General features: G+C 41.0%; 5 protein-coding genes and 1 pseudogene across 6 annotated transcripts; 4 read left to right on the top strand and 2 right to left on the bottom strand.

Annotated features, from left to right (window-relative positions):
• Positions 1-27,713: 27,713 nt before the first annotated feature.
• Positions 27,714-31,318, top strand: pop4 (POP4 homolog, ribonuclease P/MRP subunit). Of its 2 annotated transcripts, XM_021607068.2 has the most exons (7): positions 27,714-28,118; positions 28,305-28,357; positions 28,922-29,145; positions 29,274-29,351; positions 29,443-29,504; positions 29,653-29,754; positions 29,877-31,318. In XM_021607068.2, the coding sequence occupies exons 1-7, from the start codon at positions 28,112-28,114 to the stop codon at positions 30,011-30,013; spliced, it is 663 nt and encodes a 220-aa protein (XP_021462743.1). In that variant the 5' UTR covers positions 27,714-28,111; the 3' UTR covers positions 30,014-31,318. The 2 variants fall into 2 exon arrangements, with proteins under 2 accessions (XP_021462743.1, XP_036836513.1); XM_036980618.1 differs by lacking the exons at positions 27,714-28,118; positions 28,305-28,357 and adding an exon at positions 28,453-28,474.
• A 1,961-nt stretch (positions 31,319-33,279) lies between these two features.
• On the top strand, positions 33,280-34,997 carry LOC110526258 (pleckstrin homology domain-containing family F member 2). Its single transcript, XM_021607067.2, has 2 exons — positions 33,280-33,477; positions 33,623-34,997. The coding sequence occupies exons 1-2, from the start codon at positions 33,386-33,388 to the stop codon at positions 34,524-34,526; spliced, it is 996 nt and encodes a 331-aa protein (XP_021462742.2). The 5' UTR covers positions 33,280-33,385; the 3' UTR covers positions 34,527-34,997.
• Positions 34,998-36,122: 1,125 nt separating this feature from the next.
• Positions 36,123-46,607, bottom strand: LOC110526256 (protein C19orf12 homolog). Its single transcript, XM_021607061.2, has 3 exons — positions 46,482-46,607; positions 45,652-45,825; positions 36,123-38,080 (listed from the first exon to the last, which is right to left on the bottom strand). The coding sequence occupies exons 1-3, from the start codon at positions 46,597-46,599 to the stop codon at positions 37,815-37,817; spliced, it is 558 nt and encodes a 185-aa protein (XP_021462736.2). The 5' UTR covers positions 46,600-46,607; the 3' UTR covers positions 36,123-37,814.
• Positions 46,608-46,867: 260 nt separating this feature from the next.
• Positions 46,868-50,133, top strand: si:ch211-260e23.9. Its single transcript, XM_021607065.2, has 4 exons — positions 46,868-47,268; positions 48,536-48,702; positions 48,906-49,041; positions 49,154-50,133. Exons 2-4 carry the CDS (start codon positions 48,576-48,578, stop codon positions 49,380-49,382), a joined length of 492 nt encoding a protein of 163 aa, XP_021462740.1. The 5' UTR covers positions 46,868-47,268; positions 48,536-48,575; the 3' UTR covers positions 49,383-50,133.
• A 49-nt stretch (positions 50,134-50,182) lies between these two features.
• LOC118965037 lies at positions 50,183-54,141 on the bottom strand (annotated as a pseudogene).
• On the top strand, positions 53,533-58,339 carry ccne1 (cyclin E1). Its single transcript, XM_021607060.2, has 12 exons — positions 53,533-53,746; positions 54,253-54,298; positions 54,497-54,584; positions 54,678-54,737; positions 54,976-55,145; positions 55,573-55,708; positions 56,140-56,286; positions 56,385-56,480; positions 56,759-56,893; positions 57,114-57,225; positions 57,359-57,516; positions 57,684-58,339. The coding sequence occupies exons 2-12, from the start codon at positions 54,285-54,287 to the stop codon at positions 57,798-57,800; spliced, it is 1,233 nt and encodes a 410-aa protein (XP_021462735.2). The 5' UTR covers positions 53,533-53,746; positions 54,253-54,284; the 3' UTR covers positions 57,801-58,339.
• The last annotated feature ends 12,863 nt before the right edge of the window (positions 58,340-71,202 follow it).

The raw sequence follows: 71,202 nt of genomic DNA, 5'->3' as shown, positions 1-71,202 counted from the left end.
AAGCATTTCCCTACGGCTGGCTTTCCTCCTGGCTACCCCAACCCCAGCCAACAACTCTGCACCCCCCACAGCTACTTGCCCAAGCCTCCCCAGCTTCTCCTTCACCCAAATGAAAACAGCAGATGTTCTGAAAGAGCTGCAAAACCTGGACCTGTACAAATCAGCTGGGTTAGACAATCTGGACCCTCTCTTTCTAAAATTATTGTTGCAAACCCTATTACCAGTCTGTTCAACCTCTCTTCCCTATCGTCCGAGATTCGCAAAGATTGTAAAGCTGCTGCGGTCATTCCCCTCTTTAAAGGGGGTGACACTCTAGACCCAAACTGTTACAGACCTATATCCATCCTGCCATGCCTTTCTAAAGTCTTTGAAAGCCAAGTTAACAAACAGATCACTGACCATTTCGAATCCCACCATAAAGTGCCTTGCGAAAGTATTCGGCCCCCTTGAACTTTGCGACCTTTTGCCACATTTCAGGCTTCAAACATAAAGATAGAAAACTGTATTTTTTGTGAAGAATCAACAACAAGTGGGACACAATCATGAAGTGGAACGACATTTATTGGATATTTCAAACTTTTTTAACAAATCAAAAACTGAAAAATTGGGCGTGCAAAATTATTCAGCCCCCTTAAGTTAATACTTTGTAGCGCCACCTTTTGCTGCGATTACATCTGTAAGTCGCTTGGGGTATGTCTCTATCAGTTTTGCACATCGAGAGACTGAATTTTTTTCCCATTCCTCCTTGCAAAACAGCTCGAGCTCAGTGAGGTTGGATGGAGAGCATTTGTGAACAGCAGTTTTCAGTTCTTTCCACAGATTCTCGATTGGATTCAGGTCTGGACTTTGACTTGGCCATTCTAACCCCTGGATATGTTTATTTTTGAACCATTCCATTGTAGATTTTGCTTTATGTTTTGGATCATTGTCTTGTTGGAAGACAAATCTCCGTCCCAGTCTCAGGTCTTTTGCAGACTCCATCAGGTTTTCTTCCAGAATGGTCCTGTATTTGGCTCCATCCATCTTCCCATCAATTTGAACCATCTTCCCTGTCCCTGCTGAAGAAAAGCAGGCCCAAACCATGATGCTGCCACCATCATTATTGACATTGGGCATGGTGTGTTCAGGGTGATGAGCTGTGTTGCTTTTACGCCAAACATAACGTTTTGCATTGTTGCCAAAAAGTTCAATTTTGGTTTCATCTGACCAGAGCACCTTCTTCCACATGTTTGGTGTGTCTCCCAGGTGGCTTGTGGCAAACTTTAAACGACACTTTTTATGGATATCTTTAAGAAATGGCTTTCTTCTTGCCACTCTTCCATAAAGGCCAGATTTGTGCAATATACGACTGATTGTTGTCCTATGGACAGAGTCTCCCACCTCAGCTGTAGATCTCTGCAGTTCATCCAGAGTGATCATGGGCCTCTTGGCTGCATCTCTGATCAGTCTTCTCCTTGTATGAGCTGAAAGTTTAGAGGGACGGCCAGGTCTTGGTAGATTTGCAGTGGTCTGATACTCCTTCCATTTCAATATTATCGCTTGCACAGTGCTCCTTGGGATGTTTAAAGCTTGGGAAATCTTTTTGTATCCAAATCCGGCTTTAAACTTCTTCACAACAGTATCTCGGACCTGCCTGGTGTGTTCCTTGTTCTTCATGATGCTCTCTGCGCTTTTAACGGACCTCTGAGACTATCACAGTGCAGGTGCATTTATACGGAGACTTGATTACACACAGGTGGATTGTATTTATCATCATTAGTCATTTAGGTCAACATTGGATCATTCAGAGATCCTCACTGAACTTCTAGAGAGAGTTTGCTGCACTGAAAGTAAAGGGGCTGAATAATTTTGCACGCCCAATTTTTCAGTTTTTGATTTGTTAAAAAAGTTTGAAATATCCAATAAATGTCGTGTCAATGTCGTATCATGTCCACTTCATGATTGTGTCCCACTTGTTGTTGATTATTCACAAAAAAATACAGTTTTATATCTTTATGTTTGAAGCCTGAAATGTGGCAAAAGGTCGCAAAGTTCAAGGGGGGCGAATACTTTCGCAAGGCACTGTATATTTCCAATATTTCCAAGTCCTATTCTTGGAGATCAAGGGTTATTAAATTAACTATATGATAATCTGTAGACTACACTATCCACCAAGAGAGTTTCTGTATTGTTCGTAGCCGTCTATTTACCACCACAAAGTGAAGCTGGCACTAAGACCGCTCTCTAAGACAACATTTTCCGTCAAGAAAGAACTGACAAAGGGGGAGGAGTTGCAATCTACTGCAGAGATAGCCTGCAAAGTTACAGTATGTCATACTTTCCAGGTCTATGTCCAAACAGTTCGAGCTTCTAATTTTAAAAATGAATCTCTCTAGAAATAAGTCTCTCACTGTTGACGCCTGTTATAGACCCCCCTCAGCTCCGAGCTGTGGCCTGGAAACCATATGTGAATTAATTGCCCCCATTTATCTTCAGAGTTTGTTCTGTTAGGTGACCTAAACTGGGATATGCTTAACACCTTGGCAGTCCTACAATCTAAACTAGATGCCCTCAATCTCACACAAATTATCAAGGAACCCACCAGGTACAACCCTAAATCCGTAAACATGGGCACCCTCTTAGATATTATCCTGACCAACTTGCCCTCCAAATACACCTCTGCTGTTTTCAATCAGGATCTCAGCGATCATTGCCTCAATGCCTGCATCCGCTATTGGTCCGCTTTCAAACGATCACCCCTCATCACTGTCAAACGCTCCCTAAAACACTTCTGCAAGCAGGCCATTCTAATCAACCTGGCCTGGGTATCCTGGAAGGATATTGACTTCGTCTCATCAGTAGAGGATGCCTGGTCGTTCTTTAAAAGTTATTTCCTCACCATCTTAAATAAGTATGCCCCTTTCAAAAAATGTAGAACTAAGAACAGACATAGTCCTTGATTCACTCCAGACCTGACTGCCCTCGACCAGCACAAAAACATCTTGTGGCGGGCTGCACTAGCATCGAATAGTCCCCACGATATGCAACTTTTCAGAGAAGTCAGAAACTAATACACGCAGTCAGTTAGGAAAGCAAAGGCTAGCTTTTTCAAACAGAAATTTGCATCCTGTAGCTCTAACTCCAAAAAGTTTTGGGACACTGTAAAGTCCATGGAGAATTAGAGCACCTCCTCCCACCTGCCCACTGCACTGAGGCTAGGAAACACTGTCACCACCGATAAATCCACGATAATCGAGAATTTCAAGAAGCATTTCCCTACGGCTGGCTTTCCTCCTGGCTACCCCAACCCCAGCCAACAACTCTGCACCCCCCACAGCTACTTGCCCAAGCCTCCCCAGCTTCTCCTTCACCCAAATGAAAACAGCAGATGTTCTGAAAGAGCTGCAAAACCTGGACCTGTACAAATCAGCTGGGTTAGACAATCTGGACCCTCTCTTTCTAAAATTATTGTTGCAAACCCTATTACCAGTCTGTTCAACCTCTCTTCCCTATCGTCCGAGATTCGCAAAGATTGTAAAGCTGCTGCGGTCATTCCCCTCTTTAAAGGGGGTGACACTCTAGACCCAAACTGTTACAGACCTATATCCATCCTGCCATGCCTTTCTAAAGTCTTTGAAAGCCAAGTTAACAAACAGATCACTGACCATTTCGAATCCCACCATAAAGTGCCTTGCGAAAGTATTCGGCCCCCTTGAACTTTGCGACCTTTTGCCACATTTCAGGCTTCAAACATAAAGATAGAAAACTGTATTTTTTGTGAAGAATCAACAACAAGTGGGACACAATCATGAAGTGGAACGACATTTATTGGATATTTCAAACTTTTTTAACAAATCAAAAACTGAAAAATTGGGCGTGCAAAATTATTCAGCCCCCTTAAGTTAATACTTTGTAGCGCCACCTTTTGCTGCGATTACATCTGTAAGTCGCTTGGGGTATGTCTCTATCAGTTTTGCACATCGAGAGACTGAATTTTTTTCCCATTCCTCCTTGCAAAACAGCTCGAGCTCAGTGAGGTTGGATGGAGAGCATTTGTGAACAGCAGTTTTCAGTTCTTTCCACAGATTCTCGATTGGATTCAGGTCTGGACTTTGACTTGGCCATTCTAACCCCTGGATATGTTTATTTTTGAACCATTCCATTGTAGATTTTGCTTTATGTTTTGGATCATTGTCTTGTTGGAAGACAAATCTCCGTCCCAGTCTCAGGTCTTTTGCAGACTCCATCAGGTTTTCTTCCAGAATGGTCCTGTATTTGGCTCCATCCATCTTCCCATCAATTTGAACCATCTTCCCTGTCCCTGCTGAAGAAAAGCAGGCCCAAACCATGATGCTGCCACCATCATTATTGACATTGGGCATGGTGTGTTCAGGGTGATGAGCTGTGTTGCTTTTACGCCAAACATAACGTTTTGCATTGTTGCCAAAAAGTTCAATTTTGGTTTCATCTGACCAGAGCACCTTCTTCCACATGTTTGGTGTGTCTCCCAGGTGGCTTGTGGCAAACTTTAAACGACACTTTTTATGGATATCTTTAAGAAATGGCTTTCTTCTTGCCACTCTTCCATAAAGGCCAGATTTGTGCAATATACGACTGATTGTTGTCCTATGGACAGAGTCTCCCACCTCAGCTGTAGATCTCTGCAGTTCATCCAGAGTGATCATGGGCCTCTTGGCTGCATCTCTGATCAGTCTTCTCCTTGTATGAGCTGAAAGTTTAGAGGGACGGCCAGGTCTTGGTAGATTTGCAGTGGTCTGATACTCCTTCCATTTCAATATTATCGCTTGCACAGTGCTCCTTGGGATGTTTAAAGCTTGGGAAATCTTTTTGTATCCAAATCCGGCTTTAAACTTCTTCACAACAGTATCTCGGACCTGCCTGGTGTGTTCCTTGTTCTTCATGATGCTCTCTGCGCTTTTAACGGACCTCTGAGACTATCACAGTGCAGGTGCATTTATACGGAGACTTGATTACACACAGGTGGATTGTATTTATCATCATTAGTCATTTAGGTCAACATTGGATCATTCAGAGATCCTCACTGAACTTCTGGAGAGAGTTTGCTGCACTGAAAGTAAAGGGGCTGAATAATTTTGCACGCCCAATTTTTCAGTTTTTGATTTGTTAAAAAAGTTTGAAATATCCAATAAATGTCGTTCCACTTCATGATTGTGTCCCACTTGTTGTTGATTCTTCACAAAAAAATACAGTTTTATATCTTTATGTTTGAAGCCTGAAATGTGGCAAAAGGTCACAAAGTTCAAGGGGGCCGAATACTTTCGCAAGGCACTGCACCTTCTCCGCTGTACAATCCGGTTTCTGAGCTGGTCACGGGTGCACCTCAGCCACGCTCAAAGTACTAAACAATATCATAACCGCAATCGATATTAGACAGTACGGTGCAGCCGTCTTCATCGACCTGGCCAAGGCTTTCGACTCTGTCAATCAACGTATTCTTATCGGCAGACTCAACGGATTCTCAAATGACTGCCTCGCCTGGTTCCCCAACTACTTCTCAGATAGAGTTCAGTGTGTCAAAAATGGGGGGCAATTCTCAATCCGGGCTGACTGACTATATATCAACGATGTCGCTCTTGCTGCGGGTGATTCCTTGATCCACCTCTATGCAGACAACACCATTCTGTATACATCTGGCCCTTCTTTGGACACTGTGTTAAAAAATTTCCAAACGAGCTTCAATGTCATACAACACTCCTTCCGTGACCTCCAACTGCTCTTAAACGCTTGTAAAACTAAATGCATGCTATTTAACCGATCACTGCCTGTACCCGCCCGCCGGACTAGCATCACTACCCTGGAGGGTTCTGACTTAGAATATGTGGACAACTACAAATACCTATGTTTCTGGCTAGACTGTAAACTTTCCATCCAGACTCATATTAAACATCTCCAATCCAAAATTAAATCTAGAATCGGCTTCCTATTTCGCAACAAAGCCTCCTTCACCCACTCTGCCAAACATACGCTCATAAAACTGACTATCCTACTGATCCTCGACTTCGGCGATGTCATCTATAAAATAGCCTCCAACACTATACTCATCAAGCTGGATGCAGTCTATAACAGTGCCATCTGATTTGTCACCAAAGCCCCATACACTACCCACTATTGCGACCTGTACGCTCTCGTTGGTTGGCCCTCGCTTCATACTCGTCGCCAAATCCACTGGCTACAGGTTATCTACAAGTCCGCTAGGTAAAGCCCCGCCTTATCTCAGCTCACTGGTCACCATAACAACACCCACCCATAGCACGAGCTCCAGCAGGTATATCTCACTGGTCATCCCCAAAGCCAACACCCCATTTGGCCGCCCTTCCTTTCAGTTCTCTGCTGCCAATGACTGGAACGAATTGCAAAAATCGCTGAAGTTGGAGACTTGTATCTCCCTCACAAAATTAGAGCATCAGCTATCTGAGCAGTTTACCTATCGCTGCAGCTGTACACAGCCCATCTGTAAATAGCCCATCATCAACCTACCTCATCCCCATATTGTTTTTATTACTGTTTTGCTCTTTTGCACACCAGTATTTCTACTTGCACATCATCATCTGCACATCTATCACTCCAGTGTTAATTTGCTAAATTGTAATTACTACTACTATGGCCTATGTATTAACTTACCTCCTTACGCCATTTGAACACACTCTATATCGATTTTTTCTATTGTGTTATTGACTGTACGTTTGTTTATTCCATGTGTAACTCTGTGTTGTTGTTTGTGTCGCACTGCTATGCTTTATCTTGGCTAGGTCGCAATTGTAAATGAGAACTTGTTCTCAACCATGCTGTCTGTGTGGGTGGACCATTTCAGTTTGTCCGTGATGTGTACGCCGAGGAACCTAAAACCTTATACCCTCTCCACTACTGTCCCGTCGATGAGGATAGGGGGGTGCTCCCTCTGCTGTTTCCTGAATTCCACGATCATCTCCTTTGTTTTGTTGACATTGAGTGTGAGGTTATTTTCCTGACACCACACTCCGAAGGCCCTCACCTCCTCCCTGTAGGCCGTCTCGTCGTTGTTGGTAATCAAGCCTACCACTCTAGTGTCGTTTGCAAACTTGATGATTGAGTTGGAGGAGTGCATGGCCACGCAGTCGTGGGTGAACAGGGAGTACAGGAGAGGGCTGAGAACGCACCCTTGTGGGGCCCCAGTGTTGAGGATCAGAGGGGTGGAGATGTTGTTACCTACCCTCACCACCTGGGGCGGCCCGTCAGGAAGTCCAGGACCCAGTTGCACAGAGCTGGGTAGAGACCCAGGGTCTCGAGCTTGATGACTAGTTTGGAGGGTACTATGTTGTTAAATGATGAGCTGTAGTCGATGAACAGCATTCTCACATAGGTATTCCTCTTGTCCAGATGGGTTAGGGCAGTGTGCAGTGTGATTGAGATTGCGTCGCCTGTGGACCTGTTGGGGCGGTAAGCAAATTGGAGTGGGTCTAGGGTGTCAGGTATGGTGGAGGTGATATGGTCCTTGGCTAGTCTCTCAAAGCACTTCATGATAATGGAAGTGAGTGCTAAGGGGCGGTAGTCATTTAGCTCAGGTAACTTAGCTTTCTTGGGAACAGGAACAATGGTGGGAACAATGCGTAGTAAGTAGTGTGAACGGCCCAGTACATCACTGGGGTCAAGCTTCCTGCCATCCAGGACCTATATAATAGGCGGTGTCAGAGGAAAGCCCATCAAATTGTCAGAGACGCCAGTCACCCAAGTTACAGACTGTTTTCTCTGCTACCACACGGCAAGCGGTACCGGAGCGCCAAGTCTAGAACCAAAATGCTCCTCAACAGCTTCTACCCCCAAGCCTTAAGACTGCTGAAGAATTCATAAAATCGCCACTGGACAATTTACATTGACTTGCAAGCCTCCCCCTTTTTCCTCCAAACATAACGATGGTCATTATGGCCAAACAGCTCTATTTTTGTTTCATCAGACCAGAGGACATTACTCCAAATAATACGATCTTTGTTCCCATGTACAGTTGCAAACCGTAGTCTGGCTTTATTATGGCGGTTTTGGAGCAGTGGCTTCTTCCTTGCTGAGCGGCCTTTCAGGTTATGTCAATATAGGACTCGTTTTACTGTGGATATAGATACTTTTGTACCTGTTTCCTCCATCATCTTCACAAGGTCCCTTGCTGTTGTTCTGGGACTGATTTGCACTTTTCGCACCAAAGTACGTTCATCTCTAGAAGACAGAACGCGTCTCCTTCCTGAGCAGTATGACGTCTGCGTGGTGCCATGGTGTTTATACTGGCTTACTATTGTTTGTACAGGTGAATGTGGTACCTTCAGGCATTTGAAAATTGCTCCCAAGGATGAACCAGACTTGTGGTGATCTACAATTTTTTTTCTGAAGTCTTGGCTGATTTCTTTTCATTGTCCCATGATGTCAAGCAAAGAGGCACTGAGTTTGAAGGTAGGCCTTGAAATACATCCACAGGTATACTTCTAATTGACTCAACTTATATCAATTAGCCTATCAGAAGCTTCTAAAGCCATGACCTAATTTTCTGGAATTTTCCAAACTGTTTAAAGGCACAGTCAACTTAGTGTTTGTAAACTTCTGACTCACTGGAATTGTGATAGAGTGAATTATAAGTGAAATAATCTGTCTGTAAACAATTGTTGGAAAAATTACTTGTGTCATGCACAAAGTAGATGTCCTAACCTACTTCCCAGAACTATAGATTGTTAACAAGAAATTTGTGGAGTGGTTGAAAAACGTGTTTTAATGACTCCAACCTAAGTGCATGTAAACTTCCGACTTCAACTGTACTTAACCAACATGCAAGATACATTTATGGTCGACTCTAACATTGATTTAGCCTGCAAATGTTCAGTTGGTAATATTCATTTTTTGTCCTATTTTAATGCTTCTAAAGCAGGTTGACTTTTTTTGGAATGAGTCTTGTCCTTGAGGCAGACCTGAGCGATTTCCGCTAGGTGTGCCAACTGCAAAGTCAAACTGCAAAGTCTTGTAAAAACAAAAATGTGCTTTTTGGTCTTAATTTAAAGTTAGGGTTAGGCAGTAGGGTTAGCAGTGTGATTAAGGTTAAGGTTTAAAATATGATTGTATGACTGCGTGGCTGTGCCAGCTTCTAACCTGTGCCTCTTATTAAGGGGAAAGTAATGTAAAAGTAACAAAGTAATCAGATTACATTTTGCGTAATCCAAAAGTTACATTACTGATAAAAAATGTGGACAGGTAACCAGCAACTAACATTTAGATAGCAACCTACCTAACCCTGCATGCGTCTGTGTTTATGTGTCTTGTGAGTGTAGACATGCAGAGACAAATGCAGAGTGAAATGCAAAGAAAGCTTCCTTTCCTGTCAATCTGTCCATATGCAAGGGCAGCTTGAGAAGACAGAACCAACTGTCATCTTCGTGTGAGTGGATTCTGCCATATGTCTTCAATCCTTTGAGTGAAAATGGCATAAATAATTTCCAAATGCCCCTGAGAAGTTCAATGGCAGATTATATTTCAGTATGCCCATTTTTCAAACCTCAGAATGGGGCCTGATACTGAAAGAAAGGGAAGTAGAAGTTCATGTGTCTACTGAACTGGCACCAGGTAAGCTACATTTCAATAATTAAACTAGTGCCTACTGTACATTTAGTAATGACCAGGTATTTAAGAATTCATAAATCAGTGAATACATTTGATATAAACAGTAACTATAGCCTATAACGATATAAACAGTAACTATAGCCTATAACCTGATGTCTAGTATAGACTGTACACATGCAGTATCAAGCAACACTAGGCCTCAAGTAGCTTGAGGGTTGATTATCTTCTTTAAAAAATGTAACGCAATATCAATATGACATTGTGCTCACTAAGCCACATGACCTGACCATGACCCGTGACATTACATTAAAAGGAACAGAATAATATTCATGTAATTTGTGAGCACTGGGCCACTCGATCCCAAACAGCACAATGGCTATTATTATAACGACATACTCTAGAGCAGGGATCATCAACTAGATTCAGGGACAGGACATAATTATAAATAATTTGTACACTGGAAATTGACAGCAGGAAGCCAAAACAGATACAATATTTGACTAAAACATAACAATTTCAAACCTTGCTTACATTTGTATACTATTATGTGTCTCTCTATTATGTGTGGGAATACATGGGAACAGATTTCCAAAATGAAAATAACTTGGAGCTGATTTCCTGGTGTTTTTTGTCTTTTATGTCCAACCAGGTTTGTTTTCTTTGCTCAGAAAACTTGAGGGGCCGCCAGTTGGGGAACCCTGTTCTAGAGTCTAATGCTCGCAGAGTATTCTGTGAAGGAGTATTCTGTGAAGTAACACATACAGTATATAACAATGAAAGAAATGACAGTAATACCAATCCTAGGAAAGCCTTCTGCTCAACATGTATTGCTTTGCTGCTGCCTGTTGCAATAAAACTGGGTGTATTCATATTTACTCTGTTATTTAGTTTACTCTGAAAGAGCAGTTGCTTTTAGCTAAGTTAGGTGCTGGTATATGGATTAACCTCAGAGGTAGTTATCTTCAGTGTGCCCTACCCTGTGGATAACCCGGCACTTTAACCCAGGCATGTGGAGGGAACATGACGTCCCAAACACGAGGAGCTGTCAGTGCCAAACACATAGAAATAAATACCCACCGTGGCACACCACATCTCTGTGACCTTAGGAGCGTCCATAACACACACTCTCTCGCCCTCTCTTGTTAAAACACGCCCCAAAAACATGCGAGACAGATAGCTAGATACATTCTACTCAAGTGTTTGGGAATAGACACTTTTCAAGTGGCTCCTCATGTTTTCATCTCTGTTACATGAGCTGGTATCTGGTCACATTGCATATTACTCACAAGGTCCTACTGACCTTCATCACACAAGTGATCCACAAGTGTACTGACATACGAGCAGCATGTTTTCCTACAGTCAAATTTCCAAAACATTCCTTTTCATGGCTGCAGTGCCTGGGGCTCTCAGACTGCACTGTTGACATTACTGAGTCAGTCTGGCCATAGGTCATAGACTGTGGTCAATGTCATTCTTTACCAAGTTCATAGTTACAGATAGCCTTTGTCAGGTTCTACAATACATAGTTGCATGGTTTTCTGAAATCAAGTGGAAAGCTGTTTTCAATTGCTTTCAAAGTTAATGTGTGCTGGTGTAAGGTATTGTTATCTTGAGTGTGGTGCTGTGTATAAGTGCGTGGCTCGTCAGGCTAATGTGTGTTGATATATTGGCTGTTTGTGTATGCATGTGGGTTGGATATGCATGTGTTCTTTTAAAAGTAGGCGGAGGGCATATTCCTGTATGTGTTTACGGCCCTACTGAGTCTGAATTTGTTTCCACTAAGCAGAGGCTGTCGGGCTGTCGGCTGGCTACAAGCACAAGAGTCATTATCAGCCAGCCCCCACTGTGTGTGTGTGTGTGCGTGTGTGTGTGTGTGTGTGTGTGTGTGTGTGTGTGTCCTCTGGCTAAGGCTCAGAAGCAGTGTCAGAGACATAATGTAGAATAGGAGGTAAGTACATGAGGCTACATTTAAAACTGAAAACAAAATAAAAACCAATGATTAATTGATTCTTGACATCTGCAAGAGAGGTGTTTGTTGCCAAAAAATCACATGAAGTGTTTACAGTTACAAATTCATATCATCAAAAAGAATATTGCAAACAACGTGGGTTCTATCTATAAATCAATCACTATGATTTTGTTTTTAATCCGTTAACAATGAAGCAATAAAGATGTTGTTTATTTTCTGGCCTCTGTTTGCCTATCAAAATAAATCAGGCAGTACTATGCGTATTTCAGACATTACGGCATTCCTACAAGGCTAGACAGTCTATCAAATGTGATGTCAGACTGCCCCCTGGAGGAAAATCAAGAATAAATACAAACTAGGTGGTTTCTTTCACACACAGAGAGAGAGAGAGAAAGAGAGAGAGAGAAACAAGCAAGAGGGAGGAAAAGGCAAGCATCTAAACATATTAGATTGTTATCTGGGGCATGTCAGAGCAGAAACTATTGCCATGAAGTCCAAGGAACTGTCCATAGATCTCCGAGATAGAATTGTGATGAGGTATACATCTGGGGACGGGTATAAAACAATTTCTAGAATGTTGAAAGTTTCCAAGAGCGCAGTGGTCTCCATCATTGGGAAATTGAAAAAATATGGAACTACTCAGCCTAGAGCTGTCCGTCTGACAAAACCGAGCAACTGGGTAAGAAGGACATTGGTCAGGGAGGGGATCAAGAACCCAATGACCACTCTGACAGAACTACACAGTTCCTTGGCTGAGATGGCAGAACCTGCCAGAAGGACAACAGTAATACGCTCTGTCATTCAACTCTGATTTTTCCTAACTGGAAATTAGAGACCCGTATTGAGTGAGTTTTGCAATGGAAGTCCCGCCCCTGTCTCTACATCACATATTTTCTGGTATCCCTTCTAGTATAAACATAGAAGAGATGGACATTCTGCTACTTCGCTTCTACTGCTTGCGCAATTATGTCTCTATCAAGTTGGGAGGAGTGTCTGTGTGAGCTGGTGAGACAATACAAGAACCTTTGCAATCCTTTGATGTAGTTGTATTCGGACAAGCACGCAAAAGATAACAGCTGTAGGGAGAAATCATGGAATTTGAAAACCAATACTGATATTAAAGGAACATGGAGAAAGATTTGGGACCGGTTTGTTCACATTCTGAAAAGGGTGAAGGAGACGAGGAGTGGGGCTGCCGCTAGCACCGATTGTCAGACAATTGGATTGACTTTGTGTTCACGTGAAACATCGTCAGACAGACACCAATATGTGACTCGCTTCAGAAAACTAGGCATATGTCGCACGTCACTACTTCACGGGAGCAGCATTGGAAAGTAAACAAAATGCGTTATTTGGCAGAAATGCCTTCCGCAACATGTGAACTTTCATGTGCCTTAATAACAAATTTGTATTCCAGCCTAGCTGGTTTAGCTACAGAAAAAGACAGGAACCTTCCCGCTAGCAATGATTGGCTGAGATAATGGATGGGCTGGCCATGCCGGGTTGATGAGTTTGGATTGGTCTGCCATGTAGCATGCTTATGTCTATAACGTGAGCTGTATGTATTGATAGTCCGTTCAACCGTGCTGTTTTTGAAAGATATAACCTTAGCCATGGAGAACTACAAAAGTTTTGCTACTTTTCTCAACAACATTGATGCCCCGCTATCAACAGCAGTTGGGAAAAGTGATGGGCTACTTTCTGCACATGCCAAGGTCAGTGTGAACTGAAGTGATGTTACACAATGCTGGCCAAACAAGATGTAGCTACAAACAAAATGGAGTTAAATGGTTCCAGTCTGTGTGAAGCGTTGATCCATGTATACAGGTATGAGTCTAGCTACATTTTCAGATATAACTTTGTAATTTTGTCAGAAGGTCCTTTTTATTGCAAGTTAAAACATACTGTTAGCTAGCTAGCAAGTGTTAGCTTGCTGGCTCGTTAGCTAACGTTCAGTGGTGTAAAGTAATTAAGTAAAAATACTTTAAAGTTCTACTTAAGTATTTTAGGGTTATCTGTACTTTAATTTACTATTTACATTTTTGACAACTTTTGACAGGGAAATGGTCTAATTCAACCACTTAAAGAGAAAATCCTCTGTCATCCGTACTGTATCTAATCCGGCGGACACAAAAAACACAAATGCTTTGTTTGTAAATTATGTCTGAGTGTGGGAGTATACCCCTGGCTATCCGTAAATTTTAAAAACAAGAAAATTGTGCCACCTGGTTTGCTTAATATAAAGAGTTTTAAATAATTTATACTTTTGCTTTTACTTGTAATGCTTAAGTCTATTTTAGCAATTACATTTACTTTTGATACTGAACTATATTTAAAAATACCAAATACCTTTTTACTTTTACTCAAGTAGGTTTTTACTGGGGGACTTTCACTTTTACTTGAGTCATTTTCTATTAAGGTATCTTTACTTTTACTCAAGTATGACAGTTGGGAACTTTTTCCACCACTGCTAACGTTACATGTACGATCTGTTTAGTAATATTATTTGTATCAGAAATCCATTGCCTTCAATGTTAGCTAGCTAACATTGAACCTAGTTTTAGCTTTAGCTACCTGCAGATTCATGCTACAGCTACGACATAGTTTGTACTGGTAGTAGTATGAGTTGGGATTATGTAAATTCATTGTTTAGCTAGCTAGCTACCTAGCTAGTTACATGTCTAAACAAAAGACTCCACATCTGCTGGATTATATTACATGACCCATCATATTAGCCAGGTGTGTCTGAAGGTGATTACGGTCATCTATTGTATTTCATGAACATGTGCACATGTCTAGACAACAGTGACACATCCACTTAGCTAGATGTAGCTGGGGGGTGGTTATAGCATTTCCTCCAATTCAGACAAGTGTGTCAGGTAACACTCATCTAATAATGATAAAATATGCATGAAATATATTTATCTGGACACTTTCTATTTTTGATATTGCTACTATGCAAGTAACCACTTCACTGTACCGTTTACACTTCCTGTATCCTGTGCATGTGATTCACATGTGAATCCTTAAAGAGATAGGTGGGGCTAAGGCTTAAGAGGGTGTGAACGATAATGAATGGGGGTAGACAAAGAAGAGCTCTCCAGTAGGTTTACAAAAAAATTCACTAGGAGTTTGCTAAAAGGCTGAAATCGCTGCCAAATGTGCTTCAAAAAAGTACTGAGTAAAGGGTCTGATTACTTACATAAATGTGGTATTTAATTTATTTTATTTTATAAATTTGCCAACATTTCTAAAAACCGGTATTTGCTTTGTCATTGTGAGGTATTGTGTGTAGATTAATGAGGGGAAAAAACGACTTCATCCATTTTAGAATAAGGCTGTAACGTAATCAAATGTGGAAAAACTAAAGGGGTCTGAATACATTCTGAATGCACTGTATGCCAGATATGGTATGTACTGGTCATGCAGCCGAGCCCTTTTGTAAAGTCAGTTTGTTATCGTATGTTTAGCAGACCGAGGTAGAACATGTGAACTCAGCTCTTTTGTGGATGGTAGAAATTGAGTGGGAAATAGTCCGTGCCTGTGTTATCATAACGATTAGCAGGGCTAGTTTAAACATAAAAAAAACAGACAGTGTGTTGTGTGTCAATAAGATTGCGATATTTATAAAATATTTTCCTTGGGTAAACATTTTAACTCCAAGGAGCCCATGGATATGTTTTAAGATTGCATTCCATTCTGTTTTTTTTATTTTATTTAACCTTTGTTTAACTAGACAAGTCAGTTAATAATTACGGCCTACACCAGCCAAACCTAGACAACGCTGGGCCAATTTTGATACAGCCTGAATTGAACTAGGGTGTCTGTAATGATGCCCCTAGCACTGAAATGCAGTGGCTTAGACCACTGCGCCACTCAGAAGCCATCTGCTTGTAAGTGTTGGAGGGGGGTGGTGTTTTGGACAGTCCAGAGAGGGCCCATCTACAGCTGGTTCTTCGCCCCTTGATTCATCATCTCCCCAGCCTGGTTCATCACCTCTCTGGCCCCTCTCCCCAACACCCAGGCCCTTCTCACCAACACCCAACCCCTTCTCACCAACACCCAACCCACCGTCTCACCAACACCCAACCTACCGTCTCACCATCACCCAAGATTGCTGTTCAACGCCGCTCCCCATTTGATTTGGAATACATTTATTAGGATCCCCATTAGCAACAGCTAGTCTCACTGGGGTCTGACACATAACGAAAAAGACATTACAGACAACATACTTTACAATTTACATACATTTAAAAACATTAACATGTAGTATGCATCTGTCACAGCTGTTGAAAGATGAGGAGCAAGGCGCAGCGAGCGTACATTTTCTTTATTTAAATCAAAAATGATGCAGAACAAAACAATAAACACTACCAAAAAAAAAAAAAAACCCTGTGAAGCTCAAAGGCTATGTGCCCTGAACAAAGTCAACTTCCTACAAACACAGGTGGAAAAAAGAGCTACAGTGCCTTGTGAAAGTATTCGGCCCCCTTGAACTTTGCGACCTTTTGCCACATTTAAGGCTTCAAACATAAAGATATAAAACTGTATTTTTTTGTGAATAATCAACAACAAGTGGGACACAATCATGAAATGGAACGACATTTATTGGATATTTCAAACTTTTTTAACAAATCAAAAACTGAAAAATTGGGCGTGCAAAATTATTCAGCCCCTTTACTTTCAGTGCAGCAAACTCTCTCCAGAAGTTCAGTGAGGATCTCTGAATGATCCAATGTTGACCTAAATGACTAATGATGATAAATACAATCCACCTGTGTGTAATCAAGTCTCCGTATAAATGCACCTGCACTGTGATAGTCTCAGAGGTCCGTTAAAAGCGCAGAGAGCATCATGAAGAACAAGGAACACACCAGGCAGGTCCGAGATACTGTTGTGAAGAAGTTTAAAGCCGGATTTGGATACAAAAAGATTTCCCAAGCTTTAAACATCCCAAGGAGCACTGTGCAAGCGATAATATTGAAATGGAAGGAGTATCAGACCATTGCAAATCTACCAAGACCTGGCCGTCCCTCTAAACTTTCAGCTCATACAAGGAGAAGACTGATCAGAGATGCAGCCAAGAGGCCCATGATCACTCTGGATGAACTGCAGAGATCTACAGCTGAGGTGGGAGACTCTGTCCATAGGACAACAATCAGTCGTATATTGCACAAATCTGGCCTTTATGGAAGAGTGGCAAGAAGAAAGCCATTTCTTAAAGATATCCATAAAAAGTGTTGTTTAAAGTTTGCCACAAGCCACCTGGGAGACACACCAAACATGTGGAAGAAGGTGCTCTGGTCAGATGAAACCAAAATTGAACTTTTTGGCAACAATGCAAAACGTTATGTTTGGCGTAAAAGCAACACAGCTGAACACACCATCCCCACTGTCAAACATGGTGGTGGCAGCATCATGGTTTGGGCCTGCTTTTCTTCAGCAGGGACAGGGAAGATGGTTAAAATTGATGGGAAGATGGATGGAGCCAAATACAGGACCATTCTGGAAGAAAACCTGATGGAGTCTGCAAAAGACCTGAGACTGGGACGGAGATTTGTCTTCCAACAAGACAATGATCCAAAACATAAAGCAAAATCTACAATGGAATGGTTCAAAAATAAACATATCCAGGTGTTAGAATGGCCAAGTCAAAGTCCAGACCTGAATCCAATCGAGAATCTGTGGAAAGAACTGAAAACTGCTGTTCACAAATGCTCTCCATCCAACCTCACTGAGCTCGAGCTGTTTTGCAAGGAGGAATGGGAAAAAAATTCAGTCTCTCGATGTGCAAAACTGATAGAGACATACCCCAAGCGACTTACAGCTGTAATCGCAGCAAAAGGTGGCGCTACAAAGTATTAACTTAAGGGGGCTGAATAATTTTGCACGCCCAATTTTTCAGTTTTTGATTTGTTAAAAAAGTTTGAAATATCCAATAAATGTCGTTCCACTTCATGATTGTGTCCCACTTGTTGTTGATTCTTCACAAAAAAATACAGTTTTATATCTTTATGTTTGAAGCCTGAAATGTGTCAAAAGGTCGCAAAGTTCAAGGGGGCCGAATACTTTCGCAAGGCACTGTACCTAAGTATGGTTCTCAATCAGAGACAACGATAGACAGCTGCCTCTGATTGAGAACCACACCCGGCCAAACACAAAGAAAAAGAAAACATAGAAATAAAGAAACTAGAATGCCCACACAAGTCACACCCTGGCCTAACCAAAATAGAGAATAAAAACCTCTCTATGGCCAGGGCGTGACAGCATCTGTCAGTTACACATGTCAGTACATACACACAACAAGTAGGTCACATGGGGGAGAGGCGTTGTCCCATGAAGGTGTTGCTCTATATAAGATGGAAGGGAGTTCCATGAACTCATGGCTCTGTATAATACTGTACGTTTCCTTGAATTTGTTCTGGACCTGGGGACTGTGAAAATACCCCTGGTGGCATGTCTGGTGGGGTATTGTGTGTGTCAGTGTTGTGTATGAGTTGACTATGCAAACAATTTGGAATTTCCAACACATGAATGAATGTTTCTTACAAAAACAACAACTCATGGCATGCAAAGTATTAATATTTGACTATATTATCAAGACTGTTTCAATGACAGCTTTTTTCCATCGACCTAACATTGCAAAAGTCAGAAACTTTCTGTCCAAAAATGATGCAGAAACATTTATCCATGCTTTTATTACCATTAGACAACTGCAATGCTCTACTTTCCGGCTACCCGGATAAAGCACTAAAATAAACTTCAGTTAGTGCTAAACACAGCTGCTAGAAACTTGACTAGAACCAAAAAATGTGATCATATTACCCCAGTACTAGCCTCTCTACAATGGCGTCCTGTTAAGGCTGGGGCTGATTTCAAGGTTTTACTGCTAACCTACAAAGCATGACATGGGCTTGCTCCTATCTATCTTTCCGATTTGGTCCTGCCGTACATACCTACACGTACGCTACGGTCACAAGGCCTCCTTACTGTCCCTAGAATTTCTAAGCAAACAGTTGGAGGCAGGGCATTCTCCTATAGAGCTCCATTTTTTTGGAATAGTCTGCCTATCCATGTGAGAGACGCAGATCCAGCCTCGACCTTTAAGTCTTTATTGAAGACTCATCTCTTCAGTAGTTCCTTATGATTGAGTGTAGTCCGGCCCAGGAGTGTGAAGGTGAACGGAAAGGCACTGGAGCAACGAACCGCCCTTGCTGTCTCTGCCTGGCGGGTTCCCCTCTCTCCACTGGGATTCTCTGCCTCAAACCCTATTAAAGGCGCTGAGTACTGGTGCTCTTCCATGCCGTCCCTAGGAGGGGTGCATCACTTGAGTCGCCCCATGGACCTCCCGGTCACGGCCAGCTGCGACAGAGCCTGGGCTCGAACCAAGAGTCTCTGGTGGCACAGCTAGCACTGTGATGCAGTGCCCTAGACCACTGCGCCACCCGGGAGGCCAAGAAGGGCTTTATTAATAAAGTTGACTGATATTATCCCTGATTAAAAAGAAGAGGAAGATGTGCTGCTCTGTTCTGGGCCAGTTGCAGCTTAACAAGGTCTTTATTTGCAGCACTTTACCATATGTGCGTCATTTCAGGAATTTAGGCATGTGTCGCGGGTCACTACTTCACAGGAGAGCCTTATGAATGTAAACTTTTTTTTAAATCAAAATGTGTTTTTTTGGCAGAAATGCCATCTCGATCATGTGAACTTTCATGTGCCTTAAAAACAAACTTGTATGCCATATGTAAATAGGAATTAAATTGTTAAATTACGAGCCTAGTTGGTTTAGCCACAGAAAAAGCCAGCAACCTTCCCGCTAGCCATAATTGACTGAGATAATGAGTGTGCTGGACATGTCGAAGAGATGAGTTTGGATTCGTCTGCCATATACCACGCTTCTGTCTATTTAAGCTGGTCAATATGAGTAGATAATCTTGTTTAACGCGGCTTTTAAAAATATACATTGCCTAGTAAAACTGCATAAGTGTCATGCTCCACTTTCTGGAGGATCGAGTTTTGAAATCAGTGGAATTCGAGTATGATAGCTAAGGAGATGGAGAAAACACGTCTCCGGATTACATCTTCAAACAAAGTGCAACCATGGCACCCGTGACAGGGAGACACATCCATCCATGATGTATATGGGTAAGAAAGTCTAGCTAGCTACATTTTGGTTAGCTACCTGCTGATTCATGCAGTGTAGTAACATCAGGAGTTGGGATTATGGTTCATTGTTTACCTAGCTAGCTAGCTAGCCAACTTCATGTCTTAACAAAAGACTCCACTATGCAAGTAACCATTTCGGGTGCGTTCATAAATTCAGTCTGGCCATCTACTCCGATTTCACAGCACTCTCGTCTGAGTGTGCCAGAGTGCAGAATAACTGATGAATATAAAAATGCTCAACACCCGTTGAATATGGCCGGTGTCTGTAAACGTTGGCAAAAAAACTTAATTAAATTGTTGCCGGCAGCACAGTTACAGTCAACAACACTCTGGATAACATAAAAACAGCCTAACCAGCTCTGCAAGGGCGAGTAAAATGGTCCGAGTTTGGGTAGGGGCTAAAGCTTAAGAGGGTGTGAACGATGCTGAATGGGTGTAGACAAAGAAGAGCTCTCCGGTATGTACCAAAACATTCAAAGGCCATTTTCTCAAAAGTTTATTAACTTTCAAAGCATAATTACATAAAAAACACAATTTCAAATTTTGTAACATAAGACCGAATCAAGGCAGTCGGTCACATATGACTGGACAGTAATCAAGATAAGATAAAGCAGGACTTGCTTTGTTAAGTGTGGTGTCAAAAAGGCAGAGCATCTATTGCATTTATTACAGACCTCTCCCAATCTTTTGGGAAACTATTGACTCTACATGGGTTGACCATGACAGTTTACAATCTAAGGTAACACCAAGTAATTGAATCTCCTGAACTGTTCAACAGCCACACCATTCATAACCACATTCAGCTGAGGTCTAGAATTTATGAAATGATTTGTACCAAGTACAACGCTCTTAGTTTTAGAGATGTTCAGGACCAGTTTATGACTGGCCACCCATTCCAAAACTGACTGCAAGGATTTCAGTGACTTCCTTTCCTGTGGTTGCTGATGCGTATATGGTTGAATCATCAGCATACATGAACAGACATGCTTTGTTTAATGCCAGTGGCACATCATTGGTAAAAGTAGAAGGCCTTGATGCCTGCCCCCTGTTGTATACCACAACAGGGAAAAGGCTACCTAAGTATGATTCTCAATCGGAGACAACGAACGACACCTGCCTCTGATTGAGAACCATACCAGGCCAAACACATAAACACAACATAGAAAAAAGAACATAGACTACCCACCCCAACTCACGCCCTGACCAAACTAAAACAAAGACATAACAAAGGAACTAAGGTCAGAACGTGGCAGCCATTCTCTATAAGCATGCTGAAAGTCTGCTGTTAATTTGTTTACAGAGAAATAGCATTGTATTTGGTCAACAAATACAACAAAAAACAAAACATTTACAGTTTGCTAAAAGTTGGTAGCAAGCTGATAGGTCTGCTGTTAGAACCAGCAAAGGCCGCTAAACCACTCTTGGAATGACTTTGGCTTCCCTCCAGGCCTGAGGACAAAGAATTTCCTCTAGGCTCAGATTAAAGATTTGACAGATAGGAGTGGCTATAGAGTCATCTACCATCCTCAGTACCTTTCCCTCTAAATTGTCAATCCCAGGAGGATTGTCATTAGTGATCGATAACAATAATTTTTCCACTTCTCCCACACTAACTTTACAAAAGTCAAACTTACAATGCCTCTATTATTAGTTTTTTAATGCATGAGTACAATGGCTCACTGTTCGTTGTTGGCAATTCCTTTCTAAGTTTGCCCACTTTGCCAATGAAGTAATCATTCAAATATTTGGCAACATCAAATGGTTTTGTGATGAATAAGCCATCTGATTCAATGAAAGATAGAGTTGAATTTGGCTTTTTGCCCATCATTTCATTTAAAATTCAATAATTCTTTATATCATTGATCTTTGCTTCATAACTTAACAGAGCTTGAGAAAATCTGCAAGGAATAATGGGAAAAAACTAAACAAATCCCGATCTGCAAAGCTGATACAGACATACCCTAGACGACTCGAATCTGTCATCGCCGCCAAAGGTTCTTCTACAAAGCATTGGCTCAAGACTTGTGTAATGAGACGTTTCTGTATTTCATTTTCTATAAAAGTGGAATATATTTCTACAACCACGTTTTCACTTTGTCATTATGGGATATTGTGTGTAAATGGGTCAGATAAATCATGTTTTTTATCCATTTTGAATTCTGTAACACAACAAAATGTGGAATAAGTCAAGGGGTATGAATACTTTTTGAAGGCCCTGCATCTGGCATCACTTCTTCATCGGTATTGCTGTCACAGAAATGCAGGGCTCTAAAATGAACCAATGGGAAATCTTACGTGAGCAGGTAGTTAACAAAACACCCTCTACTTGGTGCTACATTTGAAGAATTCCTCAAAGACAAAACCACTGACTTTTATAGCCAGACACATGGTTATACATTTTTATTTTGCTTGTCAGGGAGATTTGTTCAGCTCATTCATTGTGACAGACATTTGAGTCCTCCTAAATCATTGAGGACCTTGGATATCAAGCTTTAAATGATTTAGACATTTTTACATGTGATTAATAGTGTCAATTACGGCCCTATTCAATATGCCGAGATTTGAGTTTTTTTTAGCTTCCAATTACATTTTGCTCTTAGTTCTACCATAGTTCTTGGGATACTGTCTGGAAGCCTATGGCTATGTGCTTTTCTTTTGTAGGGGAACATACAGTATACTCTTAGAAAAAAAGGGTTCCAAAATGGTTCTTCAGCTGTCCCAATCGGAGAACCCTTTTTGGTTCCAGGTAGAAAGAACCCTTTTAGGTTCTAAATAGAAGAAAAAAAATGTAAAGAGTGAATGTGCGCACACTTTCCTTTTTTATTTAGTAGACACAATTACTCCGATAGATTTGCAGTCCCTACAGCTATGTATTGCCCATTCAATGACCAAACCCCAACAGTGGTATTATTAGCCGTCTGTTCTACCCAACTGAGCTACCTCGCTTCTAAGCAAGTGTAAAAACCCGGAGGAGAGAACCACTAAGTGTAAAGAAGAGTAAAGGTCAGTGAAGCCCAGCAGAGCTGCAGAGGCTGAGGTGAATTAAAACTGACCTTCACAATAACACATCAGAGCACAACAGTGGAGGACAGCTCTAATCTCCCAGGTATCCGGCAAGTAGCCTACCCACTGTGGCAGTAGTCAAAAAGGCCCACGTGAGAATCCCCTCCTACCAAGTGCCAATATGAATTTTAAGAACAGTGAAATCAATAGTCAAATCATGACTTAATTCTCACGTCCTAGGGCATAAGCCAGAGGCCAATCATTTAGTATTTAAGGTGAAAAGAAACAGACACAAGAATAGAAGTCAGTCAGCTAGATAAGCGCAACAGGGGTTGAGTAAAGATGCTGAACATCTTTTGACAGCCTCCTTAATAATATTTGCTGGAGTACATTGAGACTACCTAAACTAGAAGAAACACACAAGTGCAGGAGAACAGGTATCAGGGGAGCAGAAAGCTGGAGGGCATAACATAGGCTTAGTGCACTTCATTGCCCAACAACAGCCTATTGATGCTTCACTGAAATTGAGTCTTTAAAATAAAAAGTAATCTAGCTTTTCTAAATTGTTCTGTCACTCTGAAACTAAAACAGCATGCTTGTTGAGGAGGGGGGATTATCACTGTTGGGGCATAATACTACAAAGAGACTCTCTCGCCAGCAAAAAAAGATGACTATAATTGTAGAATATTTGTCTGGTATAATTTGTGTGGATGCCATTTTGATTTATTTGAAAATGCTATACATATATGCTATTTTAGGAGCAGGATGCATGTTCATGTCTTATGGAGAATAACTAGCTAGCTAAACATTCAGTATATGACTCACTCAAGTATCAGCTTCCTAAATAATGTGATAAACCTTCATATTAAGCCTCTTCACGCATTAGTCTAGTTGTAGGGTAGCCAACTACACAACTCCTCTATTTACGATGAAGGTGAGCTGCTGCTAGTATGAGTGGACTGGAGCTCCGATGTCACATAAAATTAAGTTTTTATAAAATAAAAAAAAACTGATTTCAGCACCCAAATTACGCATAACAATGGCGTGTGTAATTGAAGGCTATTCTTTGAGTGCTGAAATCAGTAGTTTTATTTAAAAAATCTAGAAGATTGAAATACTGCTCGTTTTTAATAACTGCTAGTTTTTCGTCAGCATGCTAGGCTAGCTAATGGTCAAGTAGTCCATTGGATCAGAGATTTGGTAATAATGACAAGATACCTATGTCTCCACCCTAACAATGGGATTTGTTGTACACAGACTGGAGCAGCAGGCTGTCAAGCTTGCCTATTCCTCTCTTTGGATTGGTGGATAAAACTTTTTTAATATTCAATGTGGGGTGTTGAAGTCAACAGCCTGTATTCAATGGAGAGAGATGCTATGCTACTAGCCTCATGTCATGAACATACATAGCCATCGAGACAACTCCGACATTAAGTTTTATGTCACGTGTCCTACTCATATCAGTACACTCGTAACAAGCATTACAAAACTTCTATAAGATCAAATAAACTTTACGTAGCAAATAAGCAATTACATTTTTTGTTGACCAAATTCAACACTCTCATTGACCTCCATACAAAAACTCCTTGCTTGGTGAGCGAAAGAAACTATTGCATCTGAGCTCCTAGAGTGTGCGGCTCTCTTTAATTTTCAAGTTTTCTATTAATAGGTGTGCGTTTCTTTTTCTTCTAGAGCGAAAGAAACTAAACAACGCCACCAGCTGGAGAAGACAGATTTTTGGCCCAGTTATCAGGCTGACGGAACAAATAGCAATCATAAAACACTAGCAGTATTTCAATCTTCTCGATTTGTCAGTTGGGATAGCGGGACAATTAGTAGTACACTGCCATCTCCCATCCCTGGATTGAGGTATGTTTTCCGAGCCATATCTGGCGCCAGCTCTGCACTGTCCTGATCGAGGCACAGCCACATTCTACGGAGCAAGATACCTGCCAAAAGGTTGACCATACATATCGTTAGGATCGCAAGAAAATACATATGTAAATTGTTAGGATCGTAAGAAAAGCCATGCGTGAAACATGAACATACAAGTGAAATGTAATCTGTGAACATACAAACACCATGTTATGATTACGGACTAACATTTTATTCTTGAACAAATCTTGTGTTGCAATCCTGACGTACAATAATACCTTTAAAATTTTTGGCAGTTTTATCTCACCAGCAAAAAAACATACACCAAATAGCCTGTGCGGAGTGCTACCCAAACTAATATTCCGGAAAAGAGATACAGTATCCTGCACGTTTTCAGGTTAAAAGTCTCCATTCTCAGGGCGCAGTGGTTAAGGGCGCTGTTACAGCGCTATTACAGCGCCAGCTGTGCCACCAGAGACTCTGGGTTCGCGCCCAGGCTCTGTCGTAACCGGCCGCGCCCGGGAGCTCCGTGGGGCGACGCACAATTGGCCTAGCGTTGTCCGGGTTAGGAAGGGGTTGGCCGGTAGGGATATCCTTGTCTCATCGCGCACCAGCGACTCCTGTGGCGGGCCGGGTGCAGTGAGCGCTAACCAAGGTTGCCAGGTGCACGGTGTTTCCTCCGGACACATTGGTGCGGCTGGCTTCCGGGTTGGATGCGCTGTGTTAAGAAGCAGTGCGGCTTGGTTGGGTTGTGTATCGGAGGACGCATGACTTTCAACCTTCGTCTCTCCCGAGCCCGTACGGGAGTTGTAGTGATGAGAGAAGATAGTAGCTACTAAACAATTGGATACCACGAAATTGGGGAGAAAATGGGGTAAAGTTCAAAAAAACAAAACAAAAAAAGTCTCCCTTCTCTATTGCCTCTCAGTTGGTTTACTTTACATTTAGGTAGCAAATGTAATGGATTCGTTTGCCAGCGCAAGACTAGATAGCACTAGCCGTATTATGCTTACAACAGTGAAGTTTGAGTCCACTAGGTGTATCTCTACAGCATGAGCATAGCTCTAGGAGTGTGATATTGTGATATTGCTTGCAAACAATGTAAAAATAAATATATATCATTGCATTAATAAAGCCACAAACAAACATGGTCTCTTTTTTGGTTTCTTGAGTAAGGCATCTCCATCTTCTGTGGTGGTGGGGCAAGCCAGCAGACAATATGGGGCGTTGTGCCGTGATTGGCTCAGTGTTCTGTCACTCATTGGGACACTACGTCACAGCCAAGCCTATGGGTAGAGCTAGAAAATTCTAGCCCCTTGGGAGCTGCCATAGAGTTACATTAGAAGTGCCATTGGCCACAGATAAAATGAAGTCAAATCAAGTTGTGTGTACAGTAGCTTTGATTGGCGGCCTATGCATATTTGTAAACAACAGCTGGTGCACAAAATCTAAGGAAGTCTCGAGGTTTTGCTCACCTGAGGTAGAGTATCTCATGATAAGCTGAAGACCACACTATGTGAAACCAGAGGGAAAACAACTCTGGACCACCTTTACACCACACACAGAGACCCATACAAGCTCTCCCTCGCCCTCCATTTGGCAAATCTGACCATAATTCTATCCTCTTGATTTCCTGCCTAGAAGCGAAAACTAAAACAGGAAGCACCATTGACTCGGTCAATAAGAAAGTGGTCAGACGAAGCAGATGCTAAACTACAGGACTGTTTTGCTAGCACAGACTGGAATATGTTCTGGGATTCTTCTGATGGCATTGATGAGTATACCACATCAGTCCCTGGCTTCATCAATAAGTGCATTGATGATGTCGACATCACTGTGATCGATCGTGCATACCTCAACCAGAAGCCATGGATTACAGGCAACATCCGCACTCAGCTAAAGGGTAGAGCCGCCGCTTCAAGGAGCGGGACTGTAACCCGGAAGCCTATAAGAAATCCCGCTATGCTATGTCTGTAGCCATGAAGTGCTTTGAAAGGTTGGGCATGGCTCACATCAACACCACTATCCCAGAAACCCTAGACCCACTCCAATTTGCATACCGCCCCAACAGATCCACAGCTGATGCAAACTCTATTACACTCAACACTGCCATTTCCCACCTGGACAAAAGGAACACCTATGTGAGAATGCTATTCATTGACTACAGCTCAGCGTTCAACACCATAGTGTCCTCAAAGCCCATCACAAAGCTAAGGACCCTGGGACTAAACACCTCACTCTGAAACTGGATCCTGGACTTCCTGATGGGCCGCCCCCAGGTGGCAAGGGTAGGGAACAACACATCCGCCACGCTGATCCTCAACACGGGGGCACCTCAGGGGTGCGTGCTCAGTCCCCTCCTGTACTCCCTGTTCACTCATGACTACATGGCCAGGCATGACTCCAACACCATTCTCAAGTTTGCTGATGACACAATAGTGGTAGGCCTGATCACCAACAACGATGAGACAGCCTATAGGGAAGAGGTCAGAGACCTGGTGTTTTGAGGGTACTATTTAATGAAGCTGCCAGTTTGCTCTGTTCTGTGAAGGGATTAGTACACAGCGTTGTACGAGATCTTCAGCTTCTTGGCAATTTCTCGCATGGAATAGCCTTCATTTCTCAGAACAAGAATAGAATGTCGAGTTTCAGAAGAAAGTTCTTTGTTTCTGGCCATTTTGAGCCTGTAATCGAACCCACAAATGCTGATGCTCCAGATACTCAACAAGTCTAAAGGCCAGTTTTAATGCTTATTTAATAAGTACAGCAGCTTTCAGCTGTGCTAACATAATTTCAAAGGGTTTTCTAATTATCAATTAGCCTTTTAAAATGATAAACCTGGATTAGCTAACACAATGTGCCATTGGAACACAGAGGAGTGAGGGTTGCTGATAATGGGCCTCTGTACGCCTATGTAGATATTCCATAACAAAATTGTTGTTTCTAGCTACAATAGTCCTTTACGACATTAACAATGTCTACAATGTATTTCTGATCAATTTGATGTTATTTTAATTGACAAAAAAAAAGGTTTTCTTTCAAAAACAAGGACATTTCTAAGTGACCCCAAACGTTTGAATCGTAGTGTATAGACATTTTTCAGAATTTTCGGAGGGGGGTGCTGCAGCACCCTCAGCACCCCTACTTCACGCGGCTATGACCGTAAGCGGTGCGTGTTAATGTTCAGACCAAACATTAGGGTTCTTAGGGTTATTAGGGTTCAAAACACCCCCATACAGAAGACGCCTTCCTCCAATGACTCTTATGTGTAATGTAATGGAACAAATAGTCATGATCAAGGGCTAGGTTTACGGTAGGAACGTCTCAATGAACCCATATAGCACTAGCCATAGCCTCTCGACGGCCTAAGTCAGTGTTACAGCTGTGCGCCTGCGTACGATAGTCCCATGTGTTGTGAATACATGCATTGTCAAAGTTGAGTGCTAGCTAGCTATTTTACAACTGGAGCTGTGGCTTCTACAGACATACTTGCGTACCAGTTGAAATATGGAGAGTGAGTATCCTAACCTGTCTTTTTTAAACGAACTATTACTCACATGAATCCATTCGTTGTTCATTATTTTAAGATTAGCTAGCTACACGTTTACGAACGTTAGCATATGTGTTGTTCCTAGCTACATCTCACAACATTCGCTAAAATGCTAACTGATAACGTAACATTTGTTCTCTTATCTTCTAGGACTCGTGCAGGCTAGCCTACCTCCTGATCAGGGACACATTCTGGGTATAGTGGTGGGTATCCTACGGTGCTGTTGTGATACTGTCGTGTTCGCTATCATTATGTAGCCAGGAATTAGGTTGGACACAACCTGAGACAGGCATTTATAGAAAGCCTTCCACTGCAACTAGGTAGTCTGCTGTTAGGATCTAATCACAGACACTCTTTAACATATTCACCATTATAAACTGGGTGGTTCGCAAACGAACCAATAGAATGAACGACCAGCCGGCTTGGGTAGCAGCCCTAGATTTGTGTTGGAACTATATCTTGTGAAAGGATGGAATAGTATGAGTAAATTCATACTATGTCAGTCATTATTTGAATATGTTGGTAACCCGTTGTATAAAAGTGATAATGCTTTCAAAGCCAGTGTTTGGAGGATATAATGGCATGGTTTGCCGGGCCCTCTACTAATATATCCTTCAAACACCAGCTTCTCAGGCATTATCACTTAAATATGCTGTCACAAAGCCTAACTGTTTTCAGTTGTGCAGACAAGCTAGATACATAGCCTAACTAGCCTGTTAGTTATAGTTGTCTCGTGATGGGATATGTCTGTTCTGGTGCCCATACAGTCTCAGAGTGATAAGCAGGCGGAGATGTTCACAAATGGCTTTCTGAAGAACAGTTTACCGGGTATGAGCAAGAAGGAAATCGGCGACTTCATGCTTCACAAGGCTGTGGTTCTAAAGTATGCGAAAAAGGAGAAGAAAAAGAAAAACAAAAAGAGAGCCAAGGGTCTCAATGCTAAACAAAGGAGAGAGATGAAGGTCTTTCAGCTGAAACCAGAGCATCAAAAGTTTGTACATGCTTTTTCCTTGTTGTAGGACTAAATATGTTGTTTACACTGCTCTGACATGTTAGGTTTACATCCTAATAAGGCGTATTTATTTTTTTACACGCTTGTTATTATTTTTATCTCTGCAGATATGAGCTTTTCTTGCCCTTGCATGAGCTATGGGAACAGTACATCAGAGATCTGTGCAACGGATTGAAACCAGAGAGGTAAGAAAAGCATTTTATTTGGTTCATGTAGGACAAAGCTTTTTGTATGGCTAGAATGTTAAGTCCTAATAACATGACATCTATGTTGAAGCAACCCACAGACAATTCAGCAGAGGCTGTTGAAGGCTGATTTTCATGGTGCCATTCTTACAGGTGAGTTTGTTGATTTGGTCCAAAAACGTTTGCTGTTACTGTCACTAATCGATGCCAGTCTTCAGGATCTTAATTAGCACATCTATGGCACATTGTATATAATCATGTGTATGTAATGATCACCAATGTTTTTGCGTGTGTGAAACAGTGGCCAGGTCCAAATGCCCCTCGTATGTAGGCACCACAGGAATCCTAGTGCAGGAGATGAAACATGTCTTCAAAATCATCACAAAGGAGGACAAACTGAAAGGTTTGTACGCCACATTTCAGTACCTTTTTGTTTAGGTACTCGTTAAGTCTGCTGTTATTGAACTGTTTTTCAACTGCCAAACTGACATTCTATTTTCTTCCTTATCTCTCCTTCTTCTGCAGTCATACCGAAGCGAAACAGTGTGTTTGCTGTGGAGATCGATGGCTTTGTCTCCCATATCTACGGTAGCAAGTTTGAACTCCGCTCAAGCGAGCGATCCGCAAAGAAATTTAAAGTCAAAGGAACCATAGACCTGTGATCCTGTTGGAGTGTAGTAATGAGACTGAGCTCAAAGGACAGAGAAGTAAACAACTCCTGTCAGGATCTATAATAAGGACTATCACCATCTTCAATTCTTATTTTCAAGTCATACGGGAACCTCGGCTTCTGTTTTGGATGCAAGTCCTGTTCTATAGCATTTTATACTGTGGCAAAGACAGAAGACCTGACAAACTCAAAGCAATCAGAACATAGTTGTGATTAGAAAGCATTTGTGTTGGTATTTTCTTTTTTTGTAAACGTGTCCATTGATTGGTCAATGATTCAATTATTTTACAGAATTGTAAATACATTGATCTGTTTTGAGCAACACTACCTATGTCCACAAGGTGGCACTAAATCAATCTGCTTCAATGTATGTACAATAAACATATCTATCTCTATAAATTGTTGTCAAATGACAGATTACATTTCCTTGATCACCTAGTTTGAAGTAACACAATGAGTTACAATACAATGATACTACTATGTGGAAACTGAAAATATGCCTGTCTTTGGTATGCAAGATGCTTAATTTCCTGATAATTTGGGAATTTCCTAGTTGCTCAATTTTTTATGAGGTACCTGTTGTATATTGCTGGTTTGGATGTTGGTTTGTCAATTGAAGTGGCGTAGATACTAAACATTGCTGACCTGAAATTTTCATTTGGTAGTTGAGTTGCATTGACAAGTATATCTCTGTTGGCGTTTGGATTGCTCATATTTGTTTCTTAACCATGAGTGTGATTTTGTCAATTTTTTAATGCTATTACAATAATGACAACTGAGTAATTGAATTGATATATATATTTTTAAATCAATTTAATATACAAAGCATTTGCTGTCTGTTTTGTAAAATATTGTAACATTTTATTTCCCTCATTTCCCAGTAAAAAGCCTATCCCTGTTTTAAGTAGTGTGCTGATGCATGAGATATTTCGTTTTTTGGGCAGGTGGTGTGTATGAGACCGACTGGAAGGGAACCACTTAATGTCATCACTTCCTTCTTCACTGGGACTTCAAATATGATTTCTACTTTCTTTTCACAGGGTGTAAGGTCTTGGTCAAGAGGGCTGGTGAATCAGTCCGTGCAATGCAACACATGCGTCTATGACCTCATTTGATGCTGCAAAAAGCATACGTTTTTATTCAACCTTGTATGTGTAATATTCAAGTCCACTGTTTCTAGCATGCATGTGCTATGTTTATTTGTTCAGCCCTGGTGACTTGGCATTCCATGCTAAAGAATAGCCATACTGGGGCATATTGTGTTCCCTCATTAAAAAAAACACAGGATGCACATTAACCAGATTTCACAATTCTTTTGTTCTACTTCTGTATTCTTGTAAAGCGTAGAGCTTGTTGGAAATCTGTCATATTTGTCATGGTATAATGGCCGGTAAGAGTATTCCTTGAAACAATGTCTTAATCTTTTTCTCCACCTGTACAGTCTTTGCTGTATTCTGCTCAACCAGACAGACAAAATTGGGGTTGTTCTTTAAATGTTGGTTGTTGACAGTCAGTTGATGATGGTCTGTTTTAAAAATAGAATGATGCCTTTTTGGTAAACATCAGGCACAGTTAAACTGTACTTTCATGTAGTGTTTTTTCTACTGAAAAAAGGCCAACCTTGTTAGCTGTAACAACTCTTGCACCTAGTTCAATGATACACACGTTTGAGCTAACACAACACAATTACATTGTTTACTCATTCTTACTTGTGATAGTTGTGTTTAAAGAAGATATGGCCTCTGAAAATGGCACGTTTGTACGTTTGCTTTTTTAATCTGCGTGTTCCATCATAAGGTGGCCTGAGAAGATCACTTGTGATTGTGATGTCATTACATTTTTTCAATGCTTCCCTATCAGAAGTTGGTCTTTGTGTAGGCCTATGTCCTAGTTTATACAACATTCCATAGGAGTGATCCATCAAGAGAACACTTTCTCATACTAGCGAATATTTGTGGTTTTCCCCAGAGCGAGTGTCTGATCTACATGCAGCAAAATCATTTGTGATTTTCCATTCAATGCTGCTTTTCAATTATAGCAAGTTCATTGTTTTGTTTTTCAGCTGCAACCATTAGCTAGTATCACTAACCGTCATTATATTCCTATAATTTATAGCCATGTGATTTTTTTCCTATCATTATATTGTTATTAATATTTCTGCTTAAAGCTGGAATCCTTGGTTGCTACGTACATTTTTGGACCTATAAATGGATGATAAACTGAACGGGTTATGGTAGTAGGTGCCAGGTGCACCGGTTTAAGTGTATCAAGTACTGCACACTGCTGTGTTTTTCACTCCACAGTTTCCTGTGTTTTATCAAGAATGGTCCATCAAAAGAGGGTGTAACTCAGTATTAGGAATGTGTTCCAAATGTTTTGTACACCTCAATTCACCAGGGCATGGACTCGACAAGGTGTCAAGTGTTCCACATGGTGCTGGCCCATGTTGACTCCAATGCTTCCCACAGTTGTGTCAAGTTGACTGGGTGTCCTTTGGGTGGTGGACCATTCTTGATACACACGGAAAACGGTTGATTCTGAAAAACCCAGCAGCATTGCAGTTCTATGCAAATAGTCTGGGTAGCCATTTGATTAGCCGTTCAGGAGTCTTATGATTTGGGGGTAGAAGCTGTTAATACTTTTGGACCTAGACTGATTGAAGTGGATTGAACAAGTGACATCAATAAAGGATCCTAGCTTTCACCTAGATCTACCTGGTCAGTCTGTCATGGAAAGAACCGTTCTTAATGTTTTGTACACTCATATCCATTGATTCTTGAAGAATTGTAAATGCCACATGAGCTTAGGTCAACTGTTGTTTTTTATTCCAGTGTTTGTAAACATTGTACATGTAAACAAACACCGTATAGCCTCAAAACATGGTTAAAAAACATGTTGATATCATGGATGATCAGTCCTTGCATCCATAGCTCTCTCTATAAATGTGAGAGTGTTTACATTTCTCCAAGGCCCATCCCTCAGCTTTTTACCAAAACACTGGCGGGATGACAGCTTTATTATTGTTTCAATTAAGGATGCTAGCTCTAATGCTGTCCAACAGGGGTTTTCCTGTATTCATAGTCCTAGTCATAGAATTTGCATTTACAATTCTTGTATTTACTGTAATTTAACAGGATCTCTATGCCCGGAGTCACATCCCGTCATGTTTTGGAATCTGGTCTTGCCTGTTTTCCTTCTTTCTAATTGCTCTCTCTCTCTCTCTCTCTCTCCACGTCAAGTTGTTTTGGAACTCCCCATGCTGTGCGACTCAACAGGAAATGTGAGTTTCACATATAAAGGACCTCTTGTGGCAACTCACTCTTCATTACAGAAACTACTACTTGACACTGACAAAACCTACTGTATGGTGGTCAATCGGGAACTAAGCGATTTACTACCGAGACACAGACTGCTGCAGCGTAAACAAGATATTAATCACAAAAGAGAGAGTAAAAGGTACAATTTACTATTTTTCACTATACATTTATTCGATCATTAGTGACATAGGCCTACCATTTCATCTCATGTGTAAACTTAATGTCATTGTTTTGTTATTTCAATTGTATTTACATTTTGTGAATGTTTTGTAAATTTCCTGTAGTGTTGTAATCCAGCTCATCATGGTGGACCAGCTGGCTTTCACGCAAGAGAACAGAGAGCGGATCCAGGCAGTGGAGAACTCCTTTGGCCCCTCTGGGAAGTCCCTGTTCAGACCTGGCCGGGTCTTGATAGGCGAGGGGCGGCTGATGAAGCTGTGTCGACGCCGCCCACAGCCCAAAGTATTTTACTTGTTTAATGACATTTTGGTCTACGGTAGCATCATCCTTCATGGACACTGGCACAAGAACCAGCAGATAATCTCCCTGGAGGATATCCAGCTAGAGGACCTGGAGGACGGGGTCAGCATGGAGAACCAGTGGTTGATCCGCACCCCACGGAAGTCATTTTACGTGTCAGCTGCCTCTGCTGAGGAGAAGCATGCCTGGATGAAGCACATCGAAGACTGCAAGTTCAAGCAGCTGCAGCATGCCGGCTGCCAGCCCGGATGCACCTTCGCCACCACCTGGATCCCTGACCGGGCGTCCGCCATCTGCATGCGCTGCTCTAAAACATTTCGGGTCAACAAACGACGCCACCACTGTCGTCGCTGCGGCTTCGTCGTCTGCAACGCCTGCTCCAAGAACCGGGCCGTAATCTGCCACATCTCTACTAAGCCTGTGAGGGTATGTCGACTGTGTCACCTCAGTCTCCAGGACCATGGGGCGCTGACCCAGGACGAGGTGCGTTCACGGGGGGACAGTGATGGGAGGAACTGCTCTGATGAATACGAACTGGTCATGCCCGAGTACGAGGCGACTATCGACGATGAGGCAGATGAGCGGGTAGATGACCACGCACCACACAAGTGGGTTGAGTCTCAGATCAACTCTTGGTCCCCGTATAACTATTTAAAACCGCACCATCAAAGTCCCAATCTCACTGGCTTGTCAAGCCACTTGACTTGAATTGAATTGGAATTTTGGACAATGTGAGAGGACACTGAAAAGTATTTACTGAATGAGTATGTGGTGAAGAAGTGTCAAATCAAGACGTTACATGGTCACATGTAAATCAGAAATATTGTGCAAATATGAACACTACTGGATCAATATATTCCTGTTAATATACCTTTGAGTGTATTGGGGGGGGGGGGCTTATTTGTGTCATCCGTTTGATAAATGTTAACCTGTAGTATGCATTGTTGACTGTCCATTATACACTCACGCAGCATCTTTGTTTACATGAAATATTTTGCACTGAATACTTTTATATTCATCCTATACTTATCTTCTTTAAAAAAAAAGGCATGTTGACTAAGATAACGTGCCCATATTATGTGTACCTGCAATTATAACTCTAAATGACAATACCTATACTCGTTTATCACATTCACATCAACCATTTACCTATAAAATAAAACATATTTTGATAGCAAACTTTTGTCATCCTTGTCCCGAACACCTGGTAAGACTGCTTTGTTGACCTCCAAACAGCTGTAATCAAACTATTAAGTGCTTAGTGTTACAAAAGTCCAGCAGACACATGAAACAGTCCTGGGGCAACAGGTGCAGTAGATAAGCCTTTAGAGAAAGTTCTTCCGTCACTTGATTTTCCTAACTCTAGTGTTGTCATTGGCAATACTCAGGGCAACTGCCAATGACATTTTGGAAAGAACATTCAACTGCAACATGTCTATCATGAACACTTTATGTAGAAGTCTTTGCTAGGTAAAGCTCTGCCTTAGTTCACTGGTCACCATAACAACACCCACCCGTAGGAAAAAGAAGATTTTTTTTTTCTCCCTCACTCACTTTAAGCATCACCTATCTGAGCAGTTTACCGATCGCTGCAGCTGTACACAGCCCATCTGTAAATAGCCCATCCAACTACCTACCTCATCCCCATATTGTTTTTATTTACTTTTTTTGCACACCAGTGTTTCTACTTGTACATCATCATCATCATCTGCACATCTATCACTCCAGTGTTAATTTGCTAAATTGTAATTACTCTGCTACTATGGCCTATTTATTGCCTTACCTCCTTGCCCCACACACTGTGGGGTGGCAAGGTAGCCTAGTGGTTAGAGCGTTGGACTAGTAACCGAAAGGTTGCAAGTTCAAATCCCCGAGCTGACAAGGTACAAATCTGTTGTTCTGCCCCTGAACAGTTAACCCACTGTTCCTAGGCTGTCATTGAAAATAAGAATTTGTTCTTACCTGACTTGCCTAGTAAAATTAAAATATATATTTTTATATTGTGTTACTGACTGTACGTTTGTTTATGTGTAAGTAACTCTGTTGTTTTTTTGTCGCACTGCTTTGCTTTATCTTGGCCAGGTCACAGTTGGAAATGAGAACTTGTTCTCAACTGGCCTACTTGGTAAAATAAAGGTGAAATAAAATAAAAATACAAAATAACACTTCAAAGGCATTTCAAACAAAATCAGTTTAAATTGTCTACTGTCTAAAAGGTTTTTCAACGAAGATATAAGACTGCTCTCACATCCCAGACTACCAATAAAGTGGTGATGTAATATGATATCGTGAGACTTCAAACCATTGGAATTTGAAAAAGCTGCGATGAAACTGTTTATTAGTAAGCCATTCCTACAAGACTAACAACCATCTCTCAGAAATGAATGACATAACTTCTTAAGAAATTTATCCTCGAGATTAATAATCTATCTTTCTCTGTATGATGTTATGACAACCTCCATGACTACATTTGCTTGCAAAGAAGGAACAAGGAAGGAACATCTAGGAAAAAAAATGAAAATAAAAAAATGCACAGAGGCATCATGACAAACAACCTTTGCACATACTTCAAAAAGTGCTTTGATACCTTAAGATTCTAGTGTTATTCAAAAGTCTACATTTGAAACATTGAAAAAGAGGAACTATGTCACATTGCGTACCATTTCAGAAAGCCAGAACAAAAATACTGCGTAATTGCGTCAGATGAGATACCATTCTGTTACGTGCATGCATCTGTCCAGGAGAGATTACATTGCGTAGCATTGTCTTCCTTTTCTTACAAATAACGTGTTAAGTGGTTGAATTTCCCTTTACGAAACTGTCAGTTGATTCACTGAAACAACATGTTTTCTGGCTTAATGATGTCATACTAAAAGCTTGTGGTGATCATACAAGTCATCTTTGACCTTTACTTAATTTATCATGATTTTCATATAAACACTTCAGTACAGAGCATTACAAAAAGTGTCCAAGATTTTCCCAATTAGTTAATTCTAGGACTAGGTGGGACTTATCACCATTATGCGCCAGAAGTATCAAGGCCGGTTTCTCAGAAGTACTCATCTCTTACCATGTTCACAACGCATGAGTCGCTTGAGATCCCAGGCACACTTACAAGAGGAGTGATCAGGGTTATTTTGTCATTGTCTTTGTTGCAAATAAATGTAAATTATAAATGCACAACAATATTCAACGTGTACATTTCAGTGCAGAATATTGGCAACAAATGATGCCCTACAGTACAAATAAAGTGCACCATATTGATTAACTGCTGGACTGTTCTTACAAGAGAAGTTTCAATCATACCACTACATTCAGAGGTAAAACGCTCTCATCTAAAACAAAACAAATGTGTACATTAAAGGGCAATTCCACCACTTTTCCACCTCACATTCATCATCTCCAGCGCCATACTAGTGTCTACATGCAGTATGTAAAAACAGCGTGTTTTTAGGATCTGTGGTTAAAAAAATAAGAAAGGTCATAAAAAAAATGCTTCTCTGTGACATAACAGGCTAGGAGTAAAAGTAACAAAACCGTGATTTTCAAAAAAAGTTTCTAGCCAGAGGGTATTTTCTTGCTCCTCACGTCACTGCGAGTCTCAAAGTGTTTGAAAATCACTGTTTTTAAATATGTTCTAACTTTGGATGATGTCATTGGGTAGAACTTTTGACTTCATATTTGTTTCTGCAAAACGTAGAAATGTGCCATGTTCACATATGTAGACACTGGTATTGGTCTGGAGATAATGAAAATCACGTGAAAAAGTGATGGAATTGTCCATTAGGTGCTTTATCAAAGGATATGATCAGATATTGGGTGACATGACAGGTCTGACATGAGCCTCAATGTATTAACTCCATAAGGCCTCTTCCAGTGAAGGTTATTTCAGTCTCCAAAAATAAGCTGGAGTTGAATTTGAGTACAAAAAGTTGTTTCTTTCAAAAGGCAGCAAATGTGTGTTTTAAGTTCCTCCAGATATTCAGTCTGTGTAGATCAGTCCCCATATCTCACCTCTGCTCTCAGTTCCTTTGTGATATAACTGAGTAGGGCAGCAGTGACCTGCTGCTGGAGAGTAGCATTCCCTATGACCAGAGCGGTCAGCTGGGCCAGGTCTGTCCAGTCCAGTGAGCCCAAAACGGCCATGATATCAGCATAGAGCCTCTGCTGCTGGTGGGGAGGCAGCTCCATGATTATCTGAGGGAGAGGTCTGAACTGTCCACTGGTCATCCACCATCCCAACAGGCCACCTACTGCACCACCTAAAGAGCCACACAAACGAGATCTGTGTCAGAAGATCAAGAGGGGAGAAGAGCTGCAGCCCACAGATGGTTAAACACTCATGGTTTTAAGATCTACAGAGAAGACAGAAATACCAATGTTGGAGGTGTGGCTGTTTATATTCAGAACCACATTCCTGTAAAGCTTAGAGAGGATCTCATGTGAAATACTGTTGAAGTAATATGGCTACCGGTTCATCTGCCTCACATAAAGCCCATTCTGGTGGGAAGCTGCTACAGACCACCATGTGCTAACAGTCAGTATCTGGACAACATGTGTGAAATGCTTGATTATGTATGTGATATCTATAGAGAGGTATACTTTCTGGGTGATTTAAATATTGACTGGCTTTCATTAGGCTGCCCACTCAAGAGAAAGCTTCAAATTGTAACAAGGGCCTGCAACCTGGTTAAGGTTGTAAGTCAACCTAGCTACAAACAGTACAGAAATGAAATCATCAACATGTATTTATTAAATCTTTACTAATGCTGCAGAAATTAGCTTGAAAGCAGTCTCCAAATCCATCGGATGTAGTGATCACAATATAGCAGGCATATCTCAGAAAACCAAAGTTCCAAAGGCTGGGCCTAATATAGTGTGTAAGAGGTCATACAATATGTTTTGTAGTGATTCCTAGGTTGTTGATGTGAAGAATATTTGTTGGTACGTGGTGTGTAATGACAAACAACCAGACGCTGCACTTGACACATTTATGAAATTGCTTATCCCAGTTACTAATAAGCATTCACCCATTAGGAAAATTACTGTAAAAATGTTAAATCCCCATGGATTGATGAGGAATTGAAAAAAATGTTATAGTTGAGAGGGATGAGGCCAAAAAGATGGCAAATATGTCTGGCTGTACAACCAATTGGCAAATGTACTGCAAATTGAGAAATCATGTGACTAAACTCAATAGAAAAGAAGAAGAAACTACACTATAAAACAAAGATAAATGACTAAAAATGATAGTAAAAAGCTTTGGAGAACCTTAAATGAAATTTCAGACAAAAAGGCAAACCCCGCTCCATCATTCATTGAATCAGATGGCTCGTCCATCATAAAACCATCTGATGATGCCAACTGCTTTAATGATTTTTTCTTTGGCAAGATTAGCAAACTTAGGTATGACATGCCAGCAACAAATGCTGACACTACACATTAGAGGTCGACCGATTAATAGGAATGGCCAATTAATTAGGGGCGATTTCAAGTTTTCATAACAATCGGAAATCGGTATTTTTGGACACCGATGTTGTAATTTTTTTACACCTTTATTTATCCTTTATTTATCTAGGCAAGTCAGTTAAGAACACATTCTGATTTTCAATGGCTGCCTAGGAACGGTGGGTTAACTGCCTTGTTCAGGGGCAGAACAAACAGATTTTTACCTTGTCAGCTCGGGGATTCAATCTTGCAACCTTACGGTTAACTAGTCCAACGCTCTAACCACCTGCCTCACGAGGAGCCTGCCTGTTACGCGAATGCAGTAAGAAGCCAAGGTAAGTTGCTAGCTAGCATTACACTTATCTTATAAAAAACAATCAATCAATCATAATCACTAGTTTACTACACATGGTTGATGATATTACTAGTTTATGTAGCGTGTCCTGCGTTCCATATAATCGATGAGGTGCAGATTCGCAAAAAAGGACTGTCGTTGCTCCAATGTGTACCTAACCATAAACATCAATGCCTTTCTTAAAATCAATACAAAGAAGTATATATTTTTAAACCTGCATATTTTGCTAAAAGAAATCCAGGTTAGCAGGCAATATTAACCCGGGGCAATTGTGCCACTTCTCTTGCGTTCATTGCACGTAGAGTCAGTATATATGCAGCAGTTTGGGCCGCCTAATTTGATAGAATTATACGTAATTATGACATAACATTGAAGGTTGTGCAATGTAACAGGAATATTTAGACTTATGGAGGCCACCCGTTAGATAAAATACGGAACGGTTCCGTATTTCACTGAAAGAATAAACGTCTTGTTTTCGAGATGATAGTTTCCGCATTCTACCATATTAATGACCTAAGGCTCATTTTTCTGTGTGATTATTATGTTATAATTAAGTCTATGATTTGATAGAGCAGTCCGACTGAGCGATGGTAGGCACCAGCAGGCTCGTAAGCATTCATTCAAACAGCACTTTTGTGCATTTTGCCAGCAGCTCGTCGCTGTGCTTCAAGCATTGAGGTGTTTATGACTTCAAGCCTATCAACTCCCGAGATTAGGCTGGTGTAACCGGTGTGAAACGGCTAGTTAGTTAGCGGGGTGCGCGCTAATAGCGTCTCAAACGTCACTCTAAGACATGGAGTGATTGTTCCCCTTGCGATGGGTAACGCTACTTCGAGGGTGGCTGTTGTCGATGTGTTCCTGGTTCGAGTCCAGGTAGGGGCGAGGAGAGGGACGGAAGCTATACTGTTACACTGGCAATACTAAAGTGCCTATGAGAACATCCAATTGTCAAAGGTATATGAAATACAAATCGTATAGAGAGAAATTGTCCTATATGTCCTATAATAACTACAACCTAAAACTTCTTACCTGGGAATATTGAAGACTCCTGTTAAAAGGAACCAACAGCTTTCATATGTTCTCATGTTCTGAGCAAGGAACTTAAACGTTAGCTTTTTTTACATGGCACATATTGCACTTTTACTTTCTTCTCTAACACTTTGTTTTTGCATTATTTAAACCAAATTGAACATGTTTCATTTTATTTGAGGCTAAATTGATTTTATTGATGTATTATATTAAGTTAAAATAAGTGTTCATTCAGTATTGTTGTAATTGTCATTATTACAAATAAAAAAGAAATCGGTATCAGCTTTTTTTGGTCCTCCAATAATCGGTATCGGCGTTGAAAAATCATAAGTCGGTCGACCTCTACTACACATCCAAGTATATCTGACCAAATTATGAAACACAAGTATTGTATTTTTTAATTCCATAAAGTAAGTGTGGAAGTGGTGGAATATGTATTGCTGTCTATCAAAAATGACAAGCCACCGGGGTCTGACAACTTGGATGGAAAATTACTGAGGATAATAGCGGACGATATTGCCACTCCTATTTGCCATATCTTCAATTTTAGCCAACTAGAAAGTGTGTGCCCTCAGGCCTGGAGGGAATCAAAAGTTATTCCCCAACCTAAGAATAGTAACATCCCCTTAACTGGCTCACATAGCTGACCAATCACCCTGTTACCAAGCCTTAGTAAACTTTTTGAAAAAATTGTGTTTGACCAGATACACTGCTATTTTACAGTAAACAAATTGACAATAGAAGGACATTCAACAAGCACAGAACTTACACAAATGACTGATGATTGGCTGAGAGAAAATGACGATAAAAAGTTTGTTGGGGCTGTTTTGTTAGACTTCAGTGCGGCTTTTGACATTTTTGATCATAGTCTGTTGCTGGAAAAACGTATGTGTTGTAGCTTTATTGCTGTATTGAGGATAAAGAGTTACCTGAAATGATCTCACTACAAAAATAGATAAGATCTTGCTACCATGGAAAGGAAAATACCTGTCTATTTGTGGAAAAATCGCCCTGATTAACTCCTTAGTTATATCACAGTTGACCTATTTGCTTATGGTTTTGCCTACACCTAGTGACCTGCTTTTTAAATTATATGAACAAAAAATATTCAATTTTATTTGGAACGGCAAGCCAGATAAAATTAAAAGGGCCTATTTATATAACAAATATGAATTTGGTGGGCAGAAATTATTAAAGCATTAGACCTCTCACTAAAGGCATCAGTCATACAAAAGTTATACTTAAATCCAAACTGGTTCTCTAGTCAATTGGTACGAATGTCTCATCCTATATTCAGGAAAGGCCTTTTCCCCTTTATTCAGATTACACCTGCTCACTTTCGGTTGTTTGAAAAGGAAATAATCTCCAAAATATCTTTATTTTTTAAACAAGCCTTAGAAAGTTGGTTGCAATTTCAGTTTAATCCACCTGAAAGGACGGAACAAATAGTACAACAAATATTGTGGTTAAATTCAAATATACTAACTGATAAAAAAAAATATTTATCAAAGACATGTTTAAAAAAGGTATAATTTTAGTGAATGATATCATAAATAGGACTGGTGGAGTTATGTCACACATGCAGCTAACACAGACATATGGAAATGTCTGCTCTACCCAAAATTACAACCAATTAATTGCAGCATTACCACAAAAATGGAAGAGGCAAGTAGAAGGGGAAAAAAGTAAGGAACTTGTATGTCAGCCATGTATTAAAGAACATAAATGGTTAAAGAAAAGTGTGATAAATAAAAACATATACCAATTTCATTTAAGGACCAAAAAACTGAAAGTGGTGCCATATAAATTGTAAAATAGTTGGGAAGAGATTTTCGATGTACCCATTCCATGGCACATGGTTCATGAATTGATACGCAAAACAATGCCGGATTCAAAAAACTTCAAATTTTTCTATATAATTTACTATACAAAATTCTTGCAACCAATAGAATGTTATATATATGGGGGATACAATCTTCCCAGCTTTTCAGATTCTGCTGTGAGGAGGCAGAGTCATTAGATCATTTATTTTGGTATTGTCCATATGTAGCTCGTTTTTGGTCACAGGTCCAGGAATGGCTGAAGAATTGCAACATTTGCCTAGAACTAACGCTACAGATACTGCAATACTGGGTGATTTGAAAAGCCATAGTCAATCAATCAATAATATAATAATTATTTTAGCAACATTTTTTTTTTTACATTTACAATCTGTAGAATCTATGAGAATAGGACGGTTCAATTATTTTGTGAAGCATCACAGCACAGTTGAAAAATATATGGCAAATAGAAATCCGAAATGGATGATGTTGAGAGATGGATGGGAGGGGTTGAATGGAGCTGAAGGGTGGGATTAATAACAAGATAAACAATATAAAGCATAAGGGATCTGTAGAATGTATATAGGTTCGGAACTTCTGTGAAATAGCATAGTTACAAATAGAAATCAAACTGGATGGACATCAGAAATAGAGGAAGGACTAAGAACAAACAAGAGAGAACTATTGTAAAGTAGACTGTGTCTGTAGAGTGTGTATAAGATGTATGGATTGAAGGTAAAAGCAGAAGTGTTTATTAGTTTACTCCAATTGGGGGATCGGCGGTAGGGTTTGCGGGGAATAATAAAGGTATATTCTTTAAAAAAGTATGTATGTCTATATAGGTATGTGTATGTATATATGTGTATATACAGTGCCTTGCGAAAGTATTCGGCCCCCTTGAACTTTGCGACCTTTTGCCACATTTCAGGCTTCAAACATAAAGATATAAAACTGTATTTTTTGTGAAGAATCAACAACAAGTGGGACACAATCATGAAGTGGAACGACATTTATTGGATATTTCAAACTTTTTTAACAAATCAAAAACTGAAAAATTGGGCGTGCAAAATTATTCAGCCCCTTTACTTTCAGTGCAGCAAACTCTCTCCAGAAGTTCAGTGAGGATCTCTGAATGATCCAATGTTGACCTAAATGACTAATGATGATAAATACAATCCACCTGTGTGTAATCAAGTCTCCGTATAAATGCACCTGCACTGTGATAGTCTCAGAGGTCCGTTAAAAGCGCAGAGAGCATCATGAAGAACAAGGAACACACCAGGCAGGTCCGAGATACTGTTGTGAAGAAGTTTAAAGCCGGATTTGGATACAAAAAAAAATCCCAAGCTTTAAACATCCCAAGGAGCACTGTGCAAACGATAATATTGAAATGGAAGGACTATCAGACCACTGCAAATCTACCAAGACCTGGCCGTCCCTCTAAACTTTCAGCTCATACAAGGAGAAGACTGATCAGAGATGCAGCCAAGAGGCCCATGATCACTCTGGATGAACTGCAGAGATCTACAGCTGAGGTGGGAGACTCTGTCCATAGGACAACAATCAGTCGTATATTGCACAAATCTGGCCTTTATGGAAGAGTGGCAAGAAGAAAGCCATTTCTTAAAGATATCCATAAAAAGTGTCGTTTAAAGTTTGCCACAAGCCACCTGGGAGACACACCAAACATGTGGAAGAAGGTGCTCTGGTCAGATGAAACCAAAATTGAACTTTTTTGGCAACAATGCAAAACGCTATGTTTGGCGTAAAAGCAACACAGCTCATCACTCTGAACACACCATCCCCACTGTCAAACATGGTGGTGGCAGCATCATGGTTTGGGCCTGCTTTTCTTCAGCAGGGACAGGGAAGATGGTTAAAATTGATGGGAAGATGGATGGAGCCAAATACAGGACCATTCTGGAAGAAAACCTGATGGAGTCTGCAAAAGACCTGAGACTGGGACGGAGATTTGTCTTCCAACAAGACAATGATCCAAAACATAAAGCAAAATCTACAATGGAATGGTTCAAAAATAAACATATCCAGGTGTTAGAATGGCCAAGTCAAAGTCCAGACCTGAATCCAATCGAGAATCTGTGGAAAGAACTGAAAACTGCTGTTCAGAAATGCTCTCCATCCAACCTCACTGAGCTCGAGCTGTTTTGCAAGGAGGAATGGGAAAAAATGTCAGTCTCTCGATGTGCAAAACTGATAGACATACCCCAAGCGACTTACAGCTGGGGTGCAAAGGAGCAAAATAAATAAATAAATAAATAAATACCAGTATGGGGATGAGATAGGTAGATAGATGGGCTGTTTACAGATGGGCTATGTACAGGTGCAGTGATCTGTAAGTTGCTCTGACAGCTGGTGCTTAAAGCTAGTGAGGGAGATGTGAGTCTCCAGCTTCATTCGTTCCAGTCATGGGCAGCAAAGAACTGGAAGGAAAGACGACCAAAGGAGGAATTGGCTTTGGGGGTGACCAGTGAGATATATCTGCTGGAGCGCGTGCTACGAGTGGGTGCCGCTATGGTGACCAGTGAGCTGAGATAAGGCAGGGCTTTACCTAGCAGACTTGTAGATAACCTGTAGCCAGTGGATTTGGCAACGAGTATGAAGCGGGGGCCAACCAACGAGAGTGTACAGGTCGCAATGGTGGGTAGTGTATGGGGCTTTGGTGACAAAACGGATGGCACTGTGATAGACTGCATCCAGTTTGTTGAGTAGAGTGTTGGAGGCTATTTTATAGATGACATCACCGAAGTCGAGGATCGGTAGGATGGTCAGTTTTACGAGGGTATGTTTGGCAGCATGAGTGCAGGATGTTTTGTTGCGATATAGGAAGCCGATTCTAGATTTAATTTTGGATTGGAGATGCTTAATGTGAGTCTGGAAGGAGAGTTAAATTTTGCTGGACCCTAGGAAGAGTGGCTGCTGCCTTAAATAAAAAATAAACACCCATATTTATCCAAATCTACCTCACCAATCATAAGACAACATTGGCTGAGAATTATTCTACCCTAATGCCATACTTTATAGGCCTACTGCATATACACTGAAAATCTCATAGCTGCACTCAATACAATTGGTTTGAGAAAGGATATGGCTCCACCTTGTGGTTGAAGTATGGAAATGCAGACAATTATAATTATGGTTACTTAATTGATAGGATCCTTACCAACAGCAATCCCTGGGGGACCACCTAGAAGACCTCCTAAAAATGCAGTCCCTCCTGCCACTGCTGATCCTTTCCCAGAATTCTTCACTGCTGCTTTTATCTGCTGATTTGCAGACAGGTCACAGCATAGTTGCATGACATCATCCATACGTGGAGACATTGTAGCTTCTCTCCCTGGTGTTATGGCAAGAGGGACACTGAAGATCAACATGCAACCAAGCCAACGCATCTGTCTCTAGTATACGAGTAAAAATAGCCACTACACTGGAAGAGATGTATGACTTGACTTCTGTGAAATGCCCTTAAGACTAGGAGTATGCCATCTTCTGGTAATGAACTGCATTACACTGCTGAGAGTAGCCTATACCGAAAGTAAAATAAACTATTGTTCATGAATGGTATAGGCCTTTTTCACTCCAAATGTTGACAAAACCAGGCAACTGTATTATTGTAATTAATTCAGTTATCATATTTAGCATACAGAGACTGGGAAAATAACGAATGACTTAATGCAGACCATTGCCATGAGTCAAAAACTTCTCACACAAGATATTCGACATGCTTCCATCGGATTTATGTTATAACCACAATAATAACGACCGCAGATAACAATAATTATACTTCACTTCTGATATGTAGGCCTTTTATAATGGCGTTAAGACGACATATTGTTAGTGTGTGTCATCGTGTGGCCATCAGCTTTCTCTCTCCGTTAAAAGTGCGGCAATAACCTTTACATAACGACATAGTTGTCCCCATCACACAGGACGGACTCTCACATTGGCCTACATGAAAATAGCCTAAAGTAAACATTGGTGGTGAATCCCTACCGTCAGATCTCGCACTTTGATGATGTGTAACTGTTTGTGTATAATGAGCGGTGGTATAAAAAAAAAACAAATAGGACCGCGGTGAATGACGGGACATTCGTTTAGGACAAGCCCACATCCTGTTAAAACGATTCGCTGTGGTTTGTTAGAAGCACAAAACAACACACAGCCAAATGAATAGGTCTCAGTAGGGCAACCTGGCATAAATGTCGTTTACGCGACAAATATTTGCAACAAAGTTGCACGAAAAGTAATTGATACAATTCCCCCCTTTTCGTCATATTGGTGGGGTTCGTTTTGCAAGGCCCAGTGCTCAAGGTTGGTGGAGACTCCTCTTAACAATCAATGGAATAATCTAAAATAACCAACTCCGCTCTTACGGGGCACCGGGCCATGCAAAACGAAGACGACCACTGTGGCGGACCGCAGACTGCTGTACAAAAAAAAAAAGAAATCTTCCACTCTTATGTATTTTGACTTGTTATTATAGACCACACGCCTAGACTATTTGAAAGATTGGACGTCGGTTGAAATCATGTATGTATGTATGTTTCAAAGAAGGGCACTTTTGTTAAGTTGACAGCTAGTTGCCAAAATATGATGACAAAGGTTAGTAAGTGCGCAACCAACTGAAGCTCCGCCTTCGAGTTGGGATTTTTGTTTACCACCCACCAAAGCAAAGGGAAGCAGTTGGTGTTCATAAACAAGTCTGTATCAAAACAATTACAGATCAGTTATAGTTTCGAGCTAGCCGTCGGCCACCGCCCGTTAAATATACACTTGTCAGGTAAGAAACAAAATACATCGTAGCCTTCAACATTGTGTGAGAGGTTGTATCCGTGTTGCAGCCTTTGTTAATGTGTTGTCTAGACACTTTTCTTTAGCCTACTAATTTATCTATCCATTGCGTGTTTGTATTGATTTCTACATCCCCAAAGTGTCCTATTAAGCCAACTTTTTAGTTTGGTAGACTACCATGTAATTGTAACCAAGTCATGTGTAATTTTGTATGTAGGTTTATTTGTTTGATTGTCAGTGAATTACATATAGTAAATGCAGTTCTTAATTATTTACTTATTTATTGAAGAAGTCTAAACGCAATTAATGCCATATCAAGTTCACCCAAACTACTCTCCTATGTTTTTTTTCATGATTTAATAGTTTATATCACACATGTATATATCTTGAATAGGGTCTAATGTAAGGATTGTCTTACATGTCTTTAAACTTCTGATTTATGGACTTTTTGATGGCACACCAGAAAAGATATGCAATACATTTAGCACCTTATGAGTTAATTCTGTCTGGGCACCATTGGATCTTCCCTTGCTGGCAGGCCGGGGTGTAGCTGTTTATTGACAATATAGGTTGACAAGTACACCAAGGCATTCAAAGACCGTGGCTGTCTGGACAGCCCAAGGTCTAAAAGTGGACGTTGTGGTATTCTGTCTAGTCTATGACACATCAAGCCTGAAAGACCTACACATACCGTTTATACCTGATTATGTTTTTAATAGGCCTATTGGACTAGAAATGTAGGCCCTTTGAATCAAATGATATACACTAAAATGTATATATATTTACAAACCAGCTGTTTTCACCATAGTTTGGCCAATTGGCTTCATATTCACCACATTAGTTTATTCAGAACATATCTTAAGATTCAGATTCTGTCTTGAAATGAGATTGCTGGTCAGAAAGGATGGCATGTCCTCCAGTCTGCAGATAGCTTCCAAGGGGACTGCTGTTCCTCATTCCACTGTGCTGGCAGGGTCATTAACCCAGGACCCAATGTTAAAAACTAAAGGTCATAATGTAAGGTGTTGTTCAGAGTCTGCTTCCCGGGAATAGTTTCCGATCTATTTTCTGTCAATGTGGATATTAAACTACACATGCCATTTCAGGTTGTGCTGTTTTCTTGCCATTTGATGCAATGTTTTACCACGATCAGTTCTGCAATTTTACCAGTTTAGCAATAATTGCATCCGTTATGCAATTGTTTACCTTATGGGGTTGACATACTGTAACACTATGTTAACTCATTTTCTTTGCAGACTGCAATAAGAGGGCCAAGGGAGGCAAAACATATACACAATGATTGGAAAGATATTTGCCCATTTCCTTGGTAGCACAGATGATGATTTTTCCACAGATGACAATGAAACCTATGAGGAGCTCATTGAGTTTGAGGAGGGAGGATGGGTCATTATCAACATTCAAGGTAAGCCGATAATTATGCTCCCTGAAAGTTGAAATCACAAGTTAGTTGTTAAACTGGTATGGGCATTGTTGTCTGCGGTTACTTTTTTTGTAAATGGTAGCATTGTAGTTATTTGGATAGTAGATCTAATGGTCACTATTAGAGGTCTCACTAGTGTTTTTTCTCTTTGGTCTCGGTTTAGTAAATTTGTGGTCTGTTTCCAGAGAACAACTCCTTGACCCCGCCTGAGGAAGACCCTTTGGAGAACCTGCTGATTGAGCATCCCAGTATGTCTGTATACCAGATCAGACACCAGACCAGTGATGAGGAAGACTCAGATGAAGAGGATGCTTCTCCCAGGTTAGTTTTTATCCAGGGGATCCATCTAGTCAGTGTGATAACACAACCATTATCCTAGAGAAAGGAGCGCCACATTTTACACTTATTCTGTCCTTTCCCCCCCACCCTGCAGGCCTGTGCCAGTCAAACAACATGTGTCCTGGAGGTTAGCTGCCTGGGGCAGCCCGCTTCCATGCAACGTCCAACTGCTTGCCATACAGCGAGCCAGGACTCACATGGAGTGCAAGGAGCTGACCAGGAGTGCTCTCCAGAGACAGAACCTTGCCAAGATGCGATTCTCCCCCTCTGACAGACGCTTTGGTCACTTCAAACAACCCTGCCAGCGCCTGTACAACTACTGAGTGTCTACTGAGTAACCGCACGGTACTCTACTGAGTAACTCTTAGGTACTCTACTGAGTAACGTCACTGTCTGAAGCCACTTAACATACAGACCGTAGACATATTACCGGTGTCAATTTCTTTACCCTGATCAAGGAAAGCCCCCCTTTGCTGAGTATGTTATTAACATGCTGAGCCCAGTTTGAGAGTGAAATAGCCTTGAGTGTGTGCACATGTGAAAAGTATTATAACTGGCTTGCTACTGTTAAGTCTTATGGCTCTGATAAACTTTTATTTAGTGTATGGAATACAAAAGGTTTATTGCACTTGCAAATGTGAATTTTATTGGATATGGTATACTTTTTGCTATTATTTCGTGTGCCTTAGATTTAGATACGTTCTGGGTATATTGCTTGAAGGAAAAGTTGTTAAGTTTCATAGCTATGAAAAGCTATTTTGTATATGATATGTTACGATAGAAAACATCACTCTTGAGTAATTGGACCTCGGAACAAATACAATATATGGAAGGATTAGCAAATAATGATGGACACTGTTTCTAATGTATGTTTTGTACTGAGTTATTCACTTTGTTTTCATACATTTATTCCCAGTGTGTTCTTATGTATGCTGTACTGCTACAAGACCTGTTTGTAAATATATTCCGATTTTTTTTTGCTATTTTGGTGTATATTTAAATGTTAAACATTGTTAAACAAGTCTGTTTTGTTTGGGTATTATTTGTGTTTTATTAAATAGCATGAGACAACTTCAGTAATTACATGTATTATTACCACCAAATGTATTTCATTGGTCTGCATTAAATTATTTTAGTAGCACATTTAGTGGATTTCATTTTCGAAGAAAACGCACCTTCCCCATGAACTTCTTAACGCTTTCCGGATCAACAGCATATGCCCAAACGCCTCCCCTCTTGAAATGAGAGCCAATTGTCATTGCAATAGAATCAAGGTATTGTTCCATGTTGTCATGGGTTACTCCTGAGCCAATAAGAACTAGGAGTCTTACAGACTCTGCAACATCTGCAAATAGAAAATAAAAGGTTGTTGAGTAAATATTTTGAGATGTTACATTAAGTTTACTGAGTTCATTATATTGGAAAGCTGTGCAAGAGCTTATATGAAACAAATACCTAAATGGTTAGATTTAGGAATGCATTGCAAGTGTCATGCATCATCTCTAATAAGTAAATGGTAAAAGTATGTTCAGACATGATATGAGAAAAACACATGAGGAAAGAGATCAATCCAGACTCTGGCAGCTCCATATACCAATCTGACAACAGAGCCAGCCCAATGAAATCGTACTGAGAGACTGTAGGAGCACCTCCGAACTAGGCAGTAGGGTTGTGTGGCAGTCTGGCCAGAGCCTGCCTGTGTTTACAGCCTTCTGTCTAAGTCAGCCATCTGTAGGCTGTGCTTAAAAATAGCAGCCGATGTTGGTGTCTATATTAGCCAAGCAGAGCTGTGGCAGGCAAGAGCAGGACCGGGCTGTGTGCCCATGGTCAGCATGATCCAGACTGGGGGGACTGTGAGGCCGCCATCCTCTCCCCAGACAAGTCTGCTCTTTATAAGGCCAGCAGCGAGGCTCAGAGGCTCCATGGGCTTTAGGGAAGCTTAACCTCTGGGCTACATGAAAAACTAAAGCCAGGAACTATCTGCCCTTTCAAATGTAGGAAGTATGCTATAGACTCATATGCAGTGGGAGTGGTATGGAATTGAGTGAGGTGACTGAACATACTTTTGTTAGGGTGTGTGTTATGGTTAAGGAGAATGCATGACATTTAGAAAAAGGGAACTCCCTTATTAACCAAGACTACAGGCATGTTTGAGAGAAAATTAAAAAGGGAAAGTAAACTATCTAGAGATGTGAAAACCTTTTGTACTAAGGTGCACGCTGAGCATTCCTAAAATGATACACCTAGCATTATTCCTCAGATATATAATGTATGTGTGTATGTGACTGTCGGCTGCCCTTTGATCCAAGTGGTAAAATAGTGATTACACAGTAATAGCCCATGCCTTTTTTTTTTTGGTATTCATTATAACGAGTTGGGGGTCTTTTTATATTACTGTATGTGTCCGTATGTTTGTGCGTCATACCATACATGTGTGTATGTGTCATACCGTACATACATGTCTGTATGTGTCAAAGCATTCAGAGACAGGACACACCTCTGAGTTCCACTGGATCTGCCTGAACCCCTGTGGCTGTTCCAGTGATAATGACCCCGTCAGAGAGGAAAAAACTCAGTTGCTCTGGCCGTCTCCACTATGCTCACATCTGAAGTCAGGACATGGGAGCTTGGAACACAAACCCACAAATCATAAAACATCCAAAACAACATTACTACAAAAGTCAGAAATGGTACCTTCCATCTCCTTGCAGTACAGATAATATTAGCTGCAATACTTGCATGTTGAAAACATTCTGAAATACCATATCAGGACATTAGACTAGCCAGTGGGGTTGTCTGATTGGAATGTTTTTGAATGATTGCTCACCTGTGCTTCTTTTTTATATCAGTGAAGATCTGTACATGTTCAGCCTTTATTTGCTTGCCGTATCGCAAAAGGACTCCGACACATGCATTCAAAAGGCCTTCATCAGCAACACTTGAGAAGACATATCCCTCTGCCCTGATAAAATCCACACCCTGGAAATAGACAACGAAATAGGTAGCTAAACATTTGATTTTCCCAACCACTTAATACGGATCTTTCTACTAAACTAAAATTCCAGGCTAGCCTGAAGCACTCTTGCCTGCATGTATTAATCAGTAATAAGCAAAGCCAGCTATTTCAACCTGAAGCCAGTGCAACATCAAGAGCTGTTTGCTGCAGACAGGATCTGAACAGAGATGGACAGATCCCCCTCCCCGCTGCACACACTGCTGTCATAGAGGCACACACCTCTGGTCCAATTGAGAATGTGTACAGAACATCATGCATGTTCTCAATGATCAGCCCATCCTGTTCAAAAGAGCAACAGACAATTAATTTCCAGTCAACCTTGAGGATGACTATTGTGGTTTACATAGGCTACAATATTAGTAACATCAAAAAGTACAGAGTTCTTCTGCTTATACTTACAATTCCTGCATTGTGATAGATTCGTGGCGTGCTTCCTCAATAATTTGAGGCCATGCTTCCAAAAGGTGTGCCTGAAAAACGTAAAAATCAAAGTTAAAAAACAAAAAGAGAGTAAAAAACGACATATGCGTCTCAATAATTTTTATCTGGTAAGGCTTGAACATGAATCATTCCAATAACCACAGATTTGGCACGTCCAACGAGTTTCAGAAACTTAATTTCTGTGATTGTTTCAAACCAGTTGCAATGTGGAGGCACAGTGGCTTTGCAATGAGACTCGTTCCCATATAGCTGCTAGCTTGATCACGTTCCTGGTCAAAGTATAAGTTTATGCAGGTTTCGAGATTTATGAGTGATTGTCAGCCAATCCAGTGTTTTCTTCGTGTGGCTCATGAAACATATTAAAATAACAGTTATGACTGAGAAAAGGCACATGTGCAGATTAGCCTCCTCTTCTGATAAGAAAACACATGTATGAATTATATATGAAAGCATAAGATGGTGCTTAAAATTTATTTTACTAAACCTGCACTGTTATTTTCCAACAAATCATTAGTGTAGACAAGAGGAAGCCACTAAACGTAGCTAATGCACTAGTGCAGGGCGCCATCACCATTCTCGTTTAGCAAATTGCGCGGCATTAATTTGATTTTAAAATAATGACATACCTCTTGGATTATGGACAGCGAAGGTCCATTCTGTCGGTTTGACAGAGAAACATTTTCAAAAATGTCAGGAAAAATCAGCATAACGTCCGGATTTGCAGGTTTTTGAGAAGGATACAGTCTTTGTTTACATCCGTCTTCCCTAGCCACGCGGTACTTTGTGGTTCCGGATTCTAAGCACCGCCCCCGCACCAGCCAAGCCTCCCTTTTGCCGGATAAATATGCAATATTTGGAACACCATTATAATGTACATTTCTCACACAACATACGATTTCAGGTGATTTCACTCTTCACTTCTGAACAATTAATGACTAATAATAATGTTCATTGAAATGTAACGGGGAATGATTACTGAACAGCGCCAAGTATTTAAATCACCCGCTCGGACCGCCCCTTATGATTTGTAGACAGCAAGCAGTTTATAAGCCAAGGCGCAAAACTCACCGCACTAGCGAAGAACAAGTAGCTAGCAAAGTTCACAGCTCCCTTTTGATGACAGAGGCCACGAATCGAACAATAATTGAAATAGCTAGCTAGTAACCGTAGCTATATTTTGTCTGATCCTTTCAGCCAAGTGTGGACTTCTTCGCAGGGGAATACTTTTAGGTAACGTTAAGCTGGCAAATCATTGTAACATCTCTTGTTAGCTAGTAGTCTTGCAACTTTTCAATCAAACTCCCTCAACGTGATTCGAAATAAGTGATAAGATTGTAAATATCCAGAATTTGATAGGCGATGGACAATATTGGATGGATAGTTTTTTGTTGTGAGAGCTTGTTAGAGCGGGTGAATGGAAAATGGCATACTTGGTGGCTCGGCCATTTTCTGTCCAGCTTCTCTCTCTCATTTAGAATAAATGAACTAGTTTCCATCGATTGTGTGTCAAACTGTTAGGTTTAGGCGATAGTGTGGAATCTGCTGTCGATGTATTCGTGGTTTTTGTGACAATTGTTGCAGTATTTCATATGGTTTGTCGTCCTTTAACATTGTCCCACTTCCATTTGCCCGCGCCCAGAGCTTTTGACGAGTTGGCTTTGTGAGTCTTACGTGGGGGGTTGGGTTGTGGTGGTAATACCTAAATTCTGAAGAAATAAAATGTTCAATGTTTGCAGGTTCTCTATTGGAGTGATACACGTGGGCTATAATGCTAAGAAAGGGGTAAGTTTCAGTTTTGCAGGTTGACCTAGTCTTGTCAGTCAATGTAGCTAGTTGACGAAAAAAAGTTAGCTAGGTAACATTAGCTGGCTTGCTAACTAACTAGCAGCGGCTTATCTAGTTAGCGAGCAATAACTAACACGTTTCTTAGCATTTCAGCAGGATGCATATTAGAATTCAATATTTACTGTGTCATTTCAGGACAAATGTGGAATCCAGGTCTATTGATCATGAGATGCCCAAGGAAACTACAGTGAGATCCAGGAAAAGAAAAGCAGACGTTGCCATTGTAAGTTATTGCTACTGAAGCGAGATGGTTACCTGGCTATGTCTTTTTAAATATGCTTTATCAGAATGAACATTTTCCTTATTCAATCCTCAGTATTTGCAAGACCCAGATGAAGTGGCAGAGATGATCAAAAAGAAACAGTGTGGAACTCCGGTAATTACATGCGTTGTACTATTCCAATGCATTCCCTTGCAAGACCATGCATTTGTTGGCTTTAGCTAGCAACACACACCAGTCAGTGACCTACACAGGTTAATCAGGACTGTTCAATAAATGACACAATTGTGTTTAATCGGTTGCTATCGGTGTCAGTTTCAGAATCCTCTTTGTGCTGTTTTGTTTTTATCGGTCGGTGGACTTTCTTCTGTTTTCTAATCCCTCTCCTGTGCAGGTGTGCTGGAATCCTGAGTCGGTTTTCACAAGCCCGTGCAGGCGGATCCCCGCGCCTGACAATGAAGTCGCTCAACCAGTTGCCTTGAATACCACTGGCTTTTCCGCTCGGTACACCTTCAAAAACATATTTGTCACACCCACCAGGTCTTCCCCTCTTCCTGTGCTATGGTGAGTCACTTCTGGTACCTGGGACAACATGGGCAAGATGCAGTGACGCTGCTAAAGAGCAGGCGTGGTTACTTGACATGTTTGATAAGTAACGTGTGATTTTTTTTTTTCACTAGGAGATTGCACGGCCTCGTTACCTTAAGCTCTGCACTTACACTGTCCAAGGCCAAGCATTATGATAACCCATGTGTTCACCTGTTTCATTTGAATGTAACAGACCATGTAGTCCTCTCACTGCTATCGTCTCTCTAAGAGTACAGTCTGCTGTTATAAGAACAGCTCCCTCCTTGACACCCATTATGTGTACCTGTACACTAAACCTCACAGCTGTGTTTGCACTCTGAATCAAGTTGGGGGGGTTCTTTGTTGATCCCCCTTCTTTAAATTGATAACTACACATTTGAAATAGCTGTGTTTCTCTTTGTAGCTGGGCAAGCAGGGACGATGTATGGAACAACCTGTTGAGGAAAGACGAGACGTATTCTCGAGACATCCACATCATGACCAAACACCCACACCTCCAACCCAAGATGAGGGCTATTCTTCTGGACTGGCTAATAGAGGTTTGTTGCTCTCTGTAGCAACCGCCTAAATTTGTCTCCCACAGTGGATCTACTGCTTTGATCAAAACCCTCATGTTACTTGATCAGTGTCATCCATGTTTATCTTAAGGTGGTGAGTGTATTAGTTTTACCAATAGCTGTATGTCCCCAGTTTATCTAAGTCAACTGGGGCTAGACAGAAGATATGGCTGTCGGGTGATGCGTCTTGGCCAAGCTCTAACATATTCTAAGGGGAAGCCTCGTCGGCTGCAAAACTGAATGTCTTCCGCCTTTAACCCAATTCTTCTGAATCAGCATTGATCTTTAAAGTTGGGTCGTGTTAGACCTATGGTATGGAGAACCTTGATCAAGGCTTTTACGTGGGGGATCTCTTCCTTAGCTACTCTGTGACATTGCCTACACCTTGTGTTCTCAACCTTGTTTTCTCTCAGGTGTGCGAGGTGTACAAGCTACACAGAGAAACCTTCTACCTGGCTCAGGATTACTTTGATAGGTTCATGGCCACGCAGACCAATGTTTTCAAGTCAACACTACAGCTCATCGGCATCTCTTCTCTGTTTATAGCTGCCAAAATGGAGGTAGGAAGAAGCCTCTTCTACAAACCTGTTAAGTCATTTTCTCCATTTTGTATATCAGTGAGATTATTAACATGTTCACTACCCCTTTTCCTTCTCAGGAAATCTACCCTCCAAAGGTGCATCAATTTGCCTATGTTACTGATGGTGCCTGCACTGAGGATGATATCTTATGTATGGAGCTAATCATTATGAAGGTATGCCTCAAACACTTTACCACAGTGTTTCTCAGTACGGATGGGTCACACATCCTTATTGTTGTCTGAAACTCGTTGAGAAATGATCAACGTTTAGCCATTTACTGTTAAAAATGACTACATGTGTTCCTAATGATGCTCTGTCGCTAATGGTAGTTCCTGTTTAACTTGCTAGAAGAAACATGTTTACTGAGTCTCCTACTATCTGAGCTGGGGGACTCTTCTCTATGTAATGAAATCATCATGTGGCTCTTCCTACTGTGTCCCCTTTTGCTCAGGAGCTGAAGTGGCGTTTGAGTCCCCTGACATCTGTGTCCTGGCTAAACATCTACATGCAGATTGCCTACCTGAGAGAGTCCGAGGAGGTTCTCATCCCACAGTACCCACAAACTACGTTTGTACAGATTGCCGAGGTAAGGTTTCCCGCCACTGCATGTGATTCATAGGTATGTTTTGTTGTAAGATACTAAGAAGCTCAACAAGGCAAAATATGTCCTCACAGACGACACTGCTTTTGCTTATACACGATGGCGTTGTAAGGAAATGTTTTCACATTTCCTCAGAATGGCTCATTGCCTCAAGTCGGTGTTGTGCTCGTGTTATCTATCTTTTCATTTTGTTTTCTCTCTATAGCTCCTGGACCTGTGTGTGTTGGATGTGAAATCTCTGGAGTTCTGCTATGGAGTGCTGGCTGCCTCTGCCCTGTTCCATTTCTCCTCGCTGGAGCTGGTGGAGAAAGTCTCAGGTAGGGCGTTTCATTTTGAAGCTGTTCAGGTCAATCAATGTCTTCAATCCAGCCACTGAGTTGTATTGTTTCGGTGGACTTGCCATGGGTGTTTTTAGCCCTAACCAGACCCCTTTTGTCTTGCTCTGTGCAGCTCTGAAGTGGTTAGACGTTGAGGCGTGTGTGAGGTGGATGGTCCCCTTTGCCATGTCCATCAGAGAAGTGGGCAGCTCAGCCCTGAGGCCCTTCAAAGGAATCCCAGCAGATGACATGCATAACATCCAGACCCATGCTGCCTATCTGGACTGGATGGTGAGGGCATCGTTTGTATGGTTTTCTATGCCAATGTTTGACATAGTTTGGACATTGTATCAGGCTGTTTTAGAGTGAATAATTTTTCCCCCCTCGGCTTGCTTCTTGTGTTCAGTGGTACACAGCTGAGTTGCAGCCTGTATTGAGAGTTCTGTTGGTTTCTTTAGGCGAAGGCATGCTCCTACCCACAAGTGGATGTAGATCGCAGCCAGAGTTCCCCAATACCGTCCGGAGTGCTCACTCCGCCCCCTAGCAGCGAGAAACCAGAGGGCACCGTCTCTTGATTTCCATTGGGTTAGTATGGGGACCAAGATATTGTAGGACTGGGAGAAATCCGTGGCATTACACCAACATGTGCTCAAATGCTTTTTCTACATGCGTGCATGTGTTAATTGTGCGAAGGTGAATGGATGTTTTTGGATGTCTCTGCCTTTTTTGGGGGGGGATTGACAATTTTTAATTGGAGTGTTGCCAAGCTGGACCACCTGCCAAAAACCCAGAGCTGTCACCGGCTCTGAGTGCTGCTAAAGAAGGTGGACTTGGATTGATGGAACAGTGGATGAATGTGTGTGTGTAGCTCACGCTTGCCATTTTGAGAAAGATAATACTGCCAGGTTTGGGGACCAGTAGCTCTGCTGCCAAAATGGACAAGTGGAACAGCCTGCTTCAGAAGCAGAAATATGGATTGTATTTTAAGATTTTAACTCTGCAACTTTCTCTCTTGCATTTGAGTTTTTACCAAAATGTATGATTTGTTTTGAAATGAGATGCTGCTACTTATTTTTTAAATAAAGTCACTGTCGCAGACAGCTTTTATGTTTTACAATGTTGTGGGTCTTTGCCTTGTCCAGGGATTGTAGCCTGGTTGAAACACCCTGACTGCCGTGTTCACTATTCTGTTTTACTGCGTGTGAAATAGCTTGGCGAACTCTATGATCAGGCTGGTTCTACCAGGCCGGTGCAGGGGCACCAGTTAGTCTGGGTAATATGTACGTATTAGCTTTAGAGTGACTATGCATAGACGATAAACAGTAACAGCAGTGTAAAGGGGGGGGGGGGGGGGGGGCAATGCAACTAGTCTGGGTAGCCATTTGTTTAGTTCAGGAGTCTTATGGCTTGGGGGGTAGAAGTTGAGAAGCCTTTTGAACCTAGACGTGGTGCTCCGCTACAGCTTGTCGTGTGGTAGCAGAGAACCGTTTATTACTAGGGTGGCTGGAGTCTTTGACCATTTTTAGGTCCTTCCTGACACCGCCTGGTATAGAGGTCAGGCAGAGCTGAAGTGATGTACTGGGCTGGACGCACTACCCTCTAGTGCCTTGCGGTCGGGGGATGAGCAGTTGCCATACCAGTCGGGATTCTCGATGGTGTAGCTGTAGAACTTTTTGATTATCTCGGGACCCATGTCAAATCTTTTCAAGCTCCTGGGGTTGGGGGGGGGGGGGGGGGTGAAATAGGCTTTGTGCCCTCTTCACGACTGTCTTGGTGTGTTTGGACTATGATAGTTTGATGTGGACAAAGGAACTTGAATCTCTTAACCTGCGCCACTATAGCCCCGTCGACAAGAATGTGGGCGTGCTCTTTCCTCTTCCTGTGGTCGACAATCCTCGGTCTTGATCACGTTGAGGAAGAGGTTGTTGTCCTTGCGCCACACGGCCAGATCTCTGACCTCCCTATAGGCTGTCTTGTCGGTGATCAGGCCTAACACTGTTGTCGTCGGCAAACTTAATGATGGTGTTGGAGTCGTGCCATGCCAGGGATGGGTCTTAAGGACAAGACGGACCAACATGCATGCCGGCTGTGCACAGTAGATCGTTGGCTGTGTTGGTCTGCCTTGTACTTTAGGGTGTTGCCACATTTGAGATTTGTCTGAAAATTCTGGATGGAGCCAATGATTCATCATCCTGGAGAGGCCAATGATAACAGCTTTTTAGCCAACAGCATCACCATCTGGCACAACCATCTAATTCAGTTTAGGAGCCTGAGCTTGCTAATCTACTGATGAAATCCTGCTGTAGCCTACGACGCCGTCCTATAATTTGTTGTGCTACACTGTATGTGTAGGCCTATGCTACAGTAGACCTAGCCTTTTATTTTTTTTGCCATTTTAATAGGCCCACAATGGAAATCAACTTGTCATCGGTTTTAAATGCGTTATCCATGTGGTTATATTTTGAATTTGTCTACATCTTTGTTGGATTAATGACAAATGTACAATATGATGGCTTTTGTAGTTATGTAACGCATCTAAAATTTAATATAGAGCAGACTTTAATGTGTCACTGGCAATGTGCCGTACCAGTTAAGTTTGTACACCTACTCATTCCAGGGTTTTTCTTGATTTAAAAAAATGTAACTTTTTTTCCATGCAAAATTTGTCAAAACAAACTATTTAAAGACGCATGGAATCATTGTAATGTGATTCTTCAAAATAGCAACCCTTTGCCTTGACAGATTTGTAAGCTCTCAACCAGCTTCATTAAGTAGTCACCTGGAATACATTTCAATTAACAGGTGTGCCTTAATTTGTGGAATTTCTTTCCTCCATTCGTTTGAGCTAATCAGTTATTGTGACAAGGTAGGGGATATACAGAGCATAGCCCTATTTGGTGAAAGACCAAGTCCATATTATGGCAAGTACGGCTCAAATAAGCAAAGAGAAATGACAGTCCATTACTTTGACTGACCTCCCGGTCTTAATCTGGAAATTATAAAGAACTTTGAAAGTTTCTTCAAGTGCAGTCGCAAAAACCGTCAAGCGCTATGATAAATCTCTCGCGAGGACCGCCACAGGAGAGGAAGACCCAGAGTTACCTCTGCTGCAGTGGATATGTTTATTAGTTAGCAGCCTCAGAAATGAAAGGCCAAATAAATGCTTCAAAGTTTAAGTAACACACATCTCAACATCAACTGTTCAGTGGAGACTGTGAGAATCAGGCCTTCATGGTCAAATTGCTACCAAGAAAACACTGAAGGACACCAATAAGAGACTTGCTTGGGCCAAGAAACACAAGCGGTGAACATTAGACAAGTGGAAATCTGTCCTTTGGTCTGATGAGTCCAAATATGAGATTTTCTTTAGTTCCAACCCCCGTGTCTTTGTGAGACGCAGAGTAGGTGAACAGATCTCTGCATGTGTGGTTCCCACCGTGAAGCATGGAGGAGGTGTGATAGTGTGGGTGTGCTTTGCTGGTGATACTGTCAGTGATTTATTTAGAAGACAAGGCACTCTTAACCGGTATGGCTACCACAGCATTCTGCAGCGATACGACATACCGTCTGGTTTGCGCTTAGTGTGACTCATTTGTTTTTCAACAGTTTGACCAAGATGGAGAGTGATGGAGTGCTGCATCAGATGACCTGGCCTCCACAATCACCCAACCTCAACCCAATTGAGATGGTTTGGGATGAGTTGGACCGCAAAGTGAAGGAAAAGCAGCCAACAAGTGCTCAGCATATGTGGGAACTCATTCAAGACTTTTGGGAAAGCATTCCAGGTGAAGCTGGTTGAAAGAATGCCAAGCATGTGCAAAACTGCCATCAAGGAAAAGGGTGGCTACATTGAAGAATCTAAAATATACTTTGATTTGTTTAACACTTTATTTTTAATTTTTTTACATGTGTTATTTAATAGTTTTGATGTCTTCACTATTATTCTACAATGTAAAAAATAGAGAACCCCTGAATGAGAAGGTGTGTCCAAACTTTTGACTGGTACTATACCATTTCATTAGTGTTCATGCTTCTCAATGTGGCGCACCTTTTAGATGCTCCTTTTAAAGCCTTACCATTTCTATACGTGCCTCTCGCTAAACTAAAGTTTATGCTGAAAGTTATTGAAGTTCATAACATAAGATTTAAACTGTTTAAGAGAAGAGTGCGATAAATGCATGTTTCTGTAAAATATAAATCGCTAGAAACATCTGCTTTTCTTTAAACTCACAAAATATTGTAGGAAGTTTAAGGAATTGGTCACAAAGATGACATCTGAGGTGGTGCACTGGGCTAATGTAAAGTACAGAAAACGGAGGTGTGTGTGAAAGGTGTCGTTTTGTTTGTATTCTTATTCACTGTAACTTGCCACAATTTGGAATCAAAGGGGACAAAAAGGAAAGTCATCTGAATGAAAACAAAATGGAGCATAGGGATGGCCTCTATAATGGCTGTCTCTTTCATGCGTTCACTGACAGACAGTGCCCTCTGCTTGCAGTCAAGGAGTGTGTGCTTAAAGATGCACAGGACTAATCCACTAGATGTCAGTATGACGCTTTCACTGTCAAAGCTGCTCTCTTGTGAGACTTGCCGGGGACGACTCGACAGATGCTGCTGGGAGTAATTCTTGTACTTGTCTAATTCTCTGGTCCTTCACTTTGTCACAAACCAGATTGGATCACCTAAGGGTTTGTTTTTCTTTGGCCAGCTGAATTTATCAGATGCATTTATCAAATGGATTGATACTATTGTCTTACTAAATCATTTGGATATTCAGTCTACATCAATTCTTCACTCTTTTTTAGCAATAATGTGAATAAACCATGCCATCTGAAGTTATCCCCTATATTATTTTTCAACCATTTCCAACCATTGTTGAAAAAATATGGACTGTTCCCTTTTCTGCTCTGGTGCTCTTCACACACATCGACTGTTCTGCATCAATGTTCAGTGATTAACGCTGCATTAAAGCAGCAGCGGCCCTTGCTGTCTCTTCAAAGATAGGGGGGGGGGGGGCTTCACCCATCAGACAGGCTCTTGGGGCATGGGACCCTCAGGCAGCCAGGCAGGAAACAGCACAACAGCTGTTATGCGCTCAATGGCCCCTTTGTTCTCGCAGCTCAGACGCTTGTGGCAGCAGCAGGTGCCCATTGGCTAAGCCACCAGCCGCACAAGAGTTCACACCTAGATAGGGGGTACAGTAGACACCAATCACTGAAAATGCTGAAGGGATTCCACCTACATATAGTAACAGTCTTAGGCCAGCGTTTGTGTTTTATATCATTCATACATTGCAATTAAAATGGCACCATGTGTCAACATTGGAATGACTAAATTGATGTAATAATCCTGCTTTGATCAAGAAAAAGGTGCATGTACTCGTAATTAAAATTCGGTCACATATTTTTCAATTGGGAGGCTGACTGTGACACTTTAGGGTCAATAAAAATGTGTTTTGTCATGTCAAATAAGCCACTTGGTGACACATTTTCATCCCTGAGGCAAGGCAGGGGGTAGCAGTAAAACAGCACTGATAGTCATCACGTATTCAGGTTTCCCATAGTACCACATGCATTTTTGAAATTATTAATATCAATCAACATATTCAATGAGTCTATTAGTTGAGCACTATTGGTTTGCAATGCATGCCTATACCAATAACCTATATCTACCGAGGTTGTTTAGTCAGTGTTTGGTCCCGAACCAGACCCTCTTGATCTGTGCAGCTCTGACGTGGTCCAACGTTGAAGAGTGTGTGAAGTGGATGGTTCCCCTTGCTATGTCCATTAGAGAAGTGGGCAGTTTAGCTATGAAGACCTTCAAAAGGACTCACACAGACTACCACAGACTACAAACATCCCATACCAATGTTGCCTATCTGGACTGGATGGTGAGTTTCCGTTCTTCAAGGAGCTAGAGAGAATGGAGGGAATAAACAAAAATAGGCCCAAAAAAACATGATATTTCAACCAGATGGGATGGCGTATTGCTGCTGAATGCTGTGGTAGCCATGCTGGTTAAGTGTGCCTTGAATTCTAAATAATCACTGACAGTGTCACCAGCAAAACACCATCACACCTTCTCCTCCATGCTTCACGGTGGGAACCACACATGCGGAGATAATCCGTTCACCTACTCCGCGTCTCATAAAGACACGGTGGTTGGAATCAAAAATCTCAAATTTGGACTCATCAGACCAAAGGACAGATTTCCACCAGTCTGATGTCCATTGTTTGTTTTTCTTGGCCCAAGCAAGTCTCTTCTTATTATTGATGTCCTTTAGTGGTGTTGTTTTGCAGCAATTCAACCATGAAGGCCTGATTCACTCAGTCTCCACTGAACATTTGATGTTGAGATGTGTCTACTACTTGAACTCTGTGAATAATTTATTTGGTCTGCAATTTCTGAGGCTGGTAACTCTAATGAACTTATCCACTGCAGAAGAGGTAACTCTGGATCTTCCTCTCCTGTGGCGGTCCTCACGAGAAAGTGTTATCATAGCGCTTGATGGTTTTTGCGACTGCACTTGAAGAAACTTTAAAAGTTCTTGAAGTTTTCCAGATTGACTGACCTTCATGTCTTAAAGCAAGGGTGGACTGTCATTTCTCTTTGCTTATTTGAGCTGTTCTTGCCATAATATGGACTTGGTCTTTTACCAAATAGGGCTATCTTCTGTATACCTACGCTACCGTGTCACAACACAACTGATTGGCTCAAACGCATTAAGAAGGAAAGAAATTCCACAAATGAACTTTGAACAAGGCACACCTGTTAATTGAAATGCATTCCAGGTGACTACCTCATGATGCTGGTTGAGAGAATGCCAAGAGTGTGCAAAGCTGTCATCAAGGCAAAGGGTGGCTACTTCTAAGAATCTCAAATATAACATATATTTAGATTTCCTTAACACTTTTGTGGTTACTACATGATTCCATATGTGTTATTTCATTGTTTTGATGTTTTCACTATTATTCTACAATGTAGAAAATAGTACAAATAAAGAAAAACCCTGGAATGAGTAGGTGTGTCCAAAATTTTGACTGGTACTTTAAGTCAACATAGGTGCACTGTGCGGTTGAGAGAGAGGGAAACATGAAGAGAAAGATATGGAAGTATTCTATCTATGTGCACTCAATTCATTTTGCGATTGATTTTAGAAAGTTAACAGCACAGAAGGGTGAGGGGAAGATTGATTTATACAGTAGGTGTACCCTATAGGGCATGCCCTAAGATCAGGCTGTTGTTTGCAGGCCAACCTCACCAAAGCCCCCTTGCTGTCTTTTTAGGAGGGGGTACTAATGAACCACATTTCACAGGAACTTTCATTCAGTCAGAGCACTGGGGAATTTCAGGCTCCCTTCCATGACCCTTTAGTGAACACTGAAATAAAGTGCTGTGAGCGGTCTCTGGGGTTGACCTGTCAAGCTGTTCAAATAGGCCTATACACTATGTGTTGTCCTACTCTCATGCAAATGAAACCAAAAATTATATTGTTATTACAGTAATGTTGTGCAATGTTATACTAATTTGGGACAAAATGTAATAGGCTATAGAAGGGCTTCAATGCAAATTTTCATGATGTATTCAAATCCAGGCGTCAAGGTTTGCAGCACTGCTGATTTTCCTCCTTCCCCTCTAGGACTGATTGGGTCCTGGGACCCCATTGGCCAATCAGTAATATTAGTCAATCAATTAACTACAAAGACAAGAGCTACAGTTCTGACCTCAAGGCCAGTATTTACATTTCAGCCTATAATAGTATATTAATTCACTAGATAAGCTTATTCTAAGATACCACAGTTTAAAGCAAGAGTCCTTAGTTGCTACGTAAATGTTTTGCCTTATGAATTAATCATATATACCCATTGATTCTTGAAGAATATAACTTAGAAATAGCTGAAGAGTTTAGCTCAACTGTCATACCCCATCAGAACCCAAAATATAAGCTCCAATGTTTGTAAACAACATAAATGGAAACAAACACTGTATAGCCTCAAAACATACATTTGATATCATGGATGACAGTCCTTGCATCCATAGCTGTCTATGCATTTGAGAGTGGTTACTTTTCAGGTATAAAGCTTTATTGTTTCAATAAAGGATTATAGCTTAAAATAATCAACTCCCACAAAAATATGAAAAGAGAAGAAAGTATGGAAAAAGACCATGGCAAAAAGAGGGGGAAAAAGGCTGATAATCAAGCAAAATAAATAGATGAGAGAGAGCTGCAGTATCTGTCACTGTCAAAGGAGCTGTCAATGAGGGACCACGTGGCTTTGAGACGGCATGCCGGTGTTTACGTATGCGACTACACGAAACACGCCCCCTATTTCTCCTCACGCCCACAAAGGGAGGTGCGGGAAAACTGTATTTGTATAAACCACGCCCCAACTTTGAATGAGCAACATGTACCTGAGGACTGAGCAGAACGAAAGCTTGGGTTGACGCTGTCCTTTTCCATTTAATTTAGAAACGGTGTTGTGTCCAGTAGTCGATTACAATTTCAGATAGAGTTGTGTCGCGTTAAATGTAAAGTCAATGCATTTGCCACCTTTTATTATACGTACTGAAAGGCAAAAGTGCCATTTCCAGAACGGCAGAAGTTGAGAGAGGAAAGTGGAGTCATTTTTGAGACAGTATAGCGAGAAGGAAGTTATTTGCCAAGGTAGTGCCTCAGCATGAACTTTAACATTTTTTAAAAGTATTCATCAAGTCCTTTGTACCCGTTATGTATGTATGTATTTTTTTTTTATTTTACTAGGCAAGTCAGTTAAGAACAAATTCTTATTTTCAATGACGGCCTAGAAACAGTGGGTTAACTGCCTGTTCAGGGGCAGAACGACAGACTTGCCAGGTCGGGAGTTTTTTGAACTTGCAACCTTCCGGTTGCTAGTCCAACACTCTAACCACTAGGCTACCCTGCCGCCCATACGTACGTATGTTCGTATGTATGTATGTATGTATGTATGTATGTATGTATGTATGTATGTATGTATGTATGTATGTATGTATGTATGTATGTATGTATGTATCAATCAAGACGGTACATACAGTCGGTTTATAAATTGTTGGCTGTACTGCAAGTGATTAATAAACACAGTCAGAGCCTATGTAGGCCCACAAACAGTATACCGGTAGACTGCTGACCAACACACAATTTCAATCTTGTTCAAACTAGATATAGTATGTAGATCTATAGATCATACATCCACACTCTCCTACATATTTATTTGGACAGTGAAGCTAAAACGTTTCATTTGTCTCTACTTAAGCATCTTGGATTTGTGATCAAATGCGTCTTTTGAGGCAACAGTACAGAATGTCACCTTTTATTTGAGGGTGTTTTCATACATTTCCGTTTTACCGTTTACAAATTAAAGCACTTTATGTCTCTAGTATGCTCATTTGAAGGTGTCAAGTATTTGGACAAATTCACTTATACTGTGTGTGTATTATTAGTCAACAGTTTAATTGGGGGACTAGATACATAAAGTGCTTTAATTTCTAAAAGGTAAAACAGAAATGTATGAAAATACCCTAAAATAAAATGTGGCATTCTGTACTGTCCCATTTACATTTGACATGTTAGTCATTTAGCAGACACTCTTATCCACAGCGACTTACAGTTAGTGCACTCATCTTAACATAGCTAGGTGAGACAACCACAAATCACAGTCGTGGGAAGTAACTTTTTCCTAAATGAAGAAGTTATCAGCAAAGTTAGTGCTATAAGTAAGAAACAAGTGCTATTTCTTTTTTTTTTGGGGGGGGGGGGGGGGGGTGGACTGACTGAGATTTCTTATATAACATTCTCTTTGAAGAGGTGGCATTTAAATGAAACATTTGAAACATCCAAAATGCTGAAGTTTGCAGCCAAATTAAAAGTTTTAGCTTCACTGTCCAATTAAATACGTAGGGAAGTGTATTTTTTTTTATCTACATATAGATGTGCAAACTATCTATTTATAAACCACTTTATAATTCAAATGAGCCTATATTCCTACAGACCGGTTTTTGTTAACTTACAATATGTTGTGGATGATTAAAAATATATCATTTAAATGGTCTAATTGTAGGCCCATAGGCCTATGACGTAGAAGTACTGACAACAAAAGTTGTTGTTGTATTTTCCAGCACATGCAAAGACAGTGAACTAAACTTGTGTTTGGTATGTGAATGCAGGTGACCTTGAAGCATTCATCAAAGACACCTGATGAAGCGCTTCTAATCGGATAAGAGGTTAGTGATAGACTCCACTGTGAAAATATTAACATTTGAAGATATTCTACTATACATTTACATGCTATGTTAGGATGGGAATATAGGTCAAACCAACCGATTTTAGATACAGTATTATTGTGACTGTGCCAATGATATCCCCTCAAAATATTCTGAGCATAATCTTTTGACACTTATTTACATAAACTGGCTTCAGTATCCCTCATAACTCAATGCATTTTTTACCATATAGTCTTTATCCGTCTTCCACCATCTGAATGGCAACTACAAGTGTCTACAACCTTCTTTTTTTTTTTACTGCTATGTTACATGTTGCCCGGAACTGTCAGAAGTAGGTTGAGGGTGGAGGTGGGTATGATACGCCCTAGAAAACACTGCCGTTTTCTCTGCTGTTATTTCATACTTCCCGCAGCAAGAGGCTGTTCACAGCACTTGTTTTTGTTTGCTAATAACCAGGCTATTCCCTTCAGGGACACATTAGCTCTTGTAAACAAGTTGCTACAGTGTGTATATACGCTTTGATGTCACTGACTTAGTATCTTCTCTTACACTTCAATATTTTATTAACTATATTCATAATTATGATATAAAGCAATGCTCATGAAGATATTTTCAATAAATGTAACGCCTCAGCTAGCCAACTGTTCAGCTTATATTTAGGCTATGGAAGTGGAATGCTCTTAGCCATGCATGGTTACTACTACTTGAACACAAGCTTTTTCTACACGTTCCCTGTGTGCTATTTTCATCAAAGCCATGGCAGCTTATTGCAACTAAATTACAGTATAATACACTTCATTGTTGCTCATTTGTTAATTTGGTTCATTATAATCAGTTTACTTCACTTCTCCCTCAAATAACGTAGTCAGACCTAAGATAGCGTTTGAACATCAACATAATACAGAATTTTGTCAAAAATAATGTTTGTCAGGACACACGTCTTGATTTGATTAGGATGTTGCTTTACGTCTTGTGAAGGCTTATCTCACTGTAATATTGAGGAAACATTAAGGATCATGGCATGGTAAAATGAACCTTATCCTAGTGGTAATTGTTATTAATGATAATAACAACTGAGTTGATAAAGGAGATTAACGCAGAGTGATATGTCAGTGAAGGCTCAGTTTCATAATACAATAGTAGAATTGCAGTGCTGCAACTGTATTAGTTTGAGTGTATACGTCTATTGTATAACTCCCTATTAATTTGGTTTTCTAGAGTAAGACAATATGGATTAATATGGACTATATTCAGGAACAAATCTGATGTTTTGCATTTGGTACATGTAGTTCTGAATATCCTTATGGCCACGATTAAGCTCTCATGGTGGTGATCAACAGCTGTGAGCACTAGAAATCTGATCGAGTTCATCTAGTGCTCTTCCATTACGTGAAATCTCTGTTGAACAGACAGTGGAGCAGAGAAATTGAACATCACTCAGGTTTTGTTATGCTGTTTTAGTGTGCATCTGCCACCCCCTTGTGGCCTCTGACATTAACTGCAGGGTCAGTGAAGCTATGGCTTTCTACAAATTGTGACTATTTTGGCTATTCTTTGCTCCAGCTGCAGTATTCTGCCTCCATGGTGTTTGGACGACAATAGCTCTCAGAACTGCCGGTAGTGTGATTTGTGATTTGAAAGGTTGCTCTGATGTGTAACCTAACGAAGTGTTGATTCAATGTCAGAACAAAAACCCTCCCACGACCCTTTGATTCTTATTTGCTGTCATTTCTCAAACAAACCAGCAGGGTTATCCATTGCATCATCTTTGTTAATAATAATACATTTCATTTGTCTTATTTTAACATCTGTAGTTGCCACAGTACCAGTCTTTGGCCTATTGTTTTAAATTGAAAAAGACAGATATGATCAAATCTCAAACTAGACTGTACAGTGCTGTGTATAATAAAGCATGAGGGAATTATAGGCTTATTTGAAAAGGGCAACACAAAGACCCTCTTGTTCCTTTAAGTCTTTAGGTTTTTGGAGGGAGTGTGTGTCGAACACGAGGGCCGCTTCCTGTCAATTCTGTTCCACATATTCCCGGTTCCTTTCCATTGTAATTCCTTTAATTAAAGTGATTTTATTCACAGGCACACAGCTGGCACCGGCTACTTTCCATTAGGCATCTGAGTGGCCGCCTCGTTGGTTGGAGGACCCGCACTGGGGCTGCTTCCTAGGGAGCACAATACTATTTTCATCTCCCCTCTGAGTTTGTTGTCTGTTTTGAATTTATTAATCATTGATTTTAATGCGCGCCTCTTGACAGTGGCAGATACCCGCGCATTCATTAATTCCAGTGTCCCTGTTTAACAAAATGGCATTTAGAAACAATGTGAGGTCGGCTGGTGTTCCCTCTGACCTATAAATGAAGGCGTTGAATGCAAAATGTCAAAATTAGCTTTTATTTGTTCTTCACTATTTGTTCTTTTGTACTATTTATTTGATGGCGTAGATATAAATGAGGCCATTTCTGCTCTATTGAAGTATCTGTAAACACAGTTCGTTTTTAAAAATATTCAGCAGTATTTTGGGTAGATCATAAAACACAATAATGTCTCTTTTGTTCAGCATCCTTCTTCAATACTCCTGCTTTGCATGCGGCTTCTGTCGGTCGCTGAATGGCATATTCTCAAAGGAATTGTCTGTCTTAAATTGAGAATAAAGGTGCTGTGCCGTCAACAATAGGTGGGCTATGTTTATCCTTTGAGGTCTTAAGTAAGTATGTTAAAAGATTGCCTTCAGTGAATTTCCGAGGAATAAAAAGAAAGATTAGATCTCACATTAGGCATATGGTGTTGGAATTTGAATTGGGTTAGGATTTGAATGTATTTATGTGAGTATTTGAAGAGAACTAAACTATTCATCCATTTAAATGAGTGACTGGTCTGTGTGGTTGAATAGATAAAAGCTTGCTCATAATCCTTATTGACAAGAGGGATGCGTAAAGGCAGCTATTCCTAAGTCCCAGCCGTGCCCTGCCCTGTGGATGGGCCTTATCCTTATTCAAGGAGGGTTTCTTAATGCTAAAGATTTCCTGACAGATTGCTTTCACCAGATTGATTAGCACATGTTGTTAGTAAGTGAACTGTGTCTGTGTGTGTGCCTGTGTGTGTGCACGAGCGCCTCTGAGAGGGGTGGGGGGGGGGACATGGAGTGCTTATCATTCTGAAAATTAAAAGAAGCAAACAACCACAGCCGTAACATGATGGCATTTAGCTGGCATCCTGCTGGGGTTTAGCACAACACTCTAACTGTGCTGACATCTGCAAAAGATAATGCAGAAAAGAGACTCAAGGCTCACCTCACTCAAACTCAAAGTGCAGTAACTACACAGTAGTATACAGTATGTTTGCATAATATTATTTTTTCCTGTAGTCAAAGCAGCAGGATGATTGCCAAATGTAAAATAGCAGGAAGCCTCCTCACAGGTCGTCCAGTCCAGTTTTGTTGACATGCTGCTCTCTAGCCATTGTATGAAGTAATGGTGTGAAATTGCTTGTATGCAAATACACTGTATAGCATGTTCAATTGGACCCTTGTGAGGAAACAATTAGGGCTTTGAAGAAGGTTCCCACTATTCCTGCTGCACCTATGAAGCCTAAAGCAGGTTGGCCTTTCCCTTCTTCCCTCCCTCCCTCCTGCCTCCTTCCCTCCCCCTCTCCTCCCTCCTCTCTGAAGGGGGGATAACAGAGAGGAGAGGATCCATCGATCAGTGCCGATCGTTCAGCGCCCTGC

Source organism: Oncorhynchus mykiss, chromosome 6 (assembly GCF_013265735.2).
Source record: "Oncorhynchus mykiss isolate Arlee chromosome 6, USDA_OmykA_1.1, whole genome shotgun sequence".
NCBI classification, from domain to species: Eukaryota; Metazoa; Chordata; class Actinopteri; order Salmoniformes; family Salmonidae; genus Oncorhynchus; species Oncorhynchus mykiss.
The sequence above is the reverse complement of the archived record's forward strand: the minus strand, read 5'-3'. Positions and strand labels throughout refer to the sequence as shown.

What these genes read in the sequence shown, in the direction of transcription:
- si:ch211-260e23.9 (XM_021607065.2), top strand. Translation starts at nt 48,576, where the DNA reads ATGATTGGAAAGATATTTGCCCATTTCCTTGGTAGCACAGATGATGAT. An exon ending in GGTCATTATCAACATTCAAG is followed by an intron (nt 48,703 to 48,905) that starts GTAAGCCGATAA and finishes GTCTGTTTCCAG; the next exon opens with AGAACAACTCCTTGACCCCG. An exon ending in GAAGAGGATGCTTCTCCCAG is followed by an intron (nt 49,042 to 49,153) that starts GTTAGTTTTTAT and finishes CCCACCCTGCAG; the next exon opens with GCCTGTGCCAGTCAAACAAC.
- ccne1 (XM_021607060.2), top strand. An exon ending in AGAAACAGTGTGGAACTCCG is followed by an intron (nt 54,738 to 54,975) that starts GTAATTACATGC and finishes TCTCCTGTGCAG; the next exon opens with GTGTGCTGGAATCCTGAGTC. An exon ending in CTGCCTATCTGGACTGGATG is followed by an intron (nt 57,517 to 57,683) that starts GTGAGGGCATCG and finishes TGGTTTCTTTAG; the next exon opens with GCGAAGGCATGCTCCTACCC.
- LOC110526258 (XM_021607067.2), top strand. Translation starts at nt 33,386, where the DNA reads ATGGTGGTCAATCGGGAACTAAGCGATTTACTACCGAGACACAGACTG. An exon ending in CACAAAAGAGAGAGTAAAAG is followed by an intron (nt 33,478 to 33,622) that starts GTACAATTTACT and finishes AATTTCCTGTAG; the next exon opens with TGTTGTAATCCAGCTCATCA.
- pop4 (XM_021607068.2), top strand. An exon ending in AACGGATTGAAACCAGAGAG is followed by an intron (nt 29,352 to 29,442) that starts GTAAGAAAAGCA and finishes TCTATGTTGAAG; the next exon opens with CAACCCACAGACAATTCAGC. An exon ending in TCATGGTGCCATTCTTACAG is followed by an intron (nt 29,505 to 29,652) that starts GTGAGTTTGTTG and finishes TGTGTGAAACAG; the next exon opens with TGGCCAGGTCCAAATGCCCC.
- LOC110526256 (XM_021607061.2), bottom strand. Translation starts at nt 46,599, where the DNA reads ATGTGGGCTTGTCCTAAACGAATGTCCCGTCATTCACCGCGGTCCTAT. An exon ending in TCAAAGTGCGAGATCTGACG is followed by an intron (nt 45,826 to 46,481) that starts GTAGGGATTCAC and finishes CCATAACACCAG; the next exon opens with GGAGAGAAGCTACAATGTCT. An exon ending in TCCCCCAGGGATTGCTGTTG is followed by an intron (nt 38,081 to 45,651) that starts GTAAGGATCCTA and finishes GTGGCTCTTTAG; the next exon opens with GTGGTGCAGTAGGTGGCCTG.